Below are 72,089 nucleotides of genomic sequence, written 5' to 3'. Positions count from 1 at the left end.
AAAACCTGGCTTTTCGAATAAACACCTGGAGCAAGCACCTGCATACCCACTCGGGTGACAAGTAACCCCATACAAATAACACCTGATTGAATTATTCATTCATTGACAGCTGCAATGAACACAAGATTACATGGGCAGGACTCATAGTGATGGAGACAAGTGCCAGAGGTTCCTGGCATGCTGGGAGCCACACTGTTTTTGCAATTTAGAAACAAACAGGAACACGTTGTGTACAACGAAATAGGTGTCAAGAAGGCATATTTAGACAGAGCTATATGCCAAGAGACAGGATCTTTTTGGAACACAGTGGGCCCCTACCTCAATAGGGCACCGCTTAGGACGGTCACAAATGAAGTCTAGATAAATACTGCTGTGAAAATGGAAAATATTGGAGTACAAATACATAAGATTGTCAGAGGGAAAGCCCAGGGTATAGATATCCTGATAGCCAAGTTTTGCCAAATGTATGCCGATCTTCTGACCTCTTAATTGTCTGAAATGTATGCTGAACCAGAGGAACAAGGGAGAGTACCACCCAGTAAAAGTGAGGCATTGAAAGTCTCATTAGCTAATCTTGATGAGACCCACTAGACATGACCTCTGGCATTTTGAACCTGAATAAGACATATTTAAGCAAGGTCCTATCAAAACAGTTGAACTCTTAATTATTAACTCTAGTGCAGGCAGATTGGAACAGTTACCCACAAGCAGTACTGCATTTAGCATTAGAACGATGTTTACGATTATGGTTGAGACACCCAAGGACATATTGTAGAAAGCCATAGTATTGTCAATAGACCTGGGGCAAGCATTTGCAATATTAAATTGGAAGTACTTACTTGCAGAGGTAGAGGACATGAGTATAGATGAAGATTGGACAGGTACATTTTTCTCTTGTACGCAGAGCCAACAGCCAGGTGAAGACTGGTAAGATAATGTGCAAAGCATATAGGACCTATAGAGGCGAAAGGCTGCCCATTGTCCCCCAATGTCCTTGCACTGGCTATGGAGCCATTTGTGGAAACGGTAAGAAGATAGAGGAAAGAGGAGGGTGTACCTTTAGCAGAGAGGGTGTACACCATCTCCCTGTATGCTGACAATATACTTTTGATCCTGGGAGATGGTAGAGTAGGTCTGTGTGTCAGAGATATGCTATCTGAAAGAATTAATAAATATTTCCAGACTTAAAGTGAACTGGACAAAAACACATGTCTTTCTGCTTTCTGCATAGTACATCATATCCCGATAGTTGACCAACAACAACATTGACTGCAAATGGAACAGATTACTAGGTCAACTAAGGCCCTGTCACCAAAAAACAACACATTTGTGTGAAACCATTGTATACTACTAAGAAATGTATTGATGGGTGGGGATGCAAACAGATGGTAGTACAAATGCTGTTGTACACCATGGCCCTGTCACTAACAGGTTTAATGTAAGAGAATGAAGTCTTTGCTTTCTGCAAGATGGCTGCCTGGATTGGAGTTGGGATGAGCACAGTTGGGAATTGATTGAAGCCTAGTGAGCTCAAGACTCTAGAGAACCTCAGGGAACATTTTGGTAGTTATAACTATACATGTGAAGTAGGAACTAACCCCCACACAGAAAAGGCACATTAACTCATCGTCATGACTGGTGATGGCAATAAATACATGTCAGTGATACACAAAACCCTCCTCTCCATAACCAGGAAAAATGTGATCAACATGATGGAGGAATGGGAGAATACACGTGCCTTATTACAGTGCAGTCCTAGAGTGTCACCTATCTTACAATAAGGTTTGACAAATACTTAGTTTTAGGGATCCAGCACTGAGATGTCTATGTGAGTATGACTGTTGTCCTTTATAAAGGCCTTATTTCACTCATTTCATTAGGTTGGGAACTGAATGATGGAAAATGGATGAGAATTCATATATATGCTCATAGAGTGACCCCCTATGTAAGATTCAAGTGCACACAGTTCCATGAAATATCTGATTCTCCAAAATAATCACTAAAAGGCAGACTTTTTTCATATGCCCTGACACTGCATGGAATTAGCCCAGTTCAGAAGTAAACACACATTTAAAACAGAGGGCCTTATTACAAGGTTGCGGTCTTGAGACTGCCAAATTTGTGGTGGCGGTCAGGATCGCGACTGATGTGGCGGACTGACTGCCACATTACAACCCTGGTGGTCAGACCGCCAGGGTACCACCATCTCCGATGGGCCAACGGTGGCAGAGATTGTAATCAGCCAGAGCAGCACTGCATGCAGCACTGCCCTGCTGATTACAACCTGGTTCTCTGCCAGCCGTTTCATGGTGGTATCACCACCATGAAAAGGCTGGCAGAGAACAGGTGCAAGGGGCCACAGGGGTACCCCAGCACTACCCATGCACTTGGTGTGGGTGGTTTAGGGGTACCTCTGCCTAAGGTCATTTTAAAGGCAGGCCTGCCTTGCTGGCTGCTTTTAAATTAAAGTTATATGCAAATTCGACTTTGGAATTAAAAGTTGTTCCAAAGTCTTAAACTACCTTATTTTTACATATAAGTCACCCCTAAGGTGCGCCTTATGTGCCCCTAGGGCTGCGCGACATGTAACTATAAGCAGGGACCTTATAAAAATAGTTTTATAAGCCCTGGTGAGGTAAAAACAGCCAAATTTGTTTTTCCCTCATTGTAGTAAATGGCCTTCATAGGCTAGAATGGGGAGACTTTATTTTAATTTTTAAAGTCCCCTTAAATGATGGATACCAAGAGTTTGGTATCAAATTGATTGTTATAATAAATCATTTTATATAACTTGTTCAGGTAAAGAGTTTTAAACTTTACCTGAAAAGTTACTAATTTCTGCCCTGCATTGTTTTTGCTGCTGTGCTCTGATTGGCCAACCTCTAGCAGCCTGGCCAGGCTGGGTTGATGAGGTGTGAAGTGTCCTGGCTTCACACAAAGGAATGTGCCTGTGGGAGGAAATCTCCCCTCAGCAGATGGTGAGGGAGGAAGGGGGTGGGCTGCCAAACTGGTCTTCAAAGGCAGAGAAGGACATTTGGAGCAACCAGCAACACCCCGACATCCGGCAACCCCAGACAACTAGGTGCCCCCTTGATTAGATTAGGACAGGGCAGGAGAGGGGTGTGTTTATGATTTTTAGCCACACCAGTGGGTGGGCTCAGCCAGATGTAACCTCCAAAAATCTGATTCAGCCATGAAGGATTTTTGGAGAATGTTGCCTCCTGGGATTGATTTTTGCCACACTTCCCAGGAAGTGGTCATCACAGGGGGAAGGACCCTGCACCTGATTGGAGAACCATGACCCCCCTGCTTTTCACCCAGGAGCAAGGATAAAACTGGCAGACCTGCACCCACTCCTCAGTTCCCTACCACATCCAACAAGGAAGAACTACAGAAGAAGAAGGACTGCCCTGCTGGACCCCTGTCCTGCACCTGGAACCTGCACTCAGAAGGACTGCACCAGCTGCACACCTGGGCTTCACCACAATAAGGACTTTGCCTGACTTCAACTGATTCAAGGAGGGACTCCCTGTTTGCTACAGGTGAAAAATTTCTAACTAGAATCCCCTACACCAACTCCTGAAGAAAGCGACCAGCTGACCACTGTCCAGTGGCCAAAAAGGAGTTTGTGCCAGGTGCATTCTGGGAGTTGCAGTCCGCACCCCCCAAGGATCATCTCAGAACTTCTGGACCCTTGGGGTGAGCTGTGGACCTCAAAAGAACCTTAAAAGGACATTTGGGAGAAGCCCCAGAAGTTTGGAGAAGTTTGGAGAAGTTTGGAGAACGTTTGAAAAAAAGCTCCATAGAGGGACCGACCCGCCGCGGCAACTCTAGCCGGGTTGCCTAAACCGCGACCCGGCCTGAGTTGCTGGTTCGTCACGGTAAAGAAAATCTCCAAAAAGAGACTAAGTCCGAAGGTAAAAAGTTGACCGGGACCTCCCAGCCAGCGTATCCGAGGAGGGCTCCAGGGACTAACAAACTATCAAGGCTATTCATATGATTAATTTCACCATTACCTCAATATTGTTTACTCATTATGGTCTTTCACTGAACAAAAAGTCTAACGTTATTCTTTAACAATATCAATCTTTTGTTTTGTATTAATTTTCTAATAATTTCTTCATTTTAAATGATTTTAAAATAAAATAACAAATCTATCATTATGCTAAACTTTATGCTAATGCTAACTTTAATCTCAAGCTATATTTTATATTCTTAACAATTTAATCTAATTTAGTCAAATTGATTGGATTTTCATTCTCTTACCAAAAGGAATACTTAAATATGTCTTTCTTTTCAATATTTTGTTAGTAATTATTTACATTAAAGTAATTAACCTTCACTTTTGACTATATGGTGCCAACACACTATTCCTAATGCTAATGTTATTCCTAACACTGATCACCACTCAATTCTATTTAATAACATTACAAACAATTTTAAAAATGCTGTTGTTATGAGAGGGTCACAAACACAGTACTGTTTATTTCACCTAATAAATAAGAACACCCCGGGTACATTATTTATTGGGTGACATTAATAGCACCAATAATGAGATTTTGGGGAATAACATATAGATTTTGATTTTTAACACTCCAAAAACTGCATGAGAAGGTGAACATCAAAATATTTCCCCTGTTAACTTTCGCCAGGTTTGACCTGCCGAAAAATGTGGTGGATATCCTATCCACTGTATCACAAGTGCCATAGGTTATAATGTACTTAGAATATGACAGGTAGGATATTCCATTTGTGATGGAGCATTCCGTTGCTAAAACTTTAAGGCCTAGATTTGGTTGTATGCATGGTTCAGGCATGCATGGTTCAGGCAATCGTGTTGTAAAGGCAGCATGGTAAAGCCATGCATTGCTCAGACTTACCCGTGGTTCAGACTGCATGGTTCAGGTACTGCGTAGTTCAAACTCCATGGTGAAGACTGTTTCTCCCCAGATTTACTAATATTTTGCATCATGGAGATACAGAAAGTCATGTAATGTCATCTAATAGCTTTCTATACTGAGGACATATATCCTCAAATATTAAGAGATGGCTGTTGAATAAGAATCTGCCAAGCAGTTTCAGGTTTTGAAAGGGATAGTAAAAAGGGTGATCAAAAAAAATAGTGAAGGTTATGAGCACAGACGTTCGCCCTGTTTGAAAACGTTTCATACCAAACAGGCAGCTTAATGAGTAGACACATTTTTGATTGTGGAAATTGATATAGCAGAGACAGTCAACAGTGCACTGACGATAGCTACCTTAAATGCAGCTAAGGTCTTCAGCCGGGTAAATTGGACATATTTATGGGAGGTATTGAACATTTCTGCACTCAGCAGTAAGTTAATTTAGTATAATTCAGCTCATCTATACATCACCCATTGTCAGTATATTAATAAGTGGAGATGCAATTCAATCTTTTCCATTAGTAGGGTGACTTGACAGTGGGGGGACTTGACAGTGATGCCTTTTCTGTCCATTAATGTTTGACCTCTACATCTACGTCAAACATTTTATCCAAACAATTTGCCAAAATAGTTACATTCTACCCTTTGTGGCCTCAAGTTTAGATGTAAAGATTGCATGGTATGTAGATTATATTATTTTGTATACAGATAATCCTATATATTAATTCCCAAAACTGGAAGCACACCCAAAATCATTTGGAAACATCTCTGGCTATTTAATAAATAACGGTATGACATGGACAGACAAAAAAGGCACCTTGGAGATTAGGATGACTAAAAATCAGATAAGGTATTTGGGAGTTTTGGTGACACATAGTCAGGAGCTTTTCGCAAGTGTCAATTTGAATAGCGATAGTGAATAAATTGAGATTCTGTTGAGAAGATGGGAAAATATTCTGCTAAGCTTCTATGGGAGAAAACATTTGGTTAAGATATTGATTCTCCCTAAGATCACCTTTCTCTTTAACGCCATACTTTTAACATTCCTGAGAGATCAAGTTAGGAAGATTCAAGGGAGGTTAAGCAGTTTCCTTTGGGCATCCAAAGGGATTTGGTTGTCTTGGAAGAAGCTCAGGAGGAGAATGAATAAGAGGAGGGGGCTTGGTCTCCCAGGTTTTCTGACAAACTCAATTGAAAATCTGCAGAATGTTGGTGGCGAAGCCAGATAAGTCATCTATTAGGCAAGTGTGTGCAGCAATACTGGGGGCTTTAGGCCAAAAGTAATTGTATTCAAATTTGAAAGGCCAAAGATCTTCTAAAAAGTAAGGTTTAAGATTTTTCATTGGAGTGAAGTTATTTTTGTGGGGCAGACAAGCTGGTAAATTGTTTTTGCCATTTACTAAGCCACATAAAGTCAATTTGAATGGCTTTGTCTTGTTTAGCAAATACAAAGTAATGCAGTGCAGTGCATAGTGCTGCCTTGTGTTACTTTCCATCAGGTATTTGTTACAAGGATGGAGTGTGGGCATTCCCATGCTTCAACCCCCATATTTTGACTCAAACCTAGATTTACAAAGACTTGCAAACCTGGCTTTGGACCAAAGCTGTGTGGCTACTCAACAGAGGCGTAATGAGGAGAAATATCTTTATTTCTCCACTTTACTTCCTTTTGCCATCTGTGCTGTGTTCTGCAGCCACATAGAAAGAGGAATATGACTTTAAGGATTGCTTTTGTGCAAGGAAGTATGCCTTCCTGCACAAAAAACAATCCTGCTCATGATGCAGGCACCCTTGCACAATGGTGCAAGGGTTCCTTAGATGGCACTAGGCAGCACACAGTGCACAAGTGTTGGGAGAGAGCAAAAGTGTGCCATATCTTAGTACATATGATGCATTTCTATTCTGTACCTTTCACGCAACACAGTACAGCAAATTGAGTTGCTGCATTGCATTGTGTGAAAGTAAAGTGAATTTGGTCCCAAATGAGTCCCTAAATTACTTTTACATGATTTACGAAAGCAATAATGACAAAAGGTGTAGGACTCATATTGTAAAGGAGAAGATGTAATGTTGGTGAGGCAATGAAGGGTTCATTGGTTAGGGTAATCAAAAATGTGCAAACTTGTTAGCTATGTAGTATGGAGGTTGTAAATATTTTTTTATTTTTATTATTGTGAATGCCTAAACATATCAAGAGACATGTATGCTTGGCATGTTTTCAATCAAATGAACTTTAATCCAACTTCTGAAATGTTTCAAAACTTTTTCAAAGTATACAATTGAAATCAAAATTAGGATTATTTTGATATGTTTTAACATCGAAGATGAATTATTTCAAGCATGAATATGTTTTAATAAGAATTATCCTTTAATTATTTTTTTGTTCTTATGATTACAAAAAGTTGCACTATATTATAATTAGTCTGTCATGTTCAATGTTTGAATTCCTTGCAAAATCTAGGAGGCTTCTTTTCAAGATTCATAAAAAACAATGGGCATCACTGTTTATGTTTTTATGCTGTAAAAATCGGGGATACTGCATTTTTCAGGCTGTTACAAATAATTTATTATTTTCTTCTTTCTCTTTGTAATTCTTCCTTCTTTCCTTATCCTCGCTGTTTTTGTCCAATCCCTTCCTTGCATTTTTTATCCCACATCTTTTCATTATCTCTCTCATTTGCCCGAATTTCCATACCATGTCAACAATGTGCATAGCTAAAGAGATGTTTGGACCTCAATAAGATCTGACTGCTTTAGACAAATGTTAACAATGGGCATATAACTCATCACCCTGGTGCTCTTTTCTTCAGCCAAATGTCACTCGCCAACTCAAACAAGTGTACATGTGGTGTACGTTGTGGGGTATTCTGTAAGCCCCTCTTGCAACCTAGTGTTATGTTCTTTATTTCAAGATACCAGTGCTATACCTGGCCCTTTTTCAGTGTCAACCTGAGCTTTTTTTTTTCTTCTATTGCTGAAAGTGTTTTTGTAGGTAGTAAGACTTTGAGCAGTTTTTTCCATACTAAGAAGAGCCAAAGTACATGTGATGTTTCCTTCAAACATAGCAAAATGGGTCTACACCTCATTGGCACATTCAATATATTTGTACATCCCAAGTAAATAGTACTACATGTACAAAGGGCCTGTAACCTGCCTGCAACACTCATTGCGGACCCACTAATTTAGGCCCATATTTATACTTTTTTGCACCACATTTGCGTCATTTTTTGATGCAAAAGCGGCACAAACTTACAAAATATAATTGTATTTTTGTAAGTTTGCGCCGTGTTACAGGATGGACGCCAAAGATCACTCGGGACTCGTCAAATCTATAAGTAAGTGGACTTTTTCTTGACTGTATGGAAAAGTTTGTAATGGTTGGTGGGGTTTTGTTTGTTGTATTCGTGCCTTCCGTGTCTTTTCTTCTGGCCGGTCTTTATGAATTTTGTCTTCTTTCCTTTTCCTCTAGGACTCTCGGGAAGCACGTGTGGAAAGAAGAAGAATACACCTGGTAAGTGTTTTGTGTTTTCTTTCCTATCTCTTCCTTCTGCTGTCTTTCCCTGGGTCTCACTCCGCTATCTCTTGGTCTTTGTGCCTCATTTTCTTTCCTGTGTTTGTCTGTTTGACACTACCTCTGTTTTCCTTTTCTCTTCCTATGAGAGAGGATTTCTTGCTCTCTTCTCTGTCCTTACTTTTTCCTTCTTTGGTCTCGCTATTTCGTTGTCCTATTGTCTGACTGTTGTTCTTGTTTTTTTGTTACTTTTCCTTTTTCCTTTAGTTTACATTTAATTTCTCCTTTCTTTTCTATGTATCTCCTCTTCTCTCTTTCCTGTTTTCCGTCTTTTGTGCTTACTCACTTTCCCTCTTGTCCTTTTCTCTCTCTCACTCCCCGTTCACCCTCCCTCGTGCATTATCGGTGTACATGTGCCCTTCACCCTTTTGTTTACGTCTCCTCCCGTCTTCGCTAACCCTACCCCAGAAAACCCCATGCACCTTCGTCTGCCACGCTTCTCCTGAAGCGTGGCTGGCACTCGCGTCCTGCTTCCCAGAGTCTGTCTCCTTCGTCCCTGGATGGGACCACCGGCTTCTTGGTGTTCTCCTTTGGGCTGTAATCAGTTGATGGTGCGGCCGCCTCCGCCCAGCTCGGGGATCCGCTGGATACGTCTCTGAACTCCCCGTCGTCCACGCCTTCCTTCTTTTTCCCGTCGGTCGTCTTCCTCTCCTCTGCAACACTCCCGAACGCCAGCACCCCAGGAAGAGTCGGCGGTCCCTTTAAACACCTGGGTTCCCGCCGGGATGGCTCTGGGATGTTGTGATTGGAGGAAGCGGAATGTGCATCCAGTTCACGAGAGGCAGCGGCAGAAAAGTCGGTGCGGTGTGCGGGTCAGCTCAGTCGGGCCTGTCACACGCAGCTTTTGCATTAAAAAATGACATAAATGTGTTGCAAAAAAAGTATAAATATGGGCCTTAGTCTTTTAACATAAGTCTCAGGCCTGCAACAGCAGCCTATAACAGTTTTAAACTGCCATTGCAACCTGGGGAAATAGATCTTTTGCTTGGCCTAAACCTTCCTCTTTAATACCCATAAGTCATTCCTAAGTAAGGCCCCAAAAGTCCATAGCTCAGGGAGCACTGCTTTTAAAAGCTAGGACATTCATGCTTAAGTTGTAAATGCCCTAGAGTGAAAAAACTCCTAAAATTGTTTTCACAGCTGTAATGCCTATCTCTACCTTTGATTAATACTGAGTTACCTTATTACATTTAATAAACAATAACTTGGGACTAAAAACAGATAGAGACATGCTCAGATGGGTAAAAGTGGTTGTTTTTGAAGGTAAGAAAAGATAATTGTGAACTTAAAGTTCAAGGTGTACATGGAAAGAGAAAACATTGCATTATAATTCATTTTTTATGGACATACTGAATTAATTTTTCTCTGAAGCTGCTGTTTCATGGTGAAAGCTCTGCAGCAGTTTGCAAGGATCTAGCATATATAACACTTAGACACCTACTTCCATTTTAGGTGTAAAAATGGCATTATTTCAAAGTGAAAATTCAAGTCTGCAGTTCATAAAGCAGGGACTATGTGGGATTAAACTGCTCCCAGGGCTGCAAGGCTGTGGGTGGAGATATCTTGTAAACAAGTTAAACTTTCACACTTATAGATTTAATTAGATATTTGGACCTGTGTTTTGCAGGGCTAAATCTGTATCAAATATGGGAATAGTGAGAATTCACTTTTACTAAGAATTTAAAAAAACATACATATATACTCTATACCTTAAATCTTTATGTACTTTCTAATGCACATGAAAACCACAATTGTCATGGCTTTCTAGAAGAATTTTTGAATTTTTAAAAGAATTTCCAAACGTGTAAATCCACTCCAAACGAGTCAGGTGTGTTCTTGAGAAGCAGGTTCTTCTGAGGCAGCGATTATGCTTTCAAAACAGAACGGAGATTACCGGAACAAGATAGTTTATTAACATCCTGTGAAACCATTGCCAATAAACTTTGGACTCTGCTCTCTAACACTTGTTAGAGACTGACTAACTTGGCTTATATCTCTTTTAAGTACAAAATACATGCATTCAAACAGACCAGAGGACCTTTTGGTTCAAGTGCGCACCGAAAATATTAAGGCCCTGGTAGACTAACTTTTTTCTGGTAGTTGAAATTCCATTTTTATGTCTTGCATATATTTCCAACTTTCTGGGACTAAGAGGTTTCCCCTGTTTTCCGAACAGACACACACTATAAGCAGAATTGTAGTCATTCCCATCTTAAATAAATTGCACTGTCGGATTTCCCACAATTCTAAGGTTTTATTAGTTCTCAGGTCGTAACATTATGAAACACATGTTCACAGTGCAACTATTTTGAATTTAGGAGCCCGTAAAAAGCTGTGAATGAGTCTGTATGCTTTTGCCATAGAAATGGTGAAAAGCTTTTCCTATCACCTTTATCAAGAGTGCCCGTACTGCTTCTCTGCTTAGAGTTGATCGTTCCAAACCTTAGATACACTTTACGTTTTCATATTTTGAAATTGAGTTATTACAATGTACATTATTTCAATATTAATTAATTCTGAAATCAATATGGAACTTTCATTTGCAATGACGGACATGAGCTATATTAAATATGTGTGCAATTTAGTAAGCAAGGGAAAAAAAAAGCAGATCATTTAATGATCTGTTTTTATCTCGGTTTCATCCCCGCTTTATTAGGTAAACAAAGCGATGAATTGACGTATCAAGGTATAGACTGAAATAATTAAATATATTTGAATAATTTGCATGGAAGGATATTACTGATTAAATAACAAAACTAATGGAGGGAAGATTGAGCATGCCAGATTGTATTAATATTGATAGTTGGGTATCTATTTAATATATTATTGGCGAAGAAACAAAACAAGTGGATGAGTTTTTGAACTTTTAGCATTTGGGTGCTGTTAAAGAACAATGCTGATTGCAGAGGCCCCCTAACTTTTTGCCCCATTTTTCATTTTTTGCTGGTGTTTTACTGACTCTGATGGTGCCCTGGGTACTGGTAACCAGTTCAGAGCCTGTGCTCTGTGAAAATGAATATGCAAATTAGACTAATTATAATTGGCTATGTCTACCTACGTATAAGTCCCTAGTATGTGGTATGGCATGTAGGTTTAGGGACCCCAACATAGGAGGAGCATCCATATGTGGACTGCTGAAATGCCCAGCGTCATTTTAAAGGCAGGCCTGCCTTGCTAGCTGCTTTTAAACTAAAGTTATATGCAAATTTGTCTTTGGAATTAAAAGTACTTCTAAAGTCTTAAGACACCTTATTTTTGCATATAAGTCACCCCTAGGGTGTGCCCTATGTGCCCCTAGGGCTGGGTGCCATGTAACTATAAGCAGGGACCTTCAAAGATAGTTTTATAAGCCCTGGTGAGTTGATATAGCCAAATTATTTTTACCTCACTTTAGTGAATGGCCTCCATAGGCTAAAATGGAGAGACTTTATTTTAATTAACAAAATTTCAGATAGCTCGAGTTTGTTATCAAAATAATTTTTATAATAAATCCCACAACTTACAATTGTCGGATTCAATATAACTAGTTCAGGTAAAGAGTTTTAAACTCTACCTGAAAAGGTGCCAACTTCAGCTCTGTAGCGCCCTTCTCTGATTGGCCAGCCTCTGTCAGCCTGGCCAGACTGCCTTGATGAGGTGTGAAGTGGCCTAGGCTGAACACAACGGATGTACCTGGGGCAGAAGATCGGCCTCAGCAGATGGGAAAGCTGGAAGGGGGAGGGCTACCAAACTGGTCTTCAAAAGCAAGGAAGGACATTTGGAGCAACTCAGCACGTCTGTCACATCCTGCAATCCCAGACAATTAGGTGCCCTCTTGATTAGGTTAGGAGAGGGCAGGAGAGGGGTTTGTTAATGATTTTTAGTCACATCAGTGGGTAGGCTCAGCCAGATATAACTTCCAAAAATCGTTTTCAGCCATGATGGATTTTTGAAGAATGTTGCTCCCTGGGATTGAATTTTGCCACACTTCCAAGGAAGTGGTCATCACAGGGGCAAGGACCCTGCATCTGCTTGGAGAACCAGGACCCCCCTGTTTTTCACTCAGGAGCAAGGATAAATATGGCAGAGCTGCACCCACACCTCAGTTTCCTAACAGATCCCTTTAAGGAAGAACATCAGGAGAAGGAGGACTGCCCTGCTAGACCTCTGACCTGCACCTGGACACTGCACTCTGAAGGACTGCACCAGCTGCACACCTGGACTCCATCACAGGAAGGACTTTGCCTGGCTTCCACTGGTTAAAGGAGGGACTCCCTGTTTGTTACAGGTGAAATATTGCTCTCAGATCTTGCAGAAATTGACCAGCTGACCACTATCCAGTGGCCAAATTGGAGTTTGCACCAGGTGCATTCTGGTAGTTGTAGTCCACACCCTCAAGGAGCAAATCAGAGCTTCTGGAACCTTGGGGTGAGCTGCCGACTCCTAAAAGACCTTAAAAGAGCTCTGGAAGAAGATCCAGAAGATTGGAGAACTTTTTGGAAAAGCTCCATAAAGGGACCGACTAGCTGCTGCTACTCTATCCAGCTTGCCTCAACCCTGACCTGGCCCGACTTGCAGGTTCATCCCGCTGAAGAAAATCTCTGAAAAAGTGGCTAAGTCTGAATGTAGAAAGTTGACTGGGACCTCCCGCATAGTGTATCCGTAGAGGGCTCCAGGAACATCGGATCAAGATTCAGGTTCGGCCCGGTGGAAGGATTTTCATCTTGAAAAATCTTCTAAGTCCAAACGTAGAAATCTTCACTGAGGACTCCCGCGACACGTATCCGAGGAAGGGCTCCAGGGAGGTCTGATCGGACTGGCAACTTCGTCCCTCCGAAGAAAATCTTCAAGAAAACGACTAAGTCCGAAGATAAACTTTTAACCGACGCCTCCCGCTTGCTGTAGCTGAGTAGGGCTTCATCGCAGTCGGCCTTAAACTTTGACTTTGCCCCAGTCAAGATGCAACCAGATGACCAGATTGGCGCTATTCATTTCTTTGAGCTAAAAACACTAATTCTTTAAAAATTCTAATCTCTGGTTCCCCTTATCCGATTTTATTCATTTTTATGTCATTTCAAAACTAAAAATATTTCCTATTTTCATAAATTGGTTTTGAATTTTGAAACTGTTTCCTTTGTTTTATTTAATTACTATTTTGTGATACTGGAATGCTTTACACTTTGTCTCCTAAGTTAAGCCTTGTCGCTCGTTGCTAAGGTACCAAGGATTGAGCTGGGTTTAATTTATTGAGACCTAAGTGGACCTAAGTGGAGGTTAGTGGCCTATTGCTAAGTGTAGGTGCTTACATGCCCTTACCAATAATCCATTTTACAACAGGTGTGTTATATTTTTACTGTTCCTAGGCTTCACGGTTATTTCGGCTTTAAAGTGCTCTACTATATTCTTATCTTTACTTTTTACTGATCATCACAATATTTTATATTTATTTAACTTCCTTGTGATTCATTCCTTCAACTGTTTTAATTTCTTTTTCAAATTCCAAAGGTGTGATTCAGAAAAGCACCAGCTCTTGCTGGGCGTCCACAGCAAGCCTTATTTTAGTAGTTGTACTGTGAATCTAACCGAGGTCTGACTGATTATGCTGTATGCAGGAACCCTCTACCAAGCGTTCAGAAGCATCCCTGTAGAACTGGCAATTATATTTTTTACACAAAGCAGGCATTGTGATATCGTCAATTTTCTTAAAAAATATTGTCTATTTGCCCTTTCTTATTTTGTTCTCCTCTGCTGTAGATGGTCTGGGTGGAGCTATGAGAGGTTCCATAGAAACTTATTAACATGATGGTTTTTGGTATAGTTATATCAACCAGTGGGTTTTGCTCATTGTAGTATTCAAAGGAACCCTATTTCAACCTTGGTTGCAAGGAGATGCAGGTTGGTGTCCTCTGGATTGCTGATCAAGTCAATAATAGAATTGATGAAGTGATAAATACTTGGCTGAAGGGAAGTGATGTTTGGTCTTGATTGATGGATTGTGTAATCCATTGTTCTTTAATTTGGACTCAATACAGCCTCACTAAAGAAATTGGTGGAGGAAGTTCCAATGATAGTAGGACACTTCTAATGGAAATAGTTAAAGGAGGCCACAATAGCAGATTGATACTCACCTTAAATAAAATTGTTGATTTGTGCTACCTTTAAAAATATCCTATTCTGATGATGATCTATTGTTGATTGGATTCCTTAGGTTGGGTCGAAACATCAACATATTTTGATTTGGACTGTTTTTAGAAGTGATGAGGGCTTCCAGACACCTGGATTGAAAGGGTAATTTTGAAGACTACTTGTGTTTTTAGCTACACCTTTATAAATATTGTATTTAAAACTGGTGCACTTACATTTTTCACTTTAACCACTTTCACCTTAGGAGCACCTGGATGTAATGAATGTATTGAACTATAAACTGAATAAAATGTATAATTGTATCTGGCGAGGCGTTTAAGCACTTTTCAGGGAGTAGCAAGCTGCTCCGGAACCCAAGAGGAATTAGTGGTGGATTAGTATAGGTGAATATGAGTACAGTATTAGTATGAGTTAATTTGAGTAAAGGGTATGTGAGTTTGTTAGCTGGATTGACTAGAGTAATGGAAGGATAGTGGAGGGAAAAATCCAGAAGTGTTAATTGTGAGTTTGTAGTAATAATATGAGGCTTGGGATGAGTAAAGGAAAGATGGAGGAGGGAAGAGTCTGTGGAAAGGGGTTAGGGAGATCACAGTTACAGAAGGTGTTTTGGATGAGTCAAAGGTGAGATGAATGAGGGTGAATTTAGTAGAGTTTTTTGGGAGATCATAGTAGTAAACTGAGGTTGCAGTAGAGGAGGGAGGAGATTAGCCAGGGTTCTCTTGGAGATCAAAGAAGTAGAATGGGTTTGGGATGAGTCAGAGTGTAGATGGATTATAGATTAATGGAGACATAGGCTGATGGGGACACAGAGTACAGCTTACGAGAGTGTAAAATTCATATAATGTTTTATTATTTATTTTAGAATTTTTATACATAGATTTAATTTTATTTATTTGTATTTATTTATTCTCTAGTACAGTAGGACTAGAGTAATATATAAATAGATATGTAAATACATAGTACGGGAATGTGTGTGAAAGGAATATAATAGTGGGTAAATAATATGAGAAGTAAAGTTGTTTTGTATAAATACAGACTTTCAAGATTTGTAATATTTTATGTTAATTAATAAGTGTGCTTTTATAACATTAATTTATCTTTACTCAATTTTTAAATAGTGAAATGCTTGCTGCTAAATAGTTAGGATAGCATGTGTTCATTGTGATATATAAAAAAAGGAGGGATTCATAAGTACCTAATATAACAACTTATCTAGGAGCTATGAAAAGACCTAGGAACATGAAAGGCATGGAATAAAAAAACACATATATATGTATACACACACACACACACACATATATATATATATACATATATATATATATATATACCCGCATGCACATGTACACTCATATATATATATATATATATATATATATATATATGTATATATTTAATATATACATATATATATATATATATATATATATATATATATATTAAATCATGAGTAAATATACATTTGTTAAACAGGCTTAAAGAGTATGTGTATAATTTATTTTTATGAAATAGTAACTATACATATTTCTTAAAGAACTCTACATATCTAGAATGTACACATAATCAGATTATAAATATTTATCAACACAGGCATACGCAGTCCATCGCTGTTTGAATATGGTAGTTATGAAGGAAAGAGCCAACTCTTGAATAGTCTTATGACGGCAAGATAGTTATCTGTGAGTCTCATATTTGGGGGTAATGAATTCCATAGTTTGGCTGCCTAAACAGAGAAGGATGTACCACCTACTGTATTTTTCTTGTATGGTGGTGTTTTGAAGGCAGGGTGCCAATCTTGAGTGGAGCTTTCTTTGTTGAATACATTTGGTTATTTTGTTTCTGATGAAAAGTGGTCCTGTTCCATATATAGCTTTGTGGGTGCAACAAAGCATCCTTCTGGCAACCAATGTAGTGCTACCAAGGCAGGGGAGATGTGGGTTTGTGGTTTTACATGTAATAGTAGCCTGGCAGCTGAGTGCTGAATAAGTTGTAGTTTATTCATTACAGTTCCATGGTAGAGGCCAATTGCATAATCCAAATTAGATAGTACAAGAGAGTTAGTAGCTGGCACCTTGTGAGGAATTCAGAGGTGGGGGAAGATACATCGCAATGTCTTCAAGCTGATGAAGCTTGATTGTGCTATTTTGTCCACTTGGGCATTCATTGTTAACTTGGAGTCTATGGTAATTCCTTGTTATTTAACTTCCTTGGATACTTGAGGAGGTAGTCCGAGATCATCAGGCCAGGCACACAGTGGGTTATAATTTTTCCAGTCACCACATTTGAGTATTTCTGTTTTGGAAGCATTCAGTTTGAGACGGCTTCAAGTCATCCACTGCTCAATGACTCTGAGGCAACTGAAGATTTGTGCATTTTTAATGTCTTTGGGGCATTCCAAAGTAAGTGGTATGTGTGTGTGATCTGCATAGTTGTAGCATGTGAGTTGAAAATAATTGATCAATTCTGGTAATGACACCATGTAGATGTTGAAAAGCATAGGTGACATGATTGATCCTTGGGGGACCCCTGCTTTAGAGAAGTAGGGTTTGGATGAGAAGAGGGGAGGGGAGATAATATTAGTTCTGTTTGGAAGGTAGGATGGAATCCAGTCGACGTAGTCCCTTTCATGCCGGCTTCATGGAGTCTTTGAATTAGAGTGTCATGGTCAACAGTACCAAAGGCAGCTGAGATGTCCAAAAGAAGTAGTGTAGCAACTCTGTTGTGGTTGACTGTGTTTTTAAGATCATCCCAGATTGCTATGAGTGCAGATTCAGTGCCTCTTTCTGGGCAGAATCCAGTTTGGTAGTCTGAAGGTATAGAGTTGCTTTTAATGAATTGTGACATCTGGGCGAATGCTGCTTGTGACGGGCAGGTTGGAGACGGCCCGTGCACAAAACCAACTGGTGCTGACGTTGCCCCAGGTGCTCAGGAACAGCCTGGGGCAGGAACCAATGGGAGGTGCTCATCGGCCATGACATCGGGTTTGCGAATCGGAAACCGGGAAGAAGGAGGAGAGAAAAGGCCGGCGTCTGGGAACGCTGGCGTGGAGAGGGGCGAGGAGGAGTGCGGCAAGAAGGAGAGCGGCAAGGAGGAGTGCGGCGAGAAGGAGAGCGGCGAGGAGAAGAGCGACGGAATTGGAGAGCAGTTTCTCCCAAGCAGGGGAGAAGAAGAGGAAGAGGCGGCAGACGGAGGTCTAAACACCGTGGGGGCCCTGGGAGGCAAAACAAAGAACCCCAGCACACGCAGGTGTGTGTCCACACCACAATTGGGATAATCAGGGGACGGGAGGAGCGGTAAAAGTAAACAAGGGGGAGTGGGTGGTGGGAATGAAACTAAAAGGGAACGGGGCACTTTTAGAGCACCACAAAAGTAGATGAATGCATATCGTCATACACCCACCAAGGAAATTAGTTGCAATGTAGTGACAGCACCGGAAGGAAGGGCCTCAACCTTAAACCACAGAAAGCACAGCAAAAGACAGCGAAAGGTACTATAAGAGACAGGAAAGCCTGAAAGAGAGAAAGACAGTAAGGAAAACAAGGAAAAACTACTTTCAGGAAGAGAAAGATAAAATGAAACAAAAATACCAGAAGAACAGGGATACAGACTTCTAGAAAAGAAAGAGACAAGAGGAAGAAAGAAAGAAAGAAAGTAAGACGAGTGAAAGACAGAGGCGGAAAGGAAAGAAGAGTTAGAAAAGGAGAAAAGACAGTTAGAGAATACAACCACTTACCGATATTTTTCTTCTACCCGCATCTGCTTCCTGGGAGCCCTAAAAGAGAAGAAAAGACCAAAAGAGAAGTAAAGATCCGGGGAAACGAGTCCAAAGCCATCCAAGAACACGACAAAAACACAGAGAAAAAACCCTGTCGATACATCACTAAATTCTTCAATAAATCACATACCTACTTTACTCCAGGGCATTGTGTTCTTTCTATCAGTTTGCCAAGGAAAGGTCCATTTGTAATCGATCTCTAGTTGTTGGGATCATGCGGGTCCAGGCTTGTTTTCTTTAATAACGGATTTATGTATGCTTTTTTCAGGTCTTAGGAAAAGTTCCTGTAGTTAAAGAGTTATTGATGATTCTTCTTATAGGTGTGGCATCAGAAGTAGCTAAATGAATGTTCTTGAAGATGTGTGGTGGACAAGGGTCTGAAGGGCAGCCGGAAGGCCTGTTTGTTTTGACCAAATCCATAAATGCACCTTGTGATATATGTTTGAAGGAGTGCAGAGACTGGGTTGGTTTAATCTTGGAGGGGATTTTAGGAAACTGGTTGGTGGTGCTGATGGTTTTTGTCTGTTTTAAATAGGAGTCCAATGTGTCTGCCTTGGTTGTTTGTGAAGTGTTGAGTAGTGGGATGATTTCCTTCCATGCATTTAGATTTTCGAAAATCATTCAGAATTCTATAAAATTCTTTAGTTGCAGTTTTTGCATTTTGAATTCTGTCTAAGTAGTACCTGTTTTAGCTCTTTTGATTCATGATTTGTATATTCTATTACGTTTGTGCAGCTAAAGTTTGTATTGAATGTTGTTTGTTTTGTGTCAGGTTGTTGCAGACTTCTGATTTGTTGCTTTATCTTTTTAAGTTCAGTGTTTCTCCAAGGTGTGGGTTTTCTTTTGTCCTGTTTAATTTTTGTGAGTGGTATTAGGTTATCGAAAGCTTCCTATTGCCACTCATGAAGTTTGAAACAGAATTAATTATGTCTAGATCTTTTTTGGCTGTTAGTTGTGTTTCTAAATCTTCAAAATTATGTTTGGTCCATGGTCGATAGATGGATGTATGTAAGGTGCTATGGGGTATGTTGATTTGTGGTGCTTTATGTCGGAATATTACCAAATGGTGGTCTGGCCATGTGATTGGAATGATGCTTTGAACGTTAACTAGTTCAGGGTTTGCAAAAATGGCATCTAGGATGTTTCCAGCAATGTGTTTGTGATTGTGTACAATCTGATGCAGGTTCAGTCCTGACCAGGCCCAAACAGGCAACTGCACTTCTCCTCTCCACCCCTATCCTCGATGCCCGGGCTGAGACGTTCTGAGCCCTAGGTTTAAAAAGCCCTATTGACCAAAGGAAACCTAGTCCTTACCCTAACCAATCAGATTTGTAACCCTAAACCCTATAGCCAACGGGAGACGTAGCCCTATTAACCAATCACCCCCTTAGTCATGACTACCAAACACAACACTAATCCTAAAACCACAAACCAATAGCAATCCCATCCCTAGTACCAATCACAACACCAATCCTAATACCACAAACCAATAGGAATCCCAACCCTAGTACCAATCACAACACCAACCCTAAAATTACAAGCCAATAGGAATCCCAATTCTAGTACCAATTACAACACCAACCCAAAACCACGAACCAATAGCAATTCCAACCCTAGTACCAATCAAAGAACCAACCTTAGGACCTCAAACCAATAGGAATCCCAACCCTAGTACCAATCACAACGCCAACCTTAAAACCACAAATCAGTAGGAATCCCAACCCTAGTACCAATCACACCACCCCTAAAACCACAATCCAATAGGAATCCCAATCCTAATACCAATCACAACACCAGCCCTAAATCCACACACCAGTAGGAGTCCCAACGCTAGTACCAAACACAACACCAACCCTAAAACCACAAACCAATAGGAATCCCAACCCTAGTACCAATCACAATACCAACCCTAAAACCACGAACCAATAGGAATCCCAACTTGAGTACCAATCACAACACCAACCCTAAAACCATAAACCAATAGGAACCCCAACCCTACTAGCAATCACAACACCAGCCCCAGCACACACTCACAACAACATATGCAACAACTAATAAAAACATATATAAAGGCCAAGTTAACTGAAGCCCAAGCCCCTGTGGGAGGGAGGAGGGAACTGCTTCTCTATTCAGAATCTCCTTGGATACAGAAAGGCAGAATTCACACTTCCAAGCTAGCAGAATCTACTTTCTAGGTAAGAGACAGATTGAAAAGCACTGAAATGCTGCTTGTCACAAACTCAGATATTTGGTTGTTTTCAAGGCAAAAGCAAGTGGTGCAGACCCTTTCTAAACAGAATTTAAATCACAGAAACAGATTAAGCAGTCTCCTAAACACACAATCTGGTTAGCCACTGAGGTGTATGTAGCCTTTTATAAAAAAAAGTGGGAGGGCGGTTGGCATTATGCAGTCTTTTGTCAGACATTAGGTGGGACATTTCAAACAGACATGGGTAAAAAAAAAGAGCAGTTTAAAAAGGCCAAGCTGGCCCAAACACAGGGAGTCTACAGTAAAACAGGCAAGTGTAGAGTACAAACACTTTTTAACTAATAACACGATTTCCCAGTCTCCTAAGATTTCCTGATCACTGGGCTCTGTCAGGGCACAGGGAAACGCTGGAGTCACAAAATGGAGGTGGCTGTCTTGGGGTTCCCTCCACAAACTTAAAGGCCCAGTGCAGGTGTTAGAGGAGGGCTCAGGTTGCCTGGGATATAGAGAGCCAATCACCAAGCCCAAACCCGTATGGGAGGGAGGAGGGAGCTACTGCTCTATTCAGAAATCTCTTTGGATACAGAGAGGCAGAATCCACACTTCCAAGCTAGCAGAGTCTACTTTCCGGGTAAGGGACAGATTGAAAAGCACTGAAATACTGCTTGTCGCGCACTGAGATATTTCACTTTTTTCAAGGAAAACACAAGTGGTTCAGACACTTTATAAACACAATTTAAATCACAGAAACAGATTAAGCAGTCTCCAAAAACTCACTCTGGTTAGCCACTGAGGTGTATGTAGCCTTTCTTAAAAACTACAGAGCAATCTGATCTAGACTAAAGATTTTTTGAATCACTGTTGTGGAAGTTAAGGGCTACACTGACCCATGAAAAAAACATGACCCCACCCACTGACAGAATACAAGGAAGGGAGGTCGCATTGCCAGAGTATGTTGGGTGAGCATTGCATGAGAGATGGGAACCACTGGAGACATACATATGTCACAATATTTTTATTAATCACTCTGATGTGCATATGTCAGGGATATGAGTGGGTCAGTCACGGGGACACACACGGGTACACAAGACATATTACACATATACACAACTGTCATTATGGTGCCAGTATTACTGGCAAATAAATACCGGCACCACAATGACAGTACATTCACACCTGCCAACTGTGTCCATGTGTGCACTTTGCCAGGGGACCTGTACCTGCCATGTTGTACTGTTTGTGAGTCAGTATGTGCATGTGTGTATGCAATGCAATTGGCAGGGTGAGAAGCTCATATGCATGTGTATTTTTGTGAAGCTGAGTGTGTAGTTGTATTGCTTGTTTTGGTTGTGTGGTATGTTGGTGTGGTGTCAATGGTGTGAATATGTTGTGTTATGGATATGTGTCAATGTTTTTTTTTGGCATGTACGGGTTGTGATGTGTTGAACTGGCAATGGGTGTTGCGTAGTGCAGAGGTGCACCTATGTCAAAGGGACAGTGAGTGTTTGTCACTTACCTCCCTTTAATAGCCGCTGCCATCGTATGAAGTCCATTGAGTCCCGCTGTTAGTGAACCACCACCAGTAAACCGCCTGCAGGACTGTTACATCTAAATATGGTGGGTGGAACACCACCACCTTGACGGTCTTCTTGGACCCGCAGCTAACCCAGGTTGGTGGTAACACCACTAAGATATAAATCAGGCCCAGAATATAATGGTGTGTTCATGCTAGAGATTAACCACTTGGCAGACTCTTATGAGATTGTTTTTTTTTTCTTGTTTTTTTTGTAAACAAATTTTTATAAATTTCTCGTATATTCAGATTGATACAAAACATTCTGAAATAGTGACAGTTTAAACACACCTATTAATGGAAACAACCTAATATTGGTATTCATCTCAATTCACATAAGTCAGGATCAGGTTGTGTGGCCTGTACGCAGGTCTACCTCCATTGCTTCACCTCTTCGCACACACTAGTTGTCAAGTATTAACGATCAAACGCGCTAGTTAGTGCCGCAGAGGTGTTGTCTGGTGTTTGGTGTATAACCGCCATGCTACCTAACTCTAAACACCCCTCTATTTCCCCGCAAACTCCCCCTCCCTGCGCCCTACTAGAATTGTCTGCAATCTCTCTCCGAACTGCCCCTGTGTCACAACGATCCCTCAGAGTGGGATGATCAGGTGTGCTCCATGCTTTGATCAGTGACCCTCTCAGGAGCTGCGGTGTGCGGTGTCCTGTTAGTCAATAGATGTGGGAGCTAATTCTGCATCCCTGCAGAGGGGGATCCGGGCCCCTCCCGCAGCTTAATCAGGAGCTGGTCCCACGCCTCCCTCAACTCTTGGGGACCTCCACGCCTCCTAAGGTCTATGTGTATAGCCATTCCCTCGCTCTCTGACCACTTTTGAAGCTCCCTTCTCCAACCAGGAAGGCGGGGCCAGCTACGCTCTTCCAGTTCTTTGTCAGTTCTCGTTTGACCAGTATGAATGCTAGATCTTGAAATCTACTAGTTGCTCGGTTTTTGGGGGTATGGGGAAACCAGTGTAATAAGCAGTGCGTGGCATCAACAGGGATCTCGTGGACTATGACTACTGCCACTTCATTCGCCACTGAGCTCCAGTATGCCCCCAGCTTAGGGCAAGACCAGAGCATATGGAAAAATTCTGCTGCCTCTGTCCCACAACAAGGGCATTTCACATCTAGGATCTGAAAATGATCTTGGAGCCTCCATGGGGTGAGGTATGCCCGGTTTATGAGTAAAATTGGATGAGCTCAAATCGTGCGTTCCTGGATATCTTCGGGACCCTCCCCAGGACCTGTTCCCAGTTATCTTCCGGGATCTGGGTCCCCAGGTCTGTTTTCCATTTGTGCTTCAGATCCACTAGAGGCCTGTGGGACCCACCAGTAATTGCTCTGTGTAGGTTGGTAATTGCCCTTCGCGTGCTGTCCGAAGATATAATGTAGGTGCTTGGGCGATGGAGGGCAGGTTCCTCCACTCCCATCCGCCAATACGCCCGAATCCCTTGAGTGATCGCCCGGTGTAATAAGAACTGGCCCCGCAATAGGCTGTGTTCCTGTTGAAAATCTTCAAAGGGCAAGATGGTACCCTCTTTATAGAGGTCCCCCATCTCCAGGGCTCCCACTTCCTCCCACGCCAGCAGTCCTCTCCAGTCCGAAGCCCTAGGTAGCCATCAAAGCCAAGTCATCGGGATCTCCGGCTCATAATGCACTGCCTATCAGGAGTGCCAGAGACAGCACCTCCAGCATCAAGCCGGCACTCCAGCCTCAGGGAAGAGCCCGAGTCCCAGGGCAGCTCGGCCCAGAAACATCCCCGTCAACAAGGATTCAGGAGGAGCAAAGGTGTCCTCGCCTCCCTCTTTGGCCCTTCTTGCTGCCACCCATTGGGTCAACCATTGCAATTGAGCAGCCAAATATTAGGACTCAAAATCAGGAACCGCCAAGTCTCCTCCCACTCGGGGTCGCTTAAGCTTAGGAAGCGCCACTCTGCATCTCTACTTTCCCCAGATAAATGTTGTAAGCATTGAGTCCAACGCTCTGAATATTGCTGCAGGGTTCCAGACCGGCAGGGTCGCAAAGTAATAGAGCAGGCGTGGGAGTGTCACCATCTTAATGACCGCCACTTTCCCCGCAACAGAAAGCGGGATTGTGCTCCAGAAAGCCATGATGGATCTCAAAGCCCTTATGGCGTAGCTGATATTGCCATCAAATAGGTCCGAGCTGGAGTGATTTATTTTAACCCCAGGTATGGCATACACCGTGGCTCCCACGGCACACTCCCCAGCCCTTCCGGTGGGTCATCACGTGCAGATAGGGGGAACAGGAACGATTTCTACCAATTGACCTTTAAGCCTGTCAGTTGGCCAAATAATGCTAAAAGGGACTGTGCGCCCTTCAATTCACTCCCAACGTTCTGTAGAAAGAGCAAAAGATCATCTGCACATAGTGCAATGGTATGCCTTGTTGCGCCCTGCTGTAGCCTCTGATACCAGGCCACGGTCCTAGCCTGAGCCGCCAATGGCTCCATCTCCAGCACGAATAAAAGCGGCAAGAGGGCAAGAGGCCACTGGTTATTGTTCTGATATAGTAGCCCCCGTTCTAACTCTCGCCTCTGAGTTTGTGTATAGGAGCTTTATCCAGCGGACAAAGCCCTCTCCCAGTCCCACGCAGAGAAGAACTGCCTAAAGGTAATCCCATTCGAGGCTGTCAAATGCCTTCTCGATGTCCACTTCCAGTACAGCGGATTCTGCCATCAGTGGGGCAATAGTATCCATGATGTGCATGACTCTCCTGATATTTTGGGCTGTATTCGTGGAAGGTATAAATCCCGCTTGATCAGGATGTACTGTGCTAGACATGTTTGGGAGCAACCTGGATGCTAACATTTTGCTCAGTATCTTATAGTCAGTATTTCTCATAGATAGGGGTCTATATGCCCTGCTGTCGGTAGGGGACTCGCCGGGATTGAGCAGTGGGATAATCAGAGCCTCTCCGGTGGACTGCGGAAGATATTCTGCTGCATGCGCTGCACTAAACAGCTGCTCCAGCTTGGGGGTCAATTCCCGCTCATATGTGGCATAAAACTCGGCCGGTAGGCCATCAGTCTCTAGACCTCTTATGGCTTTGCTGATTTCCAGGGCCGTTATTTCACTCCCCAGCACCCCCCTCTCCTCCTCATTAACATTTGGGCACAGAAGTGCATCTAAGAAGGTCTCTAGTTCCTCCCCCCTCCTCTCAGAGTGCTAGCGTACAAAGAGGCATAGTATTCAAGAAAGTGGCGATTAATATCATCCTGTCGATAGAGCCTATCACCCCCCTGGGCACTAATTTCAGTGAAAAGGGAGCCCTGTCGAGCTGCATTGACCACCCACGCCAATAGTGCTCCTGCTTTGTCTCTCTCTGCATGGGCCCTTGCCATGTATCATTTGTAATCGAAGCCACCACCTCCCTAGCTGACAGGAGTTTGTTCCATAATCCGGGGTCTCCGGGGACCCGTTTTCCAGCCTGAGGAGTGCGTCCTCATCCCTCTCTACTTCCCTTAGTAAGGTTTTTCTAACCCCCAAGGACTCATCTATTCACTGCCCGCGTATCACTACCTTGAATGCCTTCCAAAGCATATGAAGGGATGGCGCCGTTGGTTCATTATTCTCAAAATATTGTGTGATATGTTCTCTTATTTGGTCGCGGTATACTGGGTCTTCTAGTGAGTCTGGTTTAAGCCACCAGGTCGGGATGCTAGCAGTGGCTCTTGCCTATGATATATGCATCAGCGCAGGACTAGGATCTGAGAGGGTCCTCCCCAGGTACTCCATGTTGCGTATCTGAGCGTGCATTTCTGGTGTACATAGGAAAGTATTGAGTCTCACATGCAAGTCGTGTACTGCAGAGTAATAGGAGTATTCCCAGGTTTGTGGGTAGAGTGTCCTCCAGGAATCTAATAACTGCCAACCTGTCAGCCACTGTTGCCCACTGCCGTTATGCTCTGATGTCTTCTGCTGAGGGAGCTGCTTTCCTCCACCAATGTCCCCTCGACCGGGGCTGCCGACTTCTGGGCCTTGAGCCCGACGGACCCCATCGTGTGTGGGGACATCTCGCACATCCAGCCAGTCCATGGCCTCCTGGGGCATCCGGAAGAATCTAGTCCCACCGTCCACTGCTACCCGGAGTGTGGAAGGAAATAGTATAGAGTACTGAATATTTAAGGTTCGTAGTTGTTTTTGGATCTCCAAGTATGATGCCCTTTGGCGCTGGACCTCACGAGAGAAGTCAGGGAAAATTCGGACCAGTGTGTTCTCCACTCTCAGTTCTCTGGCTTTTCTGGCCTGCGCTAGAATATTATCCCGGTCCTTGTACTGTAAGAGTCTGGCCACTACCGGTCTGGGCAGTGCCCCCGGTGGGTGGTCCCTGGTCCCTCGCCGGCACACTGTGTGCCCTCTCAAGCACGAAGAATTGTGTAAGACCCTTGAGGGCACCTCCTCCAGAATCCACTTTTCCAGGTAGTCAGGTAAGTTCTGGTGCTTGATTTTCTCAGGGAGGCCAATATCCAGATATTATTTCTCTGGGATCTACTTTCAGCATCCTCAGGTGGGCCACAAGTGTGCCCACTTGCTTCTCGAGGGCAGTCACCCGGTCGCCGGTCAACTTCATCTCAGGTCTCAGCTCTTCGATGCTCTTTCCATCGTGGGGCCTCACGAACAGGGGTGGGGTCCCCCGAGTGGTTGTCGACATCCTGGGCCAATTCTCTCCTCTTGGTGGGTTTTCCTATCACGCTAGGGCCAGTAGCAGCTCCTCCAGCCACAGCGCCACAGTCAGGCCCCCCCTTAGGCCCTGATGCAATTCAGTCTCAAGCCGACCCCTGCTCGTCTCTTCTCGGCCCAAGAAGTCCTCCGCCTCCTGTCCGTTTGCACTCCCACTCCCCAATGTCTGAGAGAAGGGGGAAGCCTGTATCCAGCTAGGCCGCCGAGTCAGGCCACTTGATGCGCCCCACCAGGGGGCCCCAATGCAGGGCGGGGCAGGGGGAATCATCCGTGTGATCCCCCGCCAGTGGCTGTGCATCGTTCCAATCGGCCACGGCGCGGTATCTTCTTCTGGGGACCCCCCCTGGGGCATAAGGCCGAGCCAAGGCCCAGGTTGATCCCCAAAGTCAGTGAAATCGTCAGGCCGCGCTCACTTCCCCTATTGCAGCCTTGAGCGCTGCCGCCATCTTAGGGTCAGGCAGGCCGAACGATCCGTTCCTCAAATTTGGCCCCAAAGAGGCCCTAGGTCAAATGTATTAGTGGGGGTCACCCCCTTCTGTACCTGCCGTCCGCACAGAGCCCTGGGCAGTCCTGCGGCAGGAGTTTCCTCAGTCCTCTCTCGACAGGGGCCTAATCTCCCTGGGCGCGGCCGCCATTTCAGGGTCAGGCGGTCCGGTCGGCCCCTCCGCCACAGTCGGTTTTGAGGTTTCGCCCAGCCTCAATCGTCCCCTGCCTCCCTACCCCTATTCCTGGGGGGGGGATTTCAGTGGGATCGATCTAGGTCGTCAGGATTGCGGCAAACCAAGGCCCCGGGTCGGAGCGCCTCCACGGCAGAGCTCACTACATGCCCCATGATGAGGTTGCTCTGTTCATGCTCTTGGGGATCTAGGGGCAAGGCACAAAAAAATCTTCAAGGTAAGACTGTGTTTATCTTATTGGTTCACTCCTGGTAAGGCTTGTCTTCACAGCTAGATAACTGACATAATATTGATGCATACAATATCGAAACACAAACATATAGGAAAATACATATTGGTTAAAAAAAATATCAACTTCCTATATTTAACAAATAAAATACAAATATTGAGAACACAAATGTTATTGTTGAAAATATCAGTTTTTATTTCTATTGAGCACACAACTATTGGAAATAAAAAATATCATCCCTTTAAGAAAATATGTAATATGTCACAAATATTGATTCACACAATAGCGACTATAATAATATTACCAAATAATTAAATTTTCATTAATAAATATAAAAAAGCTCTTTTATGTAAAACTATTATTTAAAAAAAAGCTAAACCAGCTTATACACATGTTTAAATGAAAAATAAGATTTATTACTTCACTGCAATATTTACAATTAACCCCAATAAAATATATAAGTTTTCAAAACTGCACAGGTTTGCTAGGTTTCCTTAGGTGCCGGCTGAGCTACAGGCCAAAATCCACAGCTAGGCACTTTGTAAAAAACAGCTCTGTTTTCTTTGTGAAAATGTGATGTGTCCACGTTGTGTTTTGGGGCATTTCATTTCACGGGCGCTAGGCCTACCCACACAAGTGAGGTATCATTTTTATCGGGAGACTTGAGGGAACACTGGGTGGAAGGAAATTGGTGGCTCCTCTCAGATTCCAGAACTTTCTGTCACCGAAATGAGAGGAAAAAGTGTTTTTTTTCTCCATATTTTGAGGTTTACAAAGGCTTCTGGGTAACAGAACCTGGTCAGAGCCCCACAAGTCACCCCATCTTAGATTCCCCTAGGTGTCTAGTTTTAAAAAATGAGCTGGTTTGCTAGGTTTCCCAAGGTGCCAGCTGAACTAGAGGCCAAAATCCACAGGTAGGCACTTTGTAAAAAACACCTCTGTTTTCTGTGGAAAAATGTGATGTGTCCACGTTGTGTTTTGGGCCATTTCCTTTTGCGAGCGCTAGGCCTATCCACACAAGTGTGGTACCATTTTTATCAGGAGACTTGGGGGAGCGCTGGGTGGAAGGAAATTTGTGGCTCCTCTCAGATTCCTGAACTTTCTGTCACCGAAATGAGAGGAAAAAGTATTTCTTTGGCCAAATGTTGAGGTTTGGAAAGGATTCTGGGTAACAGAACCTGGTCAGAGACCCACAAGTCACCCCATCTTAGATTTCCCTACGTGTCAAGTTTTCAAAACTGCACAGGTTTGCTAGGCTCCCTTAGGTGCCAGCTGAGCTACAGGGCAAAATCCACAGCTAGGCACTTTGTAAAAAACAGCTCTGTTTTCTTTGTGGAAATGTGATGTGTCCACATTGTGTTTTGTGGCATTTCCTTTTGCGGGCACTAGGTCTACCCACGCAAGTGAGGTACCATTTTTATCGAGAGACATTGGGGAACACAGAATAGCAAAATAAGTGTTATTCCCCTTTTCTTTCTCCACAGTGTGTAAAAAAGACGTCTATTTGAGAAATGCCCTGTAATTCAAATGCTAGTATGGGCACCCTGAAATTCAGAGATGTGCAAATAGCCACTGCTTTTCAACACCTTATCTTGTGGCCATTTTGGAAATACAAAGGTTTTCTTGATACCTATTTTTCACTTTTTATATTTCAGCAAATGAATTGCTGTATGCCCGGTATAGAATGAAAACCCATTGCAAGTGAAGCTCATTTATTGGCTCCGGGTACCTAGGGTTCTTGATGAACCTACAAGCCCTATATATCCCTGCAACCAGAAGAGTCCAGCAGACGTACCAGTTTATTGCTTTCAAAAATCTGACATCACAGGAAAAAGTTACAGAATAAACGTGGAGAAAAATTGCTGTTTTTTTCACGTCAATTTCAATATTTTTTTATTTCAGCTGTTATTTTCTGTAGGAAACACTCGTAGGATCTACACAAATGACCCCTTGCCGAATTCAGAATTTTGTCTACTTTTCAGAAATGTTTAGCTTGCTGAGATCCAGCATTGGTTTCTCACCCATTTCGGCTACTAACTTGAAGGAAGCTGAAAGCACAACAAATAGTAAAAATGGGGTATGTTCTAGTAAAATGTCAAAATTGAGCTGAAAAATTGGGTTTTCTAATTTAAGTCTGCCTGTTCCTAAAAGCTGGGAAAATGGTAATCTTACCACCGCAAACCCTTTGTTGATGCCATTTTCAGGGAATAAAACATGAGCAGCCTTCTGCAGCCCTTTTTTCCAATTTTTTTGAAAAAAAGGAAATTTTCACTGTATTTTGGCTAATTTCTTGGTCTCCTTCAGGGGAACCCACAAAGTCTGAGTACCTCTGGAATCCCTAGGATGTTGGGAAAAAAGGACGCAAATTTGCCAATGGTAGCTTATGTGAATACAAAGTTATGAGGGCCTAAGTGAAAGCTGCCCCAAATAGACAAAAAAAGGATCGGCACAGGAGGGGAAAAGGCCTGGCAGCGAAGGGGTTAACCAATAAAATCAGACAAACCATTGAATAATCAGGTTTATCAACTAAATAGTTAAAAAATGACAAACGCTGCAGGAGGAGGAAACTCTGCTGGATTCTATGCCCAAGCTCTCAAGGAAGAAATATATTATATTTTGTATTGTATTGTAATAGTATTTGTAAAGACCTTACTACCCCTGACGAAGCGTTGAAGTGCTTTTCGACGAGTAGCACGCTACTCCAGAACCCTAAAAGAAATTAGTGGTGGATTAGTATAGGGAAATATGAGTACAGTTTTAGTATTATTATCAGTTAATTTGAGCCGCGGATATGTGAGTTTGTTAGTTGAACTAACTGGAGTAATGGAGGGGTCCAGAAGTGTTAATTGGGAGTTTATGGTTATAAGGATTTAGGCTTGGGATGAGTAAAGGGGGGATGGAGGAGGGAAGAGTCAGTGGAAAGGGTTAGGGATATCATAGTAGCAGGAGGGGTTTTGGATGAGTTAAAGGTGAGATAAATGACAGAGAATTTAGTAGGGTTGTTTGGGAGATCATAGGTAGTAAAGTGAGGTTTGGGTGAGTTAGATGTGGAAGAGGAGGGAAGAGCTTAGGCATGGTTCTTTAGGAGATGAAAGTAGTAGAATGGATTTGGGATAAGTCAGAGTGGGAATGGAGAATAGATTGATAGAGACATGACATATGGTGGTGGGTAGACAAAGAGTGATATAAAATCAGAGCAGGGATTCATAAATATCTAATATAACAACTTATCTAGGAGCTATTCAATGACCTATGAACATGTTAAGCATAGAATAACATACATATATATATGTATTTATATATATATATATATACATATATATATATTGTTGGACTTTTGCTTATGCAGGGTCATCCCCAGACTTTTTTGCCTCCTGCCTCCTATTTTTTTCTGACCTGTTGCTGTTGGCTTTTCAACTCTGAGCACTTTACCACTGCTAACCAGTGCTAAAGTGCATATGCTCTCCTGTTTAAATTGTATGTAAGTGGTTTATCCATGATTGGCATATTTGAATTACTAGTAAGTCCCTAGTAAGGTGCACTAGAGGTGCCAGGGCCTGTAAATCAAATGCTACTAGTGGGCCTGCAGCACTGGTTGTGCCACCCACATAAGTAGCTCTGTAATCATGTCTCAGACCTGCCAATGCAGTGTCTGTATGTGTATTCTTACACTGTAAATTCGACTTGGCAAGTGTACCCACTTGCCAGGCCTAAACCTTCCCTTTTCTTACATGTAAGGCACCCCTAAGGTAGGCCCTAGGTAGCCCCAAGGGCAGGGTGCAGTGTATGGATAAGGTAGGACATATAGTAATGTGGTTTATATGTCCTAACAGTGAAATACTGCCAATTTCGTTTTCACTGTTGCAAGGTCTGTCTCTCTCATAGGATAATATGGGGGCTACCTTTAAATATGATTAAAGTGTAGATTCCCCTAGAGAGTAGATGGACATGCGGAGTTTGGGATCCCTGGACTCACAATTTAAAAATACATCTTTTAGTAAAGTTGATTTTAAGATTGTGCGTTTGGAAATGCCACTTTTAGAAAGTGAGCATTTTCTTGCTTAAACCATCCTGTGACTCTGCCTTGTTTGTGGATTCCCTGTCTGGGTCAGTTTGACAGTTGGGTTGTTTTTCACCTCACACCAGACAGTGACACAAAGGGAGCTGGGGTGTGATCTGCATTTCCTGATTAGCCATCTCTGCTAGGAGGGAGGGGTGGAGTGGTCACTCTCATCTGAAAGGACTGTGCCTGCCTCTGACAATGCTGTCTCCAGCCCCCTGGTGTGTGTCTGAGGCCTTGCCTGGGCAAGGCAGGATTTCACAAGAAGGTGTGAGTCCCCTTTGAAGGAAGGTGACTTCAAAGATTAAAATGGGTATAAGAAGGGCACCCAAACTTACAAACTGCAGAAAACACTTCTGGAATCAAGGGGAACCTCTGCCTGGAGAAGAGCTGATCGCTGGGGAACAAGTGCTGCCCTGCCTGTGACTGTGCTTTGTGGAGCTTTCCTGCAGTGCTGCTTCTGCCAGAGTAAGAGGGCAAAGACTGGACTTTGTGTGCCTTCCATCTTGAAGAAGAAATCTCCAAGGGCTTGATGTAGAGCTTGCCTCCTGTTGTTGAAGTCTCAGGGATAGCAAAGACTTCTTCCTGCCAGCACCTGGAGTCTCTGGAGAGACCCCTACTCTGCTCTGTGGTGCCCTTCCAGTTCCTGGGACCCTGAAAGGAGAGGCTGGCAGCCTAAGGACAAAAATACACGCACCGAGCGCCGTGCGGAGAAAAGATCGACGCGAATCCGATCGCGGCTGAGAAAACGACGCGACGCCGGTTCCGCAGCTGAGAAACGACGCCGCAGGAAACGCGACCGAAAAACCGACGCCCGGAGCAGGAGAAACGACGCGCAGCATCGCTGACGGAGGCTGAGAGATCGCACCCTGCGCCGCGGGACTTTCGGATCGTCGTGTGGCTGGCTTTTTCAACGCGCACCGCCGTGCCGAGTTGTTTTCGACGCACACAGCCGTGCAGGGTTACTTTCGACGCACACCGCCCGTGCGGGGTTATTTTTGACGCAAACCAGGTACATTTACACGCTAGCAGCGCTAGTGTGTTGTTACAACTACCTAAAGACTCTTTTTATTTTAAACCTTTAAAAAATCATAACTTGACTTGTGTATGTTGGATTTTTGTCGTTTTGGTCTTGTTTTGTCTAGATAAATATTTCCTATTTTTCTAAACTGGTGTTGTGTCACTTTGTAGTGTTTTCATTAAGTTACTGTGTGTGTTGGTACAAATACTTTACGCCCAGCACTCTGAGGTTAAGCCTACTGCTCTGCCAAGCTACCAAGGGGGTAAGCAGGGGTTAGCTGAGGGTGATTCTCTTTTATCCTAACTAGAGTGAGGGTCCTTGCTTGAACAGGGGGTAACCTGACTGTCAACCAAAGACCCCATTTCTAACATTGGTGACCAGCGGTCGGGATTTGGACTTGTATTTGTACTTGACATACAGTAATTAAGTGTACACTACTGTTTTGATCTCAGACCACTACGTGACCACATACTACTTGTCTTGTGATTCTGCTTTTTGTTCTCTGATGTCCTCCTGGAAGTATTGATAATATTTTTGGACTTTGGTTTTTGGTTGTGAAGCCTTTGCAGAATGGAAGTCAATTTCTGGCACCTATTTATGTATAAAAAGTGGCAGCTTAAAGCATTTTGCATGGAAAGGGGACTGGCTGTGAACAGGAAATCCAGAAGGGAGGATCTTGAGTCAGCCCTGTTTCAGTATGAATTGAAACGTTGTCAGGCAACACCACCAAATGAGTCTGAGGAGGATGACTACTCCGAAGAGGAGGAAACAGAAAGAGATGAGTGGCTCCTAGCTCGAATCCGGAGTCTGGAAGAGCTAGATGGAGAGCTTGAGAGGGCTGAGGAGGAGAGAGCCTTAGTCCTGGAAAAAGAAAGGATTGCAGCTCAAGAGCTGAGCTGTGAAGAGCTGAAGCTGGAGGCCATGAGGGCTGAGTCCAGTTCAGATGGTGGCAGCAAAAATCTTGTATCCAGTACTGCTGAAGAAGTGCACATGCCCAGAGATGTGGTGCCCTACTTGAAGGAGGGAGTTAACACACGCCAGGAGGTTCAGGGGTATGAGGTAGCTCCAGTGATGCACAGGGTCCCTGAGGTGGATTGGGGAACTGGCATGGGGAGTCATATTCCTACTGGTGGGAGGGACACTCTACTGACTCTAGGTGAGAGTGACAGGGAGAGGGGTTCCCCCCAGGTAGAAGTCCTGGTTATGGAGTGTGAAAACATCCCAGAAGAGTGTGGGTTGAGTGTCAGGGACAGTCAGGTACTGTCTCACCAGTCTCAGGAGGGTGATGTGGGGTGCTTTTTCAAGGCAGAGTCACTGGATGGTTGGGTGAAGGGTACTTTGGTTAATTCATGTGAGGGGCTGAGTGATGTAATTGCTGGAGAGCATATGTCTAGTCCTTATGTTCCAGAGCTATGCCAACACCAGGTGGAGTGTGAGTTCTCTGACCCCAGGGAGCTTACAATGGAGGCAGACTTCTGGGTGAGTACCAGAGAGTCTGAAGAGGCATTTGGGGGTGCTCCTGAGAGGAGTGGTCTAGGTAGTTCCCAACCAGGTGAGGTAGGGAAGGATTGTAGTGTCCCAGGTAGGTCCCAGTGTAGTGGGATGGGTGAGGGACCCCATGTCCAGTCTCAGAGGAGAGGGAATGGGGATGGGTTGAGGCCCAAGGTGCCCGAGATCCGGTCCCAGGTCCTGGAGGGTTCCCTGCGGGAACACCAGGAGGGGAGCCTAGCCTGTACCATAGGGCCATCTGTTGAGGGAGACCCCACAGTGTCAGGAGAACTTGGGGGGGCGGCTGTAGCCAGCGTCCCACCAGTTCTGGTGTCTGGCAGTACCACTCCTAGTGAGGGGGTGCAGAAGTACAGACAGAGGGTTGAGAGGGGGTTGCGGACCCCAGTGGAGAACCTGGAGGGTCAGGGGTCAGCTCTGAGAGCAGAGCCCCCCATGAATGACCTTGGTGAGACCATTTCTGGATTGGGGGGAATCCAGACTCTGTCAGATGGGCAGAGGTCAGGGGACCTGCGCCCGCCAGACTCTTGTGTGGCCCTTCGGGACAGTGTGTCCCTTGAGGGGGGTAAGTGTGCCCCCCTGGAAGTCCTGGTGTGCCAGGCAATGGTTCAACCGCAGGGTGGTGACTCTGGGTTGAATGATCAGGTTCAGGGGGTAAACTCTGACCTGATGGGGGGTAAGTGTGCTCCCAAGGAAGTCCTGGTGTGCCAGGCAGTGGTTCAACCGCAGGGTGGTGACCCTGGGTTGGATGACCAGGTTCAGAGGGTAAACTCTGACCTGGTAGGGGGTAGGTATGCCCCCCAGGAAGTCCTGGTTTGCCAGGCAGTGATCCAGTCTGTGGGTACAGACCCTGGATTGGGAGGCCAGGTTAAGGGTGTCCCCCCTGACCTGGAGGAAGGGGCTACTGCTAACGGTGCCCCTACCATGTTGTCTTCTGGGGGGGCCACTCCTAGTTGGGTGGTTCAGGACCCCAGAAGAGAGGGCAGGGGGAGGGAAGCCTCACCCCTGGCCCTGGTCCAACCTGAAGGTACAGACCCCAGGTTGGAGGATCAGTTGCAGGTTAACATCCCTGCACTGATGGAAGAATTGTGCAGGACTGCTTCTACCAGCACCCTGACAGTTTTTGACTCTGGGGGTGCCGCTTCTGCAGGGAGGGTACAGAGCCCCAGAGGGGAGGACCAGGGTCAGGTTAACATCCCTGACCTGGTGGAAGAGAGAGTGGTCAAAGGGTGCCAGGCACCTGGGGCTACCACCCCCCACTCTCCACAGTCACAGTGGTTAGAGAGGCCTGAGGTCGGGCTCTCATCCCTGACAGTTGTCTGGGGCCACTGTGGCTTGCTGTCCTGGTGGACAGAGTTGCCCCTGGGGGGGGGAGGACGAGAGTCACACCCCGGGGGTGGAGTGGGCAACACCACTGTGTTGGCCCTGGTGGTACTATCTGCCCATTGCAATACATCTGTGAGCAAAGTAAAGTTAGGTGTTGCACAGATGGTGTCTGTAGATGTGGAGAAGGGTTCCCCATGGGTTAGCTTAGTGGGCCCTGAGAGTATGGACAGAGGGATCCAACTGGAGTCAGGAAGGCGTAGAACTGGAACATGCCCCTGCTGTTGTGGGCCTGGGTCCCTGTTCTATCGCCCCAATCAGGGAAGTACATCAAGGTATTGATTGTTCTCCCCTGGCTTTAGGCTGGTAGGGGGTCGTGTTGGACTTTTGCTTATGCAGGGTCATCCCCAGACTTTTTTGCCTCCTGCCTCCTATTTTTTTCTGACCTGTTGCTGTTGGCTTTTTAACTCTGAGCACTTTACCACTGCTAACCAGTGCTAAAGTGCATATGCTCTCCTGTTTAAATTGTATGTAAGTGGTTTATCCATGATTGGCATATTTGAATTACTAGTATGTCCCTAGTAAGGTGCACTAGAGGTGCCAGGGCCTGTAAATCAAATGCTACTAGTGGGCCTGCAGCACTGGTTGTGCCACCCACATAAGTAGCTCTGTAATCATGTCTCAGACCTGCCACTGCAGTGTCTGTATGTGTATTCTTACACTGTAAATTCGACTTGGCAAGTGTACCCACTTGCCAGGCCTAAACCTTCCCTTTTCTTACATGTAAGGCACCCCTAAGGTAGGCCCTAGGTAGCCCCAAGGGCAGGGTGCAGTGTATGGATAAGGTAGGACATATAGTAATGTGGTTTATATGTCCTAACAGTGAAATACTGCCAATTTCGTTTTCACTGTTGCAAGGTCTGTCTCTCTCATAGGATAATATGGGGGCTACCTTTAAATATGATTAAAGTGTAGATTCCCCTAGAGAGTAGATGGACATGCGGAGTTTGGGATCCCTGGACTCACAATTTAAAAATACATCTTTTAGTAAAGTTGATTTTAAGATTGTGCGTTTGGAAATGCCACTTTTAGAAAGTGAGCATTTTCTTGCTTAAACCATCCTGTGACTCTGCCTTGTTTGTGGATTCCCTGTCTGGGTCAGTTTGACAGTTGGGTTGTTTTTCACCTCACACCAGACAGTGACACAAAGGGAGCTGGGGTGTGATCTGCATTTCCTGATTAGCCATCTCTGCTAGGAGGGAGGGGTGGAGTGGTCACTCTCATCTGAAAGGACTGTGCCTGCCTCTGACAATGCTGTCTCCAGCCCCCTGGTGTGTGTCTGAGGCCTTGCCTGGGCAAGGCAGGATTTCACAAGAAGGTGTGAGTCCCCTTTGAAGGAAGGTGACTTCAAAGATTAAAATGGGTATAAGAAGGGCACCCAAACTTACAAACTGCAGAAAACACTTCTGGAATCAAGGGGAACCTCTGCCTGGAGAAGAGCTGATCGCTGAGGAACAAGTGCTGCCCTGCCTGTGACTGTGCTTTGTGGAGCTTTCCTGCAGTGCTGCTTCTGCCAGAGTAAGAGGGCAAAGACTGGACTTTGTGTGCCTTCCATCTTGAAGAAGAAATCTCCAAGGGCTTGATGTAGAGCTTGCCTCCTGTTGTTGAAGTCTCAGGGATAGCAAAGACTTCTTCCTGCCAGCACCTGGAGTCTCTGGAGAGACCCCTACTCTGCTCTGTGGTGCCCTTCCAGTTCCTGGGACCCTGAAAGGAGAGGCTGGCAGCCTAAGGACAAAAATACACGCACCGAGCGCCGTGCGGAGAAAAGATCGACGCGAATCCGATCGCGGCTGAGAAAACGACGCGACGCCGGTTCCGCATCTGAGAAACGACGCCGCAGGAAACGCGACCGAAAAACCGACGCCCGGAGCAGGAGAAACGACGCGCAGCATCGCTGACGGAGGCTGAGAGATCGCACCCTGCGCCGCGGGACTTTCGGATCGTCGTGTGGCTGGCTTTTTCAACGCGCACCGCCGTGCCGAGTTGTTTTCGACGCACACAGCCGTGCAGGGTTACTTTCGACGCACACCGCCCGTGCGGGGTTATTTTTGACGCAAACCAGGTACATTTACACGCTAGCAGCGCTAGTGTGTTGTTACAACTACCTAAAGACTCTTTTTATTTTAAACCTTTAAAAAATCATAACTTGACTTGTGTATGTTGGATTTTTGTCGTTTTGGTCTTGTTTTGTCTAGATAAATATTTCCTATTTTTCTAAACTGGTGTTGTGTCACTTTGTAGTGTTTTCATTAAGTTACTGTGTGTGTTGGTACAAATACTTTACGCCCAGCACTCTGAGGTTAAGCCTACTGCTCTGCCAAGCTACCAAGGGGGTAAGCAGGGGTTAGCTGAGGGTGATTCTCTTTTATCCTAACTAGAGTGAGGGTCCTTGCTTGAACAGGGGGTAACCTGACTGTCAACCAAAGACCCCATTTCTAACATATATATATATATATATACATATATATATATATATATATATATATATATATATATATATATATGTATATATGTAGAAAACAATGCGGCTCACAGATCCAGGCTTATAATACAGATGAAAACGAGGGCCCCCTTTGGGATGAACAATGATGAAGAACTTTATGTTCATCTGTAGGTCCAATATCTCTATTTATGTATAATATCTATAATTAAATATGGAACAAAATCCTTCAGTTTCATCAGTACACTTGCTTTGACCGCCTTTGCGGATACCAATAAGAGCCAATTACTATCTATGTTTATATTCTTTGAAACTAAGAGATGTGGTCCTATTATATATGATACACATCTGATAGCTGAATTGGTACACTTGTAACCGATATGTGTATATTTATGTTTATTTTTTATATATACACTTTTTGTCTCCTTCGGAGTTAGAAAATTAATGTCTATGTATGGGTTTTCTAGTTCAAAATTACGTTATTATTATTAGTAGAGAGGAAATAATGTTTAATTTAAATTAATTTAAATTAATATAATAGGCAAATTGATATATGCAGTTAATATTATGTTGCCCTCATTTAAATATACATTCAGGATGAAGAATATTGTTTGATTAATTAGAGGACACATTTTGTATAATTGAATTGATTGATGCCTTCATTTGAAACGTAGTGAGATTTATAAGATAATTTTTATTTTTATTTTGTGTTGCTCTGTAAAATTCATTGTTTTAGAACTACATTTCCCAGCAAGCATTGTAATTAGTATTGAATGTCACTATAAATATGATTTGTAATAGTAACAGGATGTTTTGAACTCGAAAAAAAGACCAGACTGTCGAAACGCGTTGTTCTCTTCTTTTGCTTCCAGTCTTGAAATGAAATAAACACAAGATGTACTTTCCCTTAATGGAGTGCACTGCTAATCTTTGATTTACATATATATATATGTATATATATATATATATATACATATATATATATATATATATAGCCTTGAACACTCCCTTAAATACCAGGAGAACCAGGACACCTCCAATATGAAAATTCAATTTATTTCAGCACAAAATCCAACGCGTTTCGGCAACAGCCTTACTCACACATATATATATACACACACACATACATACACACATGAATACACACACATATGCACACACACAATATGTATCAACATAGGTATATGCAGTCCATAGCTGTTAGAATATGGTGGTTATGAAGGAAAGAGCCAACTCTTGAGTTGTTTTCTTAAGACAAAATAGTTATCTGTGGCTCTTATAGTTGGGGTAATGAATTCCATAGCTTGGCTGCTAGAACAGAGAAGGATGTACCACCTATACTCTTTTTCTTGTATGGTGATGTTCTAATGGCGGGGTGCCAATCTTGAGCGGAGGTTTCTTTGTTGAATGTATTTGGTTATTTTGTTTCTGATAAACAGTGGTCCTGTTCCATGTATAGCTTTGTGGGTGATACAAAGCAGCTTGAAGGTGCATCTTCTGGCAATGGGTAACAAGTGTAGTGCTCTCAAGACAGGGGAGATGTGGGCTTTACATGTAATAGTAGCCTGGCTGCAGAATTCTGAATATGTTGTAGTTTTTTCATATAATAGATAGAGAGGATCCATGGTAGAGGCCATTGGCATAATCCAGTTTGCATAGTACAAGCGAGATAGTAGCTTGCACATTGTGTGGAAATCCGAGGTGGGGGAAGATGCGTCGTAGTACTTCAAGGTGATGAAGCTTGTTCGTGGTAATTTGTCCACTTGGGCATTCATAGTTAACTTGGAGTCCATGATGATTCCAAGGTTTTTAACTTCCTTGGATAATTGAGGAGGTGGTCCGAGTTCGTCAGACCAAGCGCACAGTGGGTCATAATTCTTCCAGTCACCACATATGAGTATTTATGTTTAGGAGGCATTTAGTTTGAGATGGTTCCAAGTCATCCGCTGATGAACAGCTCTGAGGCAACTGAAGATTAGTGAGTTTTCAATGTTTTTGGGACATTCTAATTTAAGTAGTATTTGTGTGTCATCTGCATGGTTGTAGCATGTGATATGAAAATCATTGATCAGTTCTGGTAATGATTTAATGTAGATGTTGAAAAGCAAAGGAGAAATGATTGATCCTTGGGGGAGCCCTGCTTTTGTGAGGTAGGGTTTGGATGAGAAGGGGGGAGAATAGATGATATTAGTTCTTTTTTGAAGGTAGGATGTAATCCAGTCGAGAGCAGTCCCTTCTATGCCGGCTTCGTGGAGTCTTTGAATTAGGGTGTCATGGTCAATCGTATCAAAGGCAGCTGAGAGGTCCAAGAGAAGTAGTGCAGAAACTCCATTGCGGTTGGCTGTGTTTTTAAGATCATCCCAGATTGCTATGAATGCCAATTCCGTGCCTCTTCCTGGACGGAATCCAGTTTGGAAGTCTGAAAATATAGAATTGTCTTCAATGAACTGTGATATCTGGGTGAATGCTGCTCTTTCTATCAGTTTGCCCAGGAAAGGTCCATTTGTGATTGGTCAGTAGTTGATGGGGTCTTGCAGGTCTAGGTTTCTTTTCTTTAATAACGGTTGTATGTATGACTTTTTCAGGTCTACAGGAAAGGTTCCTGTAGTTAAAGAGTTGTTGATGATTCTTCTTACAGGTGTGACAGCAGAAGTAGATAAAAGAATGTTCTTGAAGATATGTGGTGGGCGAGGGTCAGAAGGGCAACCGGAAGGTCTGCTTGCTTTGACAAAATCCATAAATTCACCTTGTGATATTTGATTGAAGGACTGTAGAGGCTGGGTTGGTTTGTTCTTAGAGTGTATTTTAGGAAAGGAGTTGGTGCTGATGGTTTTCTTCTGTTTTAAATAGGAGTCCAATTTGCCTGCCTTGGTTGTGTATTGAGTTGCCAGTTTGTTTTTGAAATCTTGAGTAGTGGGATGACTTCCTTCCCTGCATGTAGGTTTTTGAAATTCATTGAGAATTTTACAAAAAATCTTTGGTTGCAGATTTAGCATTTTGAATTCTGTCTGAGTAGTACCCTTTTTAAAGCTTTTTTTGATTGATGATTTGTATATTTTGTTAAGTTTCTGTAGCTGCAGTTTGTCTTGACTGTTGTTTGTTTTGAGCCAATTCCACTGCAACTTTCTGATTTGTTGCTTTATCTGTGTTTCTCCAAGGTGCTGGTTTTCTTTTGTCCTGTTTAGTTTTTCTGAGTGATATTAGGATATCAAAATCTTCCTGTAGCCACTCATAAAGTGTTGGAACAGAATTAATTGTATCTAGATCTATTTTGGCTTTTAGTTGTGTTTCTAAGTCATCAAAATTGAGTTTCCCCCAAGGTCGACAGGTGCCTGTATGTAAGTAGTTGTGGGGTGTGTTGATTTGTGGTGTTTTATGTCAGAAAGTTATCAAATGGTGGTCTGACCATGTGATTGGCATGATGCTATGAACTGTAACTAGTTCAGAGTTAGCAAAAATGACATCTAGGATGTGTCCAGCAATGTGTGTGGGATTGTGTACAATCTGATGTAGGTTTGGTGCAACTAGGCCAGTGGTGATAGCTTTTGGATGGGGCATATTAGTTTGTCAAACCAAATGTTTAGGTCCCCAATAATGCATAGGTTTGAGTCTCATGTAATAAGGTTTGAGACTGTGTCTAGAAAAGCATCTGGGAATGTTGAGTTGTTAGGTGGAGGTGTGTAAAGGAGGAAAAAGTTACAGGAGGAAGTTGGAGTAGGGTGGCATCTAGTGAGGAGGGCTTCACAACCTTGTATGGAAATATTGTCTGTTTTACTGAGTTTTATTGCCTGTTTGAATATAATAGCTAGTCCACCTCCTCTCTTGCATATACGTTTTTGTGTGATGGTTTGATAATCCAGAGGAAGGGCTTCATGCAACACTGGGGCCATGTCATCTCCCAACCGTGATTCTGTTATGAATAGTAAGTCAAGTTGTGTGTCTGTGAGCAGGTCGTAGATGTGGTGCTTGTTTTTTGAGAGTGACCGAGCATTTATGAGCTGGCAGTTTAGAAAAAGTGTGTTAGTGGCGGTGTTGTTTTGTTTAGGAGAGGGGTCAGCAGTATATGTTGAGCTTGTAGCAGGTGTATTGTTAGTTGTGATAACTGTGTGAGGGTCATAATAGTCTTGGTTTCAATATAGTGTTCCTCTTCCAGCAGGTTTAGGAGGCATTTTGTTGGGTCTGTGTGTGTGGGTAGTGGACTTGGTGGCTGAGAGAGACATGAAGATTATACTGTTTTTTGTAGGGTAGCCTTATTAAGTAATAGGCAAGGGGATGCAAAGTTGTTAAGAGTGGCACGGTGTTTATTTTGTTTGCGTCTGTTTAGTGTGGCTGGAGTATGGGTTAGGGGTGGTGGAGGAGCATGTGGATCATGATGTAAGGCTCTAAATTGTGCAATGGATGGGAGGCGGTGAATGAATGCTGTTGTGTTGGGGTGCTTGTGGTAGATGTTTGTGAGAGTGAGAATAGGGGCAGTACTAACGACAGTAAAAGCCTGGCAGAAACACTGCACAGAAGGGAAAGGACTCACCTTTGGAGACACAGGGAACAACCACAACGCCATGGAGCCCTAGCTGCAAGTCTTTACCGTGATATTTTAGGTCCTGCTACACCACGAACACCAGCAGCGGCAAAGACAACCATGGTGAGTACAGCCGCCTAGCACACAGGGCAGGGGGGAGGAAAAGGAGAGTGACACACACACACACACAACACCCCCCCACCTCCAACACCATATACACAATCAGATGCAGTAAGAAGACATATTGACCCTGTACCCCTCAGGAATAATGCAATGACAACACGAATAGATGAAAGTGAGTGTAATAATATAAATACAGTAAAAATATGAACATTCACTCGAAAAGTATTTTCATATATGTACAGTTCAAGGGACACTGCCCAGTCCTCAATGTGCGTGGGCCACAGGGCCACATAACAAAGTCCAAAGCCCCACCTGTCTCCTGCACCAACACTGAGAGAACACTGCTGGGGCATCAGTTGGAAAATAGGCAGGCACCTCAGGAGAACGGGGAACGGGGGGGGACCTCAGCCTGCAGATGGAACAAATTCCACTGGTACTGGAGGGGGCAACATGCCCATTACTCTGTCCTGGGGAGTGCAAGGCCACAGTCTCTCAAGTGGGTGACTTGCCCACTGGCTCTGGAGGGGGCAACATGCCCTGTGCTTGGTCCTGGGGAGTGCAAGGCCACAGTCTCACATGTGGATGACTTGTCCACTGGCTCTGGAAGGGGCAACGTGTCCTGTGCTTGATCCTGGGGAGTGCAAGGCCACAGTCTCTCAAGTGGGTGACTTGTCCATGGGCTCTGGAGGGGGCAACAAGCCCTGTGCTTCTGACCCTGGGGAGGATGGGGTGAGTGGGTGTCATACCCACTGGTTCTGGAAGGGGCATCGTGCCCTGTGCTTCTAATCCTGGGGAGGATGAGGTGAGTGGGTGTCATACCCACTAGTTCTGGAGGGGGCATTCTCACTTGTGCTTCTGATCCTGGGGCATGCAAGCTCACAGTCTCTCAGGTGGGTGGCAGGGGGCAGGCCGCACAACAGCCCATGGAGGTAGGTCTACAGATCGTCTGCTGGCGGTGACGGCTGATCAATGGTGGTAGTGGTGCTGCTGCTGGTGTGGAAGCTCCAACCCATCCCCTGCAGCCTCAGATGGCTGCCCAAAGGAGGTGGTGGTGGTGCTGCTGCTCATGGCGGTTGTGGGGGAGGCTCCTGCCCCTCCCCTGCAGCCTCGGACGGCTGCCCACTGCTGGTTGTAGCGGTGCTGCTGCTGCTGCTGGTGGTGGTTGTGGGAGGAAGCTCCTGCCCATCCCCTGCAGCCTCGGATGGCTGCCCACTGCTGGTGGTGCTTCTGCTGATGCTGGTGAGGGTTGAGGGGGGAAGCTCCTGCCCACCCCTTGAAGCCAAGGACAGCTGCACAACCATGGTTGGTGGTGGGGGCTCCGACTGAGTCCCAGTACCAGGACCCTTATCCTTCCTGCCTGCTGGTTCAGGCCCCTTCCTGGCAGCAGCTGGGTATTGCTCCTTGCTCTTCTTTGCAGCACTTGGGGAAGACTCCTTGCCCTTCCTGGCAGCAGCTTTGAATTGCTCCTTGCTCTTCTTTGCAGCACTTGCCACACTTGGGGCAGGCTCCTTGCCCTTCCTGGCAGTAGATGGGGATGGCACCTTGCCCTTCTTTGCAGCACTTGGGGCAGGCTACTTGCCCTGCTGGGCAGCACTTGGGGATGGCACTCCTTCCTTGAGGCTGCCTTGTGACCTAGAACCTTTACCACAACAAGAGGATGTGAACACTACTGGGCCAGTGGACTGGGAGGCAAGAGGTGCTTGCCTGGGTTTTTGCCACCCTGGCCAGCCATGAAGGATGGGGGGTAGGGAAGAGGTCAATGGTGGAGAGGAAAAGCTGCTTACGGACATTGGGACGGAAAGAGGGAGAAGGTTTGGGAGTGGAGGAAGAAGGAGTGGTTGTGGGAGGTGTCTGTGCTGTGTTTGGGTGCAGGTGCATGGGCAGGATGCTGTTGTGAGGTGAATGGCTGTTGGGTGTCTGAGTGCTTGCGTTTGTGTACCTTAGGAGGGGGGACAGACACAGTGGGAAAGGACACAGGGGACGTGTGCATGGCTTTTGTAGTGGTGTCTGCAAGTGAGGTGTGTGTTCTGCTAGGTATGGTGGTGATGCTGGTAGTGGATGATGGCGTAGTGCATGCAGGTGTGAGTATAGACGCAACTGGGAGGGAGGTGGAAGAGAAGGAGGAGGGGGACACAGTAGAGGCAGTGGATGTTGGTATATGCAACTGGATGGTGTTTGTGTAAGTGCCTGTGCGATGAAGTGTGGTGCTTGTGTTTGCCTGTGCCACTCTTGTTAGTTGTCCTGTGTGCATGCTCGTCTGCCTGTGTGCTTGGGATCGGTTGGGGTTGAGGGGAATGGGATTGGGAAGAGGAAGTTGGAGGGTGGAAACAGGGACAGTGGATGCCATCAGAGAGGACGCCAGAGCCTGGATTGATCTCTGCTGGGCCGCCAAGCCAGTGTGAATGCCCTCCAGAAATGCATTAGTCTGTTGCATTTGGGCTGCCAGCCCCTGGATGGCATTCACAATGGCTGACTGCCCAACAGAGATGGATCTCAGGAGGTCAATTGTCTCCTCACTCAGGGCAGCAGGGCTAACTGGGGCAGGGCCTGAGGTGCCTGGGGTGAAGGAGATGCCTACCCTCCTGGGTGAGCGGGTGCAGGCAACTCGATGAGGGGCTGCTGGGAGGGCAGTGCTGGTACAAGAGGTGGCAGCTGTACCTGTAGCTGGGGTGGTCACAGATGTGTCCGCTACCACCAGGGAGCTCCCATCGGAGGAGGTAAGTGTGTCTGAACTGTCCCCCTCCAGGCTCCGTCGTGGTACTCCCCTCACCCTCCGTTCCTCTGGTGCCCTCACCGTCAATGCACTCTGCCTCTTGGGTCCTGTGGGATGCAGCTCCCTCCGTCGCCGGTGCCTCTGCTCCACCATCAGATGAAGATAATGCACATAAGGATAGGATGACAAAACAAAAAGGGGGGAGAGACAAAGGCTATATCTGGTCAACGGCTGCACCAACACCACCGTTGGCAGCAGTCAGCATGGCGGTAAGTGGGATTTACCACCAATGTTATAATGAGGGCCATATTGCCTAAAGTCCCTAAACTCATTGCAGTCCAACTACCACCTATACCCACTTTAAAAGATTTAAGTGTTTTAAATAAAAGGCTAACAGAACTACTCCTCCTGCCCCTAGGAGGAATCCCTGAACATTTATCAATGACACATAATGACACAGTGAGGAATCTTCCCTGATGTAGGAAAACCTAAACAATGATAAATGAATCCTAAATATATATATTACACATTATAAGTATCAAAATATAAATATTCCTTTTATATGCGCCGTACTACCACATAAACAAAGCAGCACTTCCTACGAACTCTTAAACTCTTAAACAACGTTTAACATAAAACAAATAACTACTACCCACAAAAATTAATTATAGACCTTGAGCAAGCCACAATTCAAACCTTTTTAAAAATGTACTTCCACACAGCCATACAAAGTTGTTACTATTATTTCAGTCAAGTGTAGAATATTCCATATACAGCCAATTTGCTTTGGAAATAAAAAAAGAATGATGTCACTAGCCTATGTCACTGTCACAGAGGTAGCTAACCACTACCGTTTACAAACAGAACGTCCTTTCTACCAACAAACGAAAGACAAAATAGGTCCCCTAATAGATCATTTTGAAGACATTTGGGTTGGCAGACTGCATTGCTCAGGAAACAGATATCATCCCAAATTCGAAACACCATAGTGGAATGTCTATGACATCATCTTGGCAAAGGAAGCAAAAACAAACAATGGGGTGAAAGGTTGGAACAACGCTTTCCAATCCACACTAGGCATAGCCTAATCTACACTCCATACATTTCTAGAAGCATTATAAAAAGAGAAAAGCTATCAACAACTATAAAAAGAGGAATCTGCTACCTAAATTACAGCTAAATATAGCAAACAAACCAAAATAATGTGCAACATGCTACAAATTAAGGTCAAAGTATTCACAAACAACAAGAATAGATTTCTCAGAAATAATAGCCAAAAGCATTTTATAAAATGAATAGTAAACTACAAAAATCCCAAGAAATTGTCCCAAATCTAAGCCAACATCACAAAGCATTTTTAAATAAAACAAATCAATATAACAATGTATTGCATCAGTCTAAACATTAAATAAATTTAGTCTTAAATGTTACTGAGATAATAAAATATTATTTGTTTTACACAACAAAATATACACCTGATCAATTGATAAGCTCAAAGAGCAAACTCAATTAATCATGTAAAATAAATACAACACATAAACCACACAATTCCAAATAACAATCACACAATATTTAAACAAACAATAATGTATGGCATTTCCCACCCAAAGAAATTAAATAAAGGAGACTTACTCTCCTGTAGCTGCCAATATTGCTCTGTATCCACATAGTCAAAAATAATAGTCCACCTGAAATAGGAAAAATATTGTGTGAAAAGTTACCCCAAAAACATAAAAATAAAATGATTCCAATAGAGATCCTTCAAAGCAATTTAAAGTATTTAAGAACCATAAAGAAACCCCAAATAAGTGTATTAAAACACTCCTGGAACCCCCCCCCCCCCGAAAAAGAAATCAAATAAAAAAATATTGTTTTTTATAAACCAAAAGTGATTTCCTTTAAAAACCTAAAAGGCAACTCCTAATGCCCATAGGACATGTTATACATTTGTAGATGAAAACCTTTAAAGTAAACAATAGACCTACATGCAAATGCATTACATTCCCAAAAATACATGCATATTACACTTAATCATGATAAAATAAGGAACATAACACAGTGCAACATAACATAACATAACAATGCATTACTAAAATAGTATGTAAAAATCCCAAAGTACAAACTAGTGAAAACACTACTATTAATATAACTACATCTACAGAACAAAACTCAAACAACACTATTACTAATAGCTTGACCTCCCCCCCCCCACACCCGTCCTATCCTTCAAAACCCTCAATAAACCCTTAAAAAGGACTTACCTGATCTGGTAAACAGCAACACATTGCTGAGGCATGGATCTAGATAAAAAACTGAAAAATGACACAACTAGCTTACAAAATAGAAGGTAGCTATAAAAAATGGCTGCTAAGTAGAACCAAAAAAAAGACTATCTCCCCATAGAAATGAATAGGAAATGTTTTAAATGTGTTGAATAAATATTTAACAAATATCAAAAATAATTAAACAAGTACAGCAAGTGAAAAATGTTGTGAAAACATATTAAAAAACTGTAAGGTATAGGTTAAATAATAGTATTAAATATGTAAAAAATTGTAATAAATACTGAAAACACTTATGTTAAACAATGTTACAATTGTGTATATAAAATAATTTGATAAATGTTTAATAAGGTAAACAATGGAGCAAATGTGGAAAATGTACAAAATACTATTTAAATATGATATACAAGTATTAATTATTAATAAAAATACATATTATTCATTTAAGTAAACATTGTTTTAAGTTTAAATAATTATGGTTACGAATGTAAAAATATACATTACATGAACTTTGAAAAGATAAATTAATATATTACATCTTTATTTTATAAAATATGTAATTACTAATTTCACTTATTACAAACATACAAATATTTTCATATGGATATTTTAGTTTATATTTCTAAACAGCAACAATTAAATAACTCAAACTATTCCCACTAAATACGAAAGCAATTTGTATGAAGGATTTCACACTAAAATTAAATAATCACACTCCAACGTAAAAGATTTACTATTCCCACTCCACCCTATACTAATTTAAGGAAGGTGTAGGACATTACAAGGGCGACATTTGCTATTCTCACTCCACTCTATACCAATTTGGAGAAGGAGATGAATATTTAAAGGGTGACATTTACGTTTACTACTCTAACCGATACAATTTTGGAGAAGGTGTTAGACACTTAGGCTCTCATTACAACCCTGGTGGTCAGTGATAAAGCGGCGGTAATACCACCAACAGTCCAGCGGTAACAAAAATGGAATCATGACCACGGCGGAAACTCTCAGACAGACAGCCACTTTTACACACCAACCCCCAGGGCGGAAGCAACAAGTACCACAGCGGTAACCGCCAACAGCCAGGCTGACGTCAATGTACCGTCTACTCTATTATGACCGGCCTATTCACCACCTTTTCCGGGTCGGTACCAACGACATCAAAAGCCTGGCGGAAACAGAGCTCAAAAGTCAAAGGACTCCCATGTGGAGACTCAGGGAACAACTACGACGCCATGTAGCCTGAGCTGCAAGTTTTCACCATGCTCTTCTACCTTCTGCTTCATTATGAACACCAACTCCGGCGAAGACAACCACAGTGAGTACTTTTGCCTAGCACACAAGGGAGGGGGGAGGAAAAAGAGAGTGACACACACATACGCAACACCCCCACCCCCAAACCATACACACAAGCAGAAGCAGTAACATAACATATTCACCCCGTACCCATTAAGAATAATGCAAGGACAAAAAGAAAGTGAGTGTAATACGATAAAATACTATGAATAAGTGCATCAAAATCCAAACGTATATACATGTTTACAAATGTAGGGACACTGCCCAGTCCTCAATGTCCGTGGGCCACAGGGCCACAACACATGGGCCAAGGCCCCACCTCACTCCTGCAACAACACAGAGAGAACACTTCAGGGGCATTAGGTTGAAAATAGACAGGCACCTCAGGGGAACGGGGAATGGGAGGGCACCTCAGCCGGAAGATGGCACAACACCACTGGTCCTGGATGAGGCAACATGCCCTGTGTACTGTCCTGGGTAGTGCAAGTCCACAGTCTCTCAAGTGGTTGACTTGCCCACTGCTTGGTCCTGGGGAGTGCAAGGCCACAGTCTCTCAAGTGGGTGGCTTCTCTGCTGGTTCTGTAGAGGGCATTGTGCCCAGTGTGCTTCAACCGGTGAAGGATGGGGTGAGTGGAAAGCTTCTCCATTGGTTCATGGAGGGGGCATAGTGCCCAATGTGCTTCATCCTGGGAAGGTTGGGGTGAGTGGATGGCTTCTTCCACTAGTTCTGGAGGGGGCTAGTGCCCTGTGATGCAGATATTGCAAGGTCACAGTCACTCACCTGGGTGTCAGACCCACAGGATTTGCAGGGGCCAGGCTGCACAACAACCCATGGATGCAGGACTTTACACTATCCGCCAGCAGTGACGGCTGCTCAGTGTTGGCAGTGGTGCTGGTGGCTGTGCTGGCAGTGGTGGGGGAGGCTCCAGCCCTTCCCCTGCAGCCTCGGATGGCTGCCCACTGGGGCTGCTGCTGCTGGCAGTGGTGCTGGTGGCAGTGCTGGCAGTGGTGGGGGGAGTCTCCAGCCCTTCCCCTGCAGCCTCAGATGGCTGCCCACTGGGGCTGCTGCTGCTGGCAGTGGTGCTGGTGGTGGTGTTAACAGTGGTGGGGGAGGCTCCAGCCCATCCCCTTCAGCCTCCGAAGGCTGAACTCTCATGGTTGGTGGTGGGGGCTCCGAATGAGTCCCAGCACTAGGCCTCCTGTCCTTCCTGCCTGCTGGTGCAGGCCCTTTGCCCTTCCTGTCAGCAGCCGGGGCTTGCTCCTAGCCCTTCCCTGTAGCAGCTGGGGGTGCCTCCTTTCCCTTCCTTGACGCAGCTGGTGGTGCCTCCTTGAAGCAGCTGGGGGTGCCTCCTTGCCCTTCCTTGAAGCAGCTGGGGGAGCCTCCTTGCCTTCCTTGATGCAGCTGGTGGTGCCTCTTTGGCCTTTCTTGCAGCACCTGGTGCAGGTGCCCTTTCAGTGTGGCTGCCTGGTGCCCGGTATCCTCTCCCACCTGAAGTAGCTGTCGACACTACTGTGGCCGTGGACTGAGTGGCTGAGGAGCTCGCCTGGGTTCTGACCACCCTGGCCAGACGTGAAGGACGGGGGGAGTGGTAGGGAAGAGGTCAACGGTGGAGAGGAAAAGCTTCTTAGGGACATTGGAGTGGGAAGAGGGTGAAGCTTTGGGAGTGGAGGAAGAGGAAGTGGTTGTAGAATGTGTCTGTCTGCTGTGTTTGGGTGCAGGTGCATGGGCTGGATGCTATTGTGAGGTGAATGGCTGTTGGGTGTCTGAGTGCTTGCATTTGTGTACTTTGGGAGGAGAGGGCACAGACACAGTGGGAGAGGACAAGGGAAGTGTGCATAGATGTAGGGGAGTGTCTGCCAGTGAGGCTCGTGTAGTGATAGGAGTGATGGTGGTAGTGGATGAGGATGTAGTGCATGCAGGTGTGAGTGTAGATGCAACTGTTAGGGAGATGGACGAGGAGGAGGTGGGGACACAGTGGAGGCAGTGGATGTAGGTATGTCTGCATTTGGATGGTGTTTGTGTGAGTGCCTGAGGGATGATGTGTGGTGCTTGTGTTTGCCTGAGCCACTCCTTTGTGTTGTCTTGTGTGCATCCTGGCCTGCCTTTGTGCTTGGGATAGGTTGGGGTTTATGGGAATGGGATTGGGTAGAGGAAGTTGGAGGGGGGAGGGTGGAAACAGGGACAATGGCTGCAATCAGAGAGGATGCCAGAGCCTGGATTAATCTCTGTTGGGCTGCCATGCCAGTGTGAACACCCTCCAAGAATGCATTGGTCTGTTGCATTTGGGCTGCAGCCCCTGGATGGCATTCACAGTGGTTGACTGCCCAACAGAGATGTATCGCAGGAGGTCAATAGCCTCCTCACTCAGGGCAGCAGGGCTAACTGGGACAGGGCCTGAGATGCCTGGGGTGAAGGAGATGCCCCCCCTCCTGGGTGAGCGAGCACGGGAAACACGCTGAGGGGCTGCTGGGAGGGCGGTGCTGGTATGGGGGTGGCGGCTGTACCTGTAGTTGGGGTGGGCACAGAGGTGTCCACCACCACCAGGGAGCTTCCATCGGAGGAGGTATCACTGTCCAAACTCTCCCCTCCAGCATCCGCCTTGGTGCTCCCCTCGCCCTCCATCCCACTGGTGGCCTCACTGTCGGTGGATTCGGCTTCCTGGGCCCTGTGGGATGCAGCTCCCTCCATCACCGGTGCCTCGTTGGGAGGCCATCCCCAGCTGGGCCTCCGCCGTCCTCCCAGCTTCTCTGTTGTCCTCTGCCTCTGTCCCCTGAACCATGTGCCCACTGCCACTGACCCCAGGTCCCTGATCGTCCTGTGTTTGTGGGGTGTCCTGGGGTCCCTGTAGTGGTGGAAACAGTAATGATTGACGTGTCCCGGGGACCTAGGTGTGGCCTGCTGGGTGGGTGCTGTGCTGGTGTTTTCTGAGGGGGGAGGCTCTGTGGTGGTATGGGACTGTGCCTGGGTAACCGACTGTCCGGAGATCCCTGATGGGCCAGGTTGATCATCCAGATCCAGAGCTGCTGTCATCAATATAGGCTTCTTCTGGGGGAGACTGGATGCTGCTGGCATCTCCTCTCCAGTGACGTTGGCTGGGGGACCTGTGGGGATGTAAATGCAGTGTTATTGTTTCTGCGGGTGGCATCTTGTGCATGGGTGTGTTTCCCTCTATGGTTGTTAGTACCCAGGCAGCTTTGCCTTGTGTGAGTTGTAATTTGGTGGGCTAGCTGTTTCCCTCTAGTGTTCATGCTTTAGTGATAGGTTTCCATGCAGGTCTGTGATGGGTGTCCATGCATTGGTGTTGCATGCAGGGCTTGGTATTGGGATGGCTGGGTTGTGAAGGTGGGGTGTGTGGGAGGTGGTAGAGTGATGGGAAAGAGGGGAAGGGTGGGGGTATGTGATGGCATGCAGGTAGAGGGATGAAAGTAGTATAGAGTTGAGTTACCAGAGTCCAGTCTACCTCCTACTCTGGCCAGGCCCTCAGGATGCATGATTGCCATGACTTGCTCCTCCCATTGTGTTAGTTTGGGTGAGGAAGTGGGGGTCCACCGCCAGTCCTCTGTACAGCTATTTGGTCTCTTGCTGCCACGGAACGCACCTTCCTCCGTAGGTCGTTCCACCTCTTCCTGATGTCATCCCTTGTTCTTGGGTGCTGCCCCACGGCGTTGGCACTGTCCACGATTGTCTGCCATAGCTCCATCTTCCTAGCAATGGATGTCTGCTTTACCTGTGATCCGAATTGCTGTGGCTCTACCCGGATGATTTCCTCCACCATGACCCTTAGCTCCTCCTCTGAGAACCTGGGGTGTCATTGTGGTGCCACGGATGAAGTGTGAGTGGTGTGGGTGAGGGTGTGTAGAGTGATTATTGGGGTGAGTGATGTAAGGTGAGTGGATGGTTTATAGGTGATGGTGGAGTGTGGCTGTTGTCTTGTCTGTGGTCTTGCTATCTCTCTTGTGGTATTTGTAAAGGATTGTGGGTAATTTGGGTGTGTGTTTTATAGTGGTGTGGGTGTGTGGGTGTGTGGGTGTTGCGTGTGAATGGGTGTCAGGTGGGTGTATTTTGAATTGTCCAGTGTGGTGTTGTTATGTATGTGTGTGTGTATTTTGAGCACAACGGTATGTATCGCCAATGGTTTAGCATCATTGAATCTCCACCGTGGTGATTCGTGGGTCATAATGTTGTGGGCGTCATTCTGTTGGCGTAACGGTGTGAGTTTTTATACCGCCAGTTTATCACCGACTTTTGGGCTGGTGGACTTGTGTGTGTGGCTGTAAAGTGAGGGATTGCTATGTGTGTGTCATAATATGGGTAGCGGTAATCTGCTGCAGCGCCAGTATGTTGGTGGCAGTCAGCATGGCGGTAAGCGGTACTTACAGCCAATGTCATAATGAGGGCCTATATGGGTGACATTTCCTATGCCCACTCCAATGTATGCCAATTTGGGGAAGGTGCTGGACACTGCCAGGGGTGACGTACTATTCCCACTCCAATCTAAACCAATTTTGCGAAGGTGTCAGCCACTAAAGGGATGACATTTACAATTCCACCTCTTAAGTAAACCTGTTTGGGGAAGGTGTTAAGCATTACAATGGTGACATTTGCTATTGCCAGTCAAACCTATACATATCTGGGGAAGGTGCTTGACACCAGAAGGGTGACATTTACTATTCCCCTCCTCAATCTATACCAATTAGGTCAAGGGTTTGGACAATACAAGGGGAGCATTTTCTATTCACACTCCATTCTATACCAATTTGGGGAAGGTGCTGGACATTAAAGGGGTGACATGTTCTATTCCCACTCTGATCTAAACCCATTTGAGGAAGGTGTCAGATACTAAATGGGTGCTATCTACTATTCCCACTCCAAACTAAACCTGATTGGGGAAAGTGTTACACACTAAAAGGGCGACATTTACTACTCCAACTCCAATCTATACCAATTTGTGGAAGGTCTTAGATACTAATGAAGTGACATTTAGTATTCACACTCAAAGCTAAACCAGTTTGGGGCAGGTGTTGGACACTTAGAGGGTGACTATTACTATTTCGCTTCAATCTAAACCAATTTGAGGAAAGTGGTGAACACTAAAAGGGTGACATTTATTATTTTCACTCCAAAGGATACCAATTTGGGCATGGTGCTGGATCCCACTCTTATCTACACCAATTTTGGGAAAGTGGTGGACACTAAAAGGTGACATTTACTATTCCCATTCCAGTCGTTCCCAAATTGGAGAAGGTGATAAACACTAAAGGGGCGACATTTACAATTCACACTCCAATCTAAGTAAATTGGTGGAAGGTGTTGGACACTAAAGGGGTGACATTTACTATTCCACTCCAATCTAAGACACTTTTGGGAAGGCGCTGGACAAGATAAGGCAATTCCAGCGGAAAGTGGGTAGTTTGTAGGAGCCATTATAGCTGGTCAGCAGGTTATGTTAGAAATTGGATCTCTAGTTGGCAGAGGTATGCTCCCTGTCCAAGACAGGACCACAACCTTGATCAGGGTAAGTCACAACACAATCTAAAGGATCCTGGGCTCACCCTCAGGCAGCAGAGCAGACAGGCTTAGCATAGAAGGCAATGTATAATGTATGTGTGCAATAACTCATGAAGTAACACAGGGAAAACACCATACAAAGATTCCACATCAGGTAGGAAAATAGTGTATATTAATCTGAATAAAATAAGATCAAAACAACAAAAATCCATCAAGGGGAAGTTAAGATATGAATTTTTAAAGATGAAGGGCTTCATTACTACTTTGGCAGTCTTTTTGGAAGACCACTGCAGTGGCAGCCGCCAAAAGACCGCCATTTTGGTGATTATCCAACCACCGTATTAAGAGTCACACACTAAAGACCACCAATAAACAGCCACAAATCCGACCAAGTCAGGGCAAAGGTGGGCAGGTAAGAGGTGGTTCCACCACCAGCACCGTCAGCCAGACAACTTACCACCCACCAGATTACGACCCACAAATCAGCACAGCAGTATTACCATGGTGGAAATCCATTGGCGGTGCGAACCCCTGCGCACCCAAACTCACCTCAGACAGAATACAATGCCACATTAGCCGGTTTGAAAACCCCACAGCTGACACACATGCACACAGCAGGCACACCTACCCACTGCACTATAAAACATGGCCCCACACAAACCACAATCCTTTGCTACCAAAACAACAATTGCATACATTAAGAGCAGGCAAAAAGCGAGACATACCACCTTTATACTTTAGGCACACATACACATCTCACTCAGCACACACCATACAACTGCATGAACAAGACAATACACACATAAGGAATATACACAAACACCACAATCCACCATTATAAAGAACTAAACATCCCCACCCCACCAAGCACCCTACACTACACCATTGCACACACGACATCCCACCAACAACACAGCCACCACCATGTCCCACCAAAAGCACCCACGCTTCACAGACGATGAGTTGAGGGTCATGGTCGATGAAATTGTCAGGGTAGAGCCACAACTGTTGGAGCACGGGTCCAGAAAACTTCCATTGCCAGGAAAATAGAGTTATGGCAGAGACTTGTCAACAGGGTCCACTCAGCAGGCAACCATCCATACACAAGGGAGGACATCAGGAAGAGGTGGAATGACTTATGGGGGAAGGTGCGTTCCATGACACCACAATACCAGATTGCCGTGCCCAATGCTCACATAGTCCCTGGCATGTGCACGGTTAACAGTGCCAATAACAATCACTATGACTCCCACTATGCACTAACCCATCTCCAACAAAACCTGCTATGTGCACTCCACCGCACATCTCTTGCACGTATGGCTATTGAACTAGCTACCCCAACTGGATGCTTCAACTGAGGACCACTACATGACAATGACAGCAATGCAATGACACCAAACAATGTCAAACAAGGCCAAACACCCCCACAGCACTGTCACAAAAGCTAATGGCCACTTATCCAGATCTACAACCCATGCATACATGCATACCCTCCTCCCACTGGTTTACCATGCTGCTATGTACAGCATCCCCACTCACATCTAGTAAGCCTGATTTACCACAAGCAAACAGGGCACACCTGTCATGTGAACCATCACACAGGACCTGAATCCACCCACCCACCAAAAGTTGCCTAGCCTGATTAACACCAACCCTCAATGGAGCATGGTACACATGTTACAATCCACTCTCCACAATGTTTTCAGTGCTGCATCTGTCATTGCGTTTGCTGGGAATCATGTCAAGCCACTGTATGCATCAAACAAAAAGATAACCAATTATACGTCCACAATGTCACTCTCTTATAATCCATCCACAGGTACCCCTGCCAGTGCCACTATGGAGAAGATGCCAAAAACACCCATCCCTCCTCAGGATGAAGGCCCCAGCGAGGACAACGCCTCCGAATGTGTGGACATTGATAATTTACATGGCTCATCTGGGACAGCTGGTCAGTCTACCACTCCTTGGCTCACCCTGCCCACATCAAAAACCCCTGCCCACCCTGTGGCATCAAGAGCACAGCCAGCTCTTCGTCCTCAAACCTGTGTCCCAAGGACAATTCAAACAATAGTGAACCCCACGGTACAGGGACTTGAGTCGACCCTTTACATCAAAGACAATGAAGGTCCTGGTGACACTGAGAGTGGGCACACCATGCCAGAGGCACAGGCACAGTGGGGCAGGGGGTATGGGAGGGAACACCATCCACCAACAAGCCCTTTCCAATAGTCACATCACATCTGAGCCTTCAACATCTGTTGCATCCAGTGGAATGGAGGCCCTGCCAAGGGAACCACAGGCCTCTGGCACCCCCTCCCCTGTAGCTGATGAACCCCACCACAAATGTAGACGTCCATGCTGCGGCTGGAGCAGATGCCAAGACCAAACCCACTGCCAGGAAGTGAAATTCTCCTGATTGTTTACCCTTGTGTACCACTGAGACACCTTCTTGACAGTTCAATGCCTTTACTCCTTTTTCCCATGGCCCTTGAACATTGGACCCGTGCTACCTTTAGCTATGCCACCTTCTCTGATGATTACAACTACCATGACCCCACTCATCACCTGTTTGTCACTGTATGCACCATTGATTGTTTGTTCAATTCCTCCTGAAGGCCCAATAAACACTATTGATCACAGCAACAGCATGTGTGTCTTTTTTTGAACATGTACAAATGTTTTGTCAGCCAAATGTGATGTGGGTATGGCCCCCAAACCAATAGGCAGTGTAATGGACAACAGAGGGAATCATCCTCTACAGGAGACATAGTACAACAGATATGTCCCAGGGCAGATATAAGGTGGTCATTAGTCCAGGCACACACTACAGTAAATTCACTCATCCAACCTGCAAAAGAGACCATGACACAGAGTTGCATAGTAGGCATGTTGCCACACAAAGCACATATGCAGGTCATAGCTGTCCAGCCCAGTGTGAATTGCTACTGAAGCAGGGCAAAACAAATGACATTTCTACATCCCCAGTCACAGTAAATACATTTCATTTCATAGTAACTGCCATCTGTCATGTGCTAAACACTATTCTGCATACAGTTATCAATGGCTAATGAGCATGAATGCCTCAAGCCGTAGGTAGCAGAGGAATCGATTTACATGACACAGTCAGTGAATGGAATAAAATGAGGACAGGAGAATGCACGACACATAGCTCAATAGAGGCCTGACCATGGGAGATGTGAATTTAGCTACCTGCAGTGAGTACACATGTAAGATAAGATACATGTAAACTCTGTACCTTACATTCAAGCACTCACCTCCCCCAACATGCACACAGGGACAGGAACACCACTGATGAAACTAACCAGGAAGACCATCGTCACTAATCAATGTGGATACACATCACTTGCTAATACACAGTCAGTATACCTGTATGTCACTGAAAGTACTGACTGATAAGCTCAATCCTAGAGTTAGCTGCACCATCCTCATCTTCCTCCTCATTACTTTCCATGTCTGCATCACCAGTCATTGGTCTGGCTGCCTCGTCAGCATCAGCTAGCAATGGAATCTGACATCTCAGTGCAGGATTGTGGAGTACGCAGCAGGCATCTATGATCTGGCATACCTTTTGGAGAGTGTAGAGGAGGGCACCTCCAGAGACATCCAAGCATCTGAACCTAGCTTTCATAAGGACAAATGTTCTTTCAATTACATGCCTCATCCTGCCGTGGGCCTCATTTAAACAGAGTACCCCTTCTGTGGCAGGGCATCTCACTGGTGTCAACAGCCAGGGAAGGTTAGGATAGCCAGAGCAACCTGGATGCATAAAGGGAGAACCTGTTACAATACAGGTACAGTCACAGGGAAAATTGTGATGACAGGTGCCATAACAGAGACACAGATCCAGATGTAAACATACCACTGAGCCAAGCCCTCTCTGTTTGTAGTCGTGCCATCATGTGTGGGACATTGCTGTTCCTCAGAATGTAGGATTCATGCACAGATCTTAGAACCTTGGCTGTTACCTGTGCAATTTATAGGTCTGCCAGACACACCTCCTGAACATTGATTGAGTGGTAGTTCTTCCTGTTCCTGTCATTGGCACTGTGAGGGACCAAGGCTATATGGGTGTCATCTATGGCCTCTATCACATGCGGGATGTGTCCCATATCATAGAAGTCTGCTTTCACATAGGCCACACCTCCACGTTGGGGAAACCTGATGTAGCTGCCCAGGTGTTTCAATAAAGAAAACAGTACATCCTTCAAACACAAGACTGAACATGGGCTGTGACATCCCTGCTGTCAAGCCCACTGTATTCTGAAAGGACCCAGTGGCAAGAAAGTGTAGCACTGATAGAACTTGTGCTGTGGGAGGGATGTCATAGGGATTGCATATGGCAGGCAATAGATCAGGCTCCAGCTGGGCTCATAGATCCATGATGGTCTGATGATTCAGATGATAGGCCTGGATGATATGCCTATCCTCCATGATTGCAAGGTCAACTAGTGGTCGGGACACTGGTGCATGTCTGAATCTCTTCATGGCAGGGTATCTAGGACAGAGAGTAGAAAATGTATTAAGTGATAAGTACTTCACACTTGTAAGCAGAACATTTCATCATCGCACACATAACACTTTAGACATGCGTCACAATGCTGACACATACCATTATGGGCAAGCTGAAGCGTCACAATGACATGCATGTCACATGTTTTGGCTAAACTATGATGGCACAACATAGGCCTACTCTGCAGTTTGCACATAAATGTGTATGATACACTTATTTAGTGACTGCAAGGCATGATATGTGCACAAAATTGCATCCGTCTGGCCTGCTATGCAAGACAGTTGGAAGTGAAGTATGTCCTCTTGCGCATGTCATCATGGCGGTAGGCGTCGCAACCGCAATGTGACTTCTCATTGGATAACATTTCTGTGTCCAGTCTCTGGGAGCCATCATGCCACTTTCTGCAGGTGTTAGGACCCCAGCCTTCACCCCAGAAGAGCTGGTGAACCTTGTGTATGGGATCCTACCCCTCTATGGACAGGTGTATGGGGTACCAGAGGAACAGGTAAGCCCAGTGCCACAGTCATGCATGATAGGGGTGTGTGTGATGGTGTAAAGGGTAAGTGTACTGGGGAGCAGGTATATGCATGTAGGGGGCATGGCGCTGAGGCATGTGAGCAGAGAGGAAGGGCATGTGTGGACACGTGGTGAGTCAGATGTGTATTGTCCACTGCTGTTGGTATGGGGCATGTGTACCTGACTTCCTCCTTCTGGCTGTGTCATCTATGCAGGTGAATACCCATCAGAAGAAAGGGATGTGACATTCTATCACTAAGCAAATGCGGACCCTTGGGGTCCACAGCTGGCGAAGCAACCACTGCAGAAAGTAGTGGGAGGACCTGAGGTGCCGGGCCTGGAAGACCACAGAGGTCTAGCTTGGGATGTCCTCCCAAAGAGGAAGGGGTGCCCATCGGACCCTGCCCTCCCCTACTGGCCCGCATTTTGGCAGTGGCTTACCCTGAGTTGGGTGGGCATAGGAAGGGAGCACAGCAGCCAAAAGGGGGTGAGTACTGACTGAATCCTGGCACTTGTCTGGCCTTAATAGGGATAATGTGCCTCGCTTTAGGCAAAGTGACATTGTTGTAATGACATCCTGTGTATCGTCTATTGGAAATGGGCATCATGCACCCTGGCAGAGTATAGACAGTAGATGTGTTGGTGTGCTTTACTGTCAGTGGGTGTACATCAACCATTGCTAGACCTCTCCATGTCTGGTATGTGGAGATGGTCAAATGACATAGCTGCTCTATCTCACAAGCCTTCGATCCTTCCGCTTCCAGTTCACGGCCTCTGCTACCTGTTCTGGGCCACAGCGTGAAAGAGCCTCAGCGCCTTGAGAGAGCCGCTTGAGAGCTGTGCCCAGGAGCCTCAAGAGCCACAGCTCGGTGCCACGGGTGGTGCGGTCATGTGTCGCTAGAGCCGCTGCTGGGAACCAAGAGAGCCGGGAGCCACAAGAGTCGCGAGTGCCATGGCTGGGTGCCATGAGAGCCATGGCCTTGAGCCATGGACTGGAAGCACTGCGAGAGCCGTGAGTCACGGACTGGTGCTGGAAGCTGTGAGATCCACAGGCCGGGAGCTAAGTGACTGACTGGGACCGGGAGGTCGCTCGCCAGCTGCTGAGCCGGCTGCACCCAGCGGGGGATCATGGTAAGAGGCAGAAGCACCTCTCGGGTGTTCCCCTGTTCCGTGGCGCCCCATACCCTCCTCCTTCAGTGGCCCATGCACTGCGCCTTTTGGTTAGGCCCTGCCAGCGGGCTGCAGGATGTCACACTGCCACTCTCCTTCGACAACCAAGCCCCCGACCTTTGAAGGGGCCAGGACAAACCACTGACTGACTGTGAGATAGTCTGCCAAGATCGTCAAGACTGCGCCAAGACTGCATCAGACAACCGCAGGCTGCCCCCCTGAAGGGCTTAAATACACTGAATCGTAGGCTGGGTGGCCTAGCCATCCAAGCAGCAGGCGGCCATCAACCTAACGTGGGCCTGTAATCATCAGAATACAGTAACCCTGATCCTGGACTGGGAGGCTCCGGTTCAAAAGCCTCAGGCCATATAATTCCCAGCAGCAGTGAGCCTGAGATTTCCTGTGTGACCTGCCCCCGGAGAAGACGCGTGCAACACTTCTGACCACCAGCACTGAGAGCAGCACATCTGGAAATGTGTTAACAGACTGCTGAGATCCTTGGGTGCCCCACAAGGGCTCCCCAGAGCATCAAAGGGGAGGTCTCAAACAGGAGAGAACATACAGGAGTGATCAACAGGGTTCGGTCAGCGGAAGCAGTCACGGGTTCCTTGTGGTGCGGTTTGTTGCTTTTCTCCCTCCTCCTCCTTGTACCTCCCACCTGTCTTGCACTGTTCTCTATCCGTTCCAACTTGAAAATACGGAATTGCTGCCTCAACTGTCGAAATACCCCTGATTGGTCTCCAAGGCGTTACATCCTCTCCTCTGCCGGTTTTTCACCTGCACTCCAAGTTCCTTATCAGAAATACCTGCTCACTGGAATATTCCAATGGCACCTAAAGAAAGCAGGATTGTCTAATATTGTCATTATCAAAGGTACAATGATCGCCAAAAAAACTGAGATCTGGCCGTCTACACCCAGAGAGGTCTTATTCCAAAACCAAATCCAACCTTCTCTGTAACAAGGGTACAGCCAACCTGGGGCTTAAGTGTAGAAACCAATTTTTTTCTCTCTGGGATAAGGCTCCCCCCCACACCCTTGGAGTCATAAGCCTCTGGCAGTATGGTCATTCCTTTGCCGGGGGAAAAACAACACTCTAGTTTCAAGGGGTTAGCATGCTTTAACATCTAAGAAGAAGTATGTCAGGATTTCTCTGTTACCCCAGTATCCTCCTCCCATACCAAGGGTTTTGGTCCGAGTATAGTTGCCTTGCTTTCCTATAATGCCATCCTCCATTCAGCTTGTAACTCTGATGGGTTTTCCCCTAAAAGGGAGGGCTTGCTCATTGGAGCCATGGAAAAAGTCCCCTCCCAAACTACTGACCTGGATCACCGGTTGGATGACTTCATTCTTCCAGATTTGAACCTAAATTTATACAAAAGATACTGTCCTCAACAGGGGGCAAATACCCTTTGGCTTTCTCCCCTGCCATTGTACACGGGCTTGCAGCTCTTTAGTAGCACCCCCTCTAACCATCCTTCATTAGGTCATCTCTCAATGACCCCTGACTTGAGTATAAATGCTAATCTCCCAAGTAATCCCCCGGATCAAAATATACAGGTTTTTTCTTCTCTTCTTAGCCCAGAGAGACTTTTATCATCTATTTTAAATCTTTTGGAAAAATTAGTCTGGGATCCAACTGTATCTTTGACACTGTTACAGTCATACTAAAAAAATTAATCACCAGCAAAGGAGGCAACCGTGAATCTTTTACATTGTAACGAGAAAAAGCTCCAGTACGGCCTAGTGGCACAGAGAACAGGGCGACTCAGCCTGGGATTGATTTCAGCTCCTAGGCCGGCAAGCCTCTGGTTAAGGCACTTCCTGCAAATTCAGTTTCTATCAAAAGCCCAGTAGACGCTATTAGATTTATATTGAATGATTTTTCCTCAGAAAGAACCTGAAGATTGAACCTAAGAGCACAGTACAGGAAGTATTCCCGATTTTTAAAACACGTCCGAAGGCAAACATAGTGACTGAAGAATCATGTATGTATATACAAAAGCCTGCATGCAAAAAGAAAAATCTCCAGAGGGCCAAAAAACAAAATCGAAGGTTCTCCAAAAAATGTCTGAGAAAAGTATGCTTCCCTGAGGGTCTCCTTACTTCACTTCCTACTCCAGAGGATCCTGTTCCACAACACCATGCTGCATTCTCTGATTCTCGAGTACAGGTCACTCCTCTATGTACTGCCTGTGGGCCAAGCATGGTTGGCCCAACCTCGGGCCAAAATATGCCTCCTTTACAAACAAGTATGTTACCATTGAATCCTCTAGCGCAACTGCTTGGGGCTCCAACGTGGTCAAAGCCCCGGCCGGACAGGTCACCACCTCTACAAAGGATGGAGAATTCAAATTATGTGGACACTTTAGATTTAGACTTTAAGCTTCTGTTTGACACAGAAACATTTTTAAACAGATTTTTACTTCTAAAGTGTTTCTCAGAGGTAGAGTCGCTCAGTTCAATAGATAGCAATGACTTACACTTAGGTGATCATTATGACATTGGCAGTGACTATTAAAGTGGCGGTAACACTGCCAACAGGCTGGTGGTAATTACCGCCAAATTATGATCATGGCGGTGATAACTCCCATAGACAGCCAATGTACGACACCATCCACCAGGGCGTTAACACCATGCACCACGGCTGTAGCCATCAACAGCCAGGCGGAAAACAAGGTACCGCCCACCATATCATGACTCTGTAATTCCCCCACAATTTCTGGGGCAGTACCAACGCCAATAAAAGCCTGTTTGAAACACATCACAGAAGACCAAAGAATCACCAACAGAGACACAGAGACGATTAGTGCCACCATGGAACTGGAACTTCAAGTCTTCCTGATGCTCTTCTATGCCATGCTCCTCCTGGAAAACCAACACCGACGAAGACGATGATGGTGAGTACAACCGCCTAGCACACAAGAGAGGGAGGGAGGAAAAGGAGAGTGGGACATACACACATGCATGACACACACCACACACACACCATACACACAACCAGCTGCAGACATATATCAATGGCACAGGACACACGGCATAGTAATATAAGGTCAGCAGTACTGAAATTCTCATTGTAAGGCAAAAGCCACCATATGAATCAATTTTAGAACAGAGATACATGAACGATTTCCAGAAATGGCCAATGCCCAGTCCGAAGTCCATAAGGCCCACATGGCCACAGGGCACAGTTGAAGCTCCAATTTGATCCTGACTAACTACAAACAAAACTGTGCAGGGGCAATGTCACGGAAGTGGAAAGGCACCTCATGTGGAAGGGGGTGGGGGAGCACTTCAGCTGAAGTCAGGAGCTTGCCTACAGGTTCTGGAGGGGGCTCTATGCCCAATTCCCAATGCTGGGGAGTGCAACGTCACACTCTCTGAGGTGGGGAACTTGCCCACTGATCCTGGAGGGGGCTCCATGCCCATTTCCCAAAGCTGGGGATTGCAAGGTCACAGTCTTTGAGGTGGGAAACTTGCCCTCTGATCCTGAAGGGGGCTCCATGCCCATTTCACAATGCTGGGGAGTGCAAGGTCACAGCATATGAGGTGGGGAACTTGCCCACGGATCCTGGAGGGGGATCCTTGTACAACAGTCCATGGAGGGTGGCCTACATGTCCTCTGCTGGTGGGAGGTGTCTCCTAGGCAGTCTCTGCTGGGGGTGAGGGCAGCTGTGTCTCTGCTAGGGGAGGTGTCTCCTGGGCAGCCTCTGCTGGAGGTGAGGGCTGCATTGTCTCTCTTGGGGGAGGTGTCTCCTGGACAGTCTCTGCTGGAGGTGAGGGCTGCATTGTCACTGCTGGGGGAGGTGTCTCATGGGCAGCCTTTGCAGGAGGTGAGGGCTGTTGTGTCCCAGCTGGAGGTGAGGGCTTCTTGCCTGTCATTGTTGGTTGAGTGGGAACCTTTTCTTGCATTGGTGATTGAGTGGGAACCTTTACTTGAATTGATGGTTGAGTGGAATATTTTCTTGCATTAGTGGTTGAGTGGGAACCTTTTCTTGCATTGGTGGTTGAGTGGGAACCTTTCCCCTCCTGGCTGGAGGCGTGGGATCCTTCCCTTTCCTTGCTGGTGGAGTGGGATCCTTCCCTTTCCTGGATGGTGGAGTGGGATCCATCCCTTACCTGGCTGGTGGAGTGGGATCCTTCACTTTCCTGGACGGTGGAGTGGGATCTTTCCCTTTCCTGGTTGGAGGAATGGGAACCTTCCCTTTCCTGGCTGGTGGAGTGGGATCATTCACTCGCTTTACTCCATAAGTAGGAGGTGCCTCCACTGTCCCAGTGGACTGTTTGGCTGAGGTGCTGCGCTGGGTTGCTGAGACCCTGCTCTTATGGGAAGGACGGGTGGAGGGGGAGGGAAGAGGTCAAGACATGCAAGGAAAAGTTTCTTAGGGGCATTGGGGCGGGATGTGGGAGGAGGGATGGGATTGGAGGTTGACGGAGTGGTTGTTGGAGGAGTGCATCTGCTGGACTTGGTGCAGGTGCATGGGCAGTGTGCTAATGTGAGATGGATAGCTGTTGGGTGTCTGAGTGCCTGCGTTTGTGTCCTTTAGGAGGGGGGACAGACAGGGTGGGAGAGGACACAGGGGACACGTGGATGGAAGTTGTGGAGGTGTCTGCTAGTGAGTTGTGTGTGCTGCATGGTGTGGTGATGCTGGTGGTAGCTGTTGAAGCAGTGCCGGCAGGTGTGAGTGTGGACGTGACTGTGGGGAAGGTGGAGAAGGAGGAGGAGGGGGAGACAGTGGAGACAGTGGATGTGGATATGTGTGCAACTCTCTGGTGTTTGTGTGAGTGCTTGTGGACTGAAGTGTGGTGCTTGTGTTTGACTGTGCCACTCTTGTGTGATGCCCTTTGTGCATGATCATCTGTATGTGTGCATTGGATTGTTTGGGGTTGAGGAGACGGGGACTGGGAAGTGGCAGTTGGAGGGGGTATGGTAGAAACAGGGACAATGGCTGCCATCAGAGAGGCCAGAGACTGAATCGATCTCTGTTGGGCTGCCAATCCACTGTGGATGACCTCCAGGAATGATTTCATTGGTGGATCAGGGATGCCAGCCCCTGGATGGCAATCACAATGGTTGACTGCCCTACAGAGATAGATCTCAGGAGGTCAACAGCATCTTCACTCAGGGCAGCAGGGCTGACAGGGGCAGGGCCTGAGGTGCATGGGGCAAAGGAGATGCCCACCCTCCTCAGTGAGCGGGCACAGGCATCTCCGTGAGGGGCTACTGGGAGGGCGATGCTAGTACGGGGTGGCGGCAGTACCTGCAGCTGGGGTGATCACAGAGGTGTCTGCCACCACCAGGGAGTTTCCATCGGAGGAAGTATCTGAGTCAATGTTGTCACCTCCTGTCTCCCCTGGTGCTCCCCTCACCCTCCGTCCCACTGGTTCCCTTGGCATCGGTGGACTCTGCCTCCTGGGTCCTGTGGGATGCAGCTCTCTTTGTCGCTGGTGCCCCTGCTCCTCCGCCAGATGATGCTAATGGACACATGAACAGGATGACAGAAGGGCGGAGGGGCAGAAAGGGAGCACTGGGTCAATTACAGCACCAACACCACAGTTGACATACACAGTACCGTCACATACAGGGATCAGGAAGATCACTATGCATTGCACTGGCATTCGATTGGCTAGATGCCACAGCAAGATGAGGGCCAACCACCGCCAACTGCACCCCTCCTGGGACCAACAAAGCACTGACTGACATGGAATGCAACCAAGCTAGGTTACCTGAATTTGCTAGACATCCATTACCCTTGAGCTGGATCAAACTGCAAACTCTAACCTAGCATTAAAGGGCACACACTAACTCACACCCACCATCTGGATCCCATGCCACCTACCAATTATTGTGGCAAGGCCCACTGTACTTACCCCCTTGTGGCTGCTGTGACGTCCTCAAGCGCACATCCAGCTCTCGGTAGGCCACTGCCAGTATGCGGTCCAATAGGGGGGGTCAGGTTCTGACGGGCACCCCTACCTCATTCAGGGGCCATCCCCAGCTGGGCCTCCACGGTCTTCTGTGCCCAGAGTCTCAGTTCTTCCCACTGTTTCCTGCAGTGGGTGCTCCGCCTGCTGTAGACCCCCTGGGTATGCACGTCCTCGGCGATGGCACGCCACAATCCTTTCTTTTGATGGGCGCTGACCTGCAGAGGTAATACAGACAGAAGGACACCATTACACATACAGTCTAGCCTGTCACACATATGGCCCACACATTCCGTTATCAACTCCATTGGCACACACATCGCCAACACACAACAACACTAACAGGCATCCCCCCAAACGACACGATGCCTGCACACACATCTCCATGCAACCTTCCCACATGCATCGTGCCCAATGTTTACCTACCTGTTGGTCTGGAGGCCCATACAAGTGTCCATACTCGGATAGGACTCCATCCGCCAAGCGCTTCAACTCCTCTGAGGTGAAGGCAGGGGCCCTTTCCCTGGTCACACGGACCATGGTAGGTTACAGACACAGGTCACAGCAGCATACACAGTGTAGGTGTTCTCCTGTAGAAAGTCAGGAATCAAGTGTGGTTATAGACAGAAAATGGCAGTCACGTCCACAGAGGTGTACATTGTCACTGCCGCCTCTGATCCCCATTGGCTCCATAGAGCCCCCCCTCCTCAGCGCCTTGATACCCTCACTGGTTAGTAGTGCGCTTTACAAATTTCTGATTGATTGATATTAGCTAATGTCGGTGGAGTTACCTCACTTCCATCTGTCCCTAGACACAAAACAGACGGTCGCTATTTAATTTTGGTGAACTACATACAGATCTTCCATAACTGCGTCATTGCCAAAAATTGGACATACATTGCCATTCCCACGTGTCCCATCACATTAATTCTGTATGCACACTGTGGTGGTGGTTCCATTGTTCAAATTGTGACCGCCTACTCACCCTTGTGTCCCTCAGATACCTACCACTGTGGATGAATAGGAGGAGGAGACAAAGCCCCATGTACAGACTTCTTGTGGACTTGGCTACACTAGAGGACAGGCACATTATGCTCACCTATAGACTGGACAGGGCCACAATCACAGAGCTGTGTGCCCAATTGGAGCCTGACCTGATATCAGCTATCCGTCATCTCACTGGGATCTCTCTTCTTGTGCAAGTTCTATCAGTACTCCATTTTCTGGCAACTGGTTCTTTCCAAATGACAGTGGGCTTGGAAGCAGAAATGTGATGGGGGAGGGGTGCTGGTGGCCTGTGGGTCCTGTGGCGGGGCCTCTGCCCACTAGCTGCAGCGGAAGTGGAGGGCTGGTCAATAGACTGGCAAGTGATAGGGGCACACTGGGGTGCTTTCCATCCCCTCATGATGTTGGCCATGTCTGCCAGCACCCCTGCTATGGAGATCATGGTGGTGTTGAGAGCCTGCAAGTCCTCCCTGATCTCCTGATTGTGTTCCTCCTGCAGCTGCTTGTTCTCCTACATGTTGTTAAAGGTCTGGCCCATCGTGTCCTGGGATTGTTGGTAGGCCCCCAGGACATTGGTGAGTGCCTCCTGGAGAGTCGGTTCCTGGGCCTGTCCTCCCCTAGCGCGCAGTGGTCATCCCAGTGTCCTTGTTGCCCTGTGCCTGGGCCTCTGAACGGTGTGCCCACTGCCACTGACCCCAGGTCCCTGATTGTCTTGGGTGTGAGCTATGGACTAGGGTCCCTGTACAGGTTGGCACACTGCTGATTGACGTGTCTGGGGGACAGAGGTATGGGTACGCTGGGTAGGTGCTGTGGTGTTGGATACTGATGGGGGAGGCTCTGTAGTTGACTGGGAGTGGGCTGGGGGGCTGGTTAGTCGTGGCACCGCCTCTCCGTTGAGATTGGCTGGGGCACCTGTGGGGATGTAAGTGATGTATTATGCTTCTTGTCTGTGACATACTGTACATTCCTAGCTTCCTCTCTATCATTGCTGTTGCCCTGCCACCTTTGTTTGTTTATGATGATGTATTGTGGGATTGTAAGTTCTCCATGCTGTGCATGCTTTTGTGATGGGTGTCCATGCAGGGCTGGGAGGGCTGTCCATGCATTGGTATGGCATGCACTGCTTGGCATTGGGGTTAGCCATATGTGTATGTGCAGTGTGTGGGATGTAGTGGAGTGATGGGAGTGATTTTGAGGGTGTGAGATGGCATGCAGGTATGGGGGTTATACGTAGTAAATGTTGACTCACCAGTGTCCAGTCCTCCGGCAACTCCAGTGAGTCCCTCAGGATGCAGTAATGCCAAGACTTGCCCCTCCCATGCTATGAGCTATGGGGGAGGAGGTGGGGGTCCACCACTTGTCCTCTGTATAGCGAGCTGGTACCTTGCTGTCGTGGAATGTACCTTCCCCCATAGGTCGGTCCACCTCTTCTTGATGTCATCCCTTGTTAGTGGATGCTGTCCCACGGCGTTCACCCTGTCCACGATTCTCTGCCATAGCTCCATCTTCCTGCAAATGCATATTTGCTGTACCTGTGCTCCAAACAGCTGTGGATCTACCCTGACTATTTCCTCCACCATGACACGCAACTCCTCATCTGTGAAACGGGGGTGCCTTTGTGGGGACATGTGTGTTGTGTGGTGAGTGTGTGGGTGTTGGGTAATGTAGGAAAATATCATCTTGCCTGGCATGTTACCCCAATTTTTACTTGAATGTATGTTTGTTTTTGCCAGTGTCACTGGGATCCTGCCAGCCAGGACCCCAGTGCTCATAAAGTGTGCCCTGTATGTGTTCCCTGTGTGGTGCCTAACTGTATCACTGAGGCTCTGCTAACCAGAACCTCTGTGTTTATGCTCTCTCTGCTTTTAAAATTGTCACTGCAGGCTAGTGACTATTTTTACCAATTCTCATTGGCACACTGGAACCCCCTTATAATTCCCTAGTATATGGTACCTAGGTACCCAGGGTATTGGGGTTCCAGGAGATCCCTATGGGATGCAGCATTTCTTTTGCCTCCCATAGGGAGCTCAGATAATTCTTACACAGGACTGCCACTGCAGCCTGAGTGAAATAATGTCTACGTTATTTCACAGCAATTACACTGCACTTAAGTAACTTATAAGTCACCCATATGTCTAACCCTCACTTAGTGAAGGTTAGGTGCAAAGTTACTTAGTGTGAGGGCACCCTGGCACTAGCCAAGGTGCCCCCACATTGTTCAGGGCACATTCCCCGGACTTTGTGAGTACGGGGACACCATTACAAGTGTGAACTACATATAGGTCAATACCTATATGTAGCGTCACAATGGTAACTCTGAACATGACCATGTAAGATGTCTAGGATCATGGAATTGTCACCCCCCCATACCATTCTGGTATGAGGGGGACAATTCCATGCATCCCCGGGGCTCCAGCATAGAGCACGGGAACTGCCAAACTAACTCTCTGGGGTTTTCTCTGCAGCTACCGCTGCTGCCAACTCTCAGACAGGTTTCTATATTTCTGCCCCCCTGTGGCCTGGGCAGCCCAGTCCCAGGAAGGCAGAACAAAGGATTTCCTCTGAGAGATGTTGTTACACCCTCTCCCTTTGGAAATAGGTGTTAAGGGTTTGAGAAGAGTAGCCTCTCCTGTGGCCTCTGGAAATGGTTTGAAGGGCACAGATGGTTCCCTCCTTGCATAAGCCAGTCTAAACTGGTTCAGGGATCCCCCAGTCCTGCTCTGGCACGAAACTGGACAAAGGAAAGGGGAGTGACCACTCCCCTGACCAGCACCTCCCCAGGGGAGGTTCCCAGAGCTCCTCCAGTGTGTCCAAGACCTCTGCCAGCATGAATGCAGAGGTGTGAGGGCACAATGGAGACCTCTGAGTGGCCAGTGCCAGCAGGTGACATCAGAGACCCCTCCTGATAGGTGCTTACCTCTCTCTGTAGCCAATCCTCATCTGAGGGCTCTTTAGGGTCTCTCCTGTGGGTTTCTCTTCAGACAATGAATGCAAGAGCTCACAAGAGTTCCTCTGCACTTCTCCCTTCAACTTCTGCCAAGGATCGACCGCTGACTGTTCCAGGATGCCTGCAAAACCGCAACAAAATAGCAAGAAGACTACCAGCAACACTGTAGCACCTCATTCTGCCGGCTTTCTTAATTGTTTCCTGGTGGTGCATGCTCTGAGGGCTGTCTGCCTTCACCCTGCACTGGAAGCCAAGAAGAAATCTCCTGTGGGTCGACTGAATCTTCCAACTGCTAACGCAGGCACTAAACGTCTGCATCACCAGTCCTCTGGGTCCCCTCTCATCCTGAGGAGCATGGTCCCCGGAACACAGAAGCTGGGTCCAAGTATCCCCGACAGTCCAGTGGCCCTTCTGTCCAAATTTGGTAGAGGTAAGTCCTTGCCTCCCCACGCCAGACAGTAATCCTGTGTACTGTGTGAACTGCAGCTCCTAGGGCTTCTGTGCACTTTTGCAAGACTTCGTCCTGCATTGCCCAGCTCGCTGAGTTGGACTCCAACTTCGTGGGACCCTCTTTTGTTGTGCTGAGATGACCGCCGTGCTCAGATATTCTGAATGCCTGTTCAGGTGCTTCTGCGGGTTCTGCCTGCTTCTGCATGGGCTCTCTGTATTGCTGAGAGCCCTCTCTGTCTCCTCCTCCAAGAGGCGACTTCCTGGTCCTTCCTGGGCCCTGGCAGCACCCAAAATCCTCAACTGCAACTCTTGCAGCTAAAAAGGCTTACTTGCAGTCTTTCTGCATTGAAACAACTCTGCATCCTCCAGCATGCAGTGGGACATCTTCTGACCATAGGACAAATTCCTGGCACCTTCCGTTGTTGCAGAATCTTCAGCTTCTTCCACCCAGAGGCAGCCCTTTTGCACCTTCATCTGGGGTTTAGTGGGCTCCTGCCCCCCTGGACACTTGCGTGACTCTTGGACTTGGTCCACTTCCTTTGCAGGTCCTCAGGTCCAGGAATCCATCTTCAGTGCTTTGCAATCAGTTGTTGTCTTTGCAGAATCCCCTATCTCGACTTTACTGTCTTTCTGGGGGGTAACTTTACTCCGACTTTTCAGGGTATTGGGGTGGGGTATCTTGCACACCCTTAGTGTTTTCTTACACTCCCAGTGACCCTCTACACACTACACTAGGCCTGGGGTCCATTCGTGGTTCGCATTCCACTTTTGGAGTATATGGTTTGTGTTGCCCTAGGTCTATTGTCTCCTATTGCATTATATTGTGTTCTACGGTGTTTACATTACTTTTCTAACTGTTTACTTACCTGATTTTGGTTTGTGTGTATATTTTTTGTATATTACTTACCTCCTAAGGGAGTATATCCTC

This window comes from Pleurodeles waltl, chromosome 10 (assembly GCF_031143425.1).
Source record: "Pleurodeles waltl isolate 20211129_DDA chromosome 10, aPleWal1.hap1.20221129, whole genome shotgun sequence".
NCBI classification, from domain to species: Eukaryota; Metazoa; Chordata; class Amphibia; order Caudata; family Salamandridae; genus Pleurodeles; species Pleurodeles waltl.
Note: the sequence above shows the minus strand (reverse complement) of the source record.